Source organism: Phyllobates terribilis, unplaced genomic scaffold, assembly GCF_046119375.1.
Source record: "Phyllobates terribilis strain yellow unplaced genomic scaffold, ASM4611937v1 Scaffold_5__5_contigs__length_657084704, whole genome shotgun sequence".
Taxonomy (NCBI): domain Eukaryota; kingdom Metazoa; phylum Chordata; class Amphibia; order Anura; family Dendrobatidae; genus Phyllobates; species Phyllobates terribilis.
This window is the reverse complement of record NW_027362765.1, coordinates 51,363,218-51,435,306: the sequence shown is the minus strand read 5'-3', so window position 1 is coordinate 51,435,306 and position 72,089 is coordinate 51,363,218.

Genomic DNA, 72,089 nt, shown 5'->3' with positions numbered 1-72,089 from the left:
CTGAAGTTTAAAAATGCTTTGGAACTCTTCCATTGTTCTTGGATTTTCGCTAATGTTTAACAATGCTTTGGAACTCTTCCATTGTTCTCGGAATTCCGCTGATGTTTAACAATGCTTTGGAACTCTTCCATTGTTCTCAGAATTCTACTGAAATTTAAAAATCCTTTGGAACTTTACCATTGTTCTCGGAATTCCGCTGATGTTTAACATTGCTTTGGAATTCTTCCATTGTTCACGGAATTCCACAGAAGTTTAAAAATGCTTTGGAACTCTGCCATTGTTCTAGGAATTCCGCTGAAGTTTAACAATGCTTTGGAACTCTTCCATTGTTCTCGGAATTCTGCTGAAGTTTAAGAATGCTTTGCAACTCTTCCATTATTCTCCGAATTCCGCTGAAGTTTAAAAATGGTTTGGACCTCTTCCATTGTTCTCGGAATGCTGCTGAAGTTTAAAAATGCTTTGGAACGCTTCCATTTTTCTCGGAATTCCGCTAAAGTTTAACAGTGCTTTTGAACACTTCCATTGTTCTCTGAATTCTGCTGATGTTTAAAATTGCTTTGGAACTCTTCCATTGTTCTCGGAATTCCGCTGATGTTTAACAATGCTTTTGAACTCATACTTTGTTCACGGAATTCCGCTGAAGTTTAAAAATGCTTTGGAACTCTTCTATTATGCTCGGAATTCGGCTGATGTCTAACAATGCTTTGGTACTCTTCCATTCTTCTCGCCTTTCCGCTGAAGATTAAAAATGCTTTGGAACTCTTCCATTGTTCTTGGAATTTCGCTAATGTTTAAAAATGCTTTGGAACTCTTCCATTGTTCTCGGAATTCCGCTGTAGTTTAAAAATGCTTTGGAACTCTTCCAATGTTCTCGGAATTCCACTGATGTTTAACAATGCTTTGGAACTCTTCCATTGTTCTCAGAATTCCGCTGATGTTTAACAATGCTTTGGAATTCTTCCATTGTTCTCGGAATTCTGCTGAAGCTTAAAAATGCTTTGGAACTCTTCCATTGTTCTCGGAATTCCGCTGATATTTATCAATGCTTTCGACCTCGTCCATCGTTCTGGGTATTCTGCTGAAGTTTAAAAATGCTTTGGAACTCTTCCATTGTTCTCGGAATTCTGCTGATCTTTAACACTGCTTTGGAACTCTTCCATTGTTCTCAGAATTCTGCTGAAGTTTAAAAATGCTTTGGAACTCTTCCATTCTTCTCGGAATTCCGCTGATGTTTAAAAATGCTTTGGAACTCTTCCATTGTTCACGGAATTCTGATGAAGTTTAAAAATGCTTTGGAACTCTTCCATTGTTCTCGGAATTCTGCTGAAGTTTAAAAATGCTTTGGAACTCTTCCATTGTTCTCGGAATTCCGCTGATGTTTAAAAATGCTTTGGTACTCTTCCATTGTTCTCGGAATTCTGCTGATGTTTAAAAATGCTGTGGAACTCTTCCATTGTTCTCGGAATTCTGCTGAAGTTTAAAAATGCTTTAGAACGCTTCCATTGTTCTCGGAAATCCGCTGATGTTTAACAGTGCTTTGGAACTCTTTCATTGTTCTCGGAATTCTGCTGAGGTTTAAAAATGCTATGGAACTCTTCCATTGTTCTTGGAATTCCGATGATGTTTAACAATGCTTTGGAACTCTTCCATTGTTCACGGAATTCCGCTGAAGTTTAAAAATGCTTTGGAACTCATCCATTGTTATGGGAATTCCGCTGAAGTTTAACAATGTTTTGGAACTCTTCCATTGTTCTCGGAATTATGCTGAAGTTTAAAAATGCTTTGGAATTCTTCTATTGTTCTCGGTATTCTGCTGAAATTTAAAAATGGTTTGGAACTCTTCCATTGTACTCGGAATTCCGCTGAACTTTAACAGTGCTTTGGAACTCTTCCATTGTTCTCTGAATTCTGCTGAAGTTTAAAATTGCTTTGGAACTCTTCCATTGTTCTCGTAATTCCGCTGATGTTTAACAATGCTTTGGAACTCATCCATTGTTCACGGAATTCCGCTGAAGTTTAAAAATGCTTTGGAACTCTTCCATTGTTCTCGGAACTACGCTGATGTCTAACAATGCTTGGGAACACGTCAATCATTCTGCGAATTCTGCTGAAATTTAAAAATGCTTTGGAACTCTTCCATTGTTCTCGGAACTCTGTTTAAGTTTAAAAATGCTTTTGAACTCTTCCATTGTTCTCGGATTTCCGCTGAAGTTTAAAAATGCTTTGGAACTCTTCCATTGTTCTTGGAATTTCGCTAATTTTAAGAATGCTTTGGAACTGTTCCATTGTTCTCGGAATTCTGCTTTAGTTTAAAAATGCTTTGGAACTCTTCCAATGTTCTCGGAATTCCGCTGATGTTTAACAATGCTTTGGAACTCTTCCATTGTTCTCAGAATTCCGCTGATGTTTAACAATGCTTTGGAACTCTTCCATTGTTCTCGGAATCCTGCAGAAGCTTAAAAATGCTTTGGAACTATTCCATTGTTCTTGGAATTCCGCTGATATTTATCAATGCTTTCGAACTCGTCCATCGTTCTGGGAATTCTGCTGAAGTTTAAAAATGCTTTGGAACTCTTCCATTGTTCTCGGTATTCCGCTGATCTTTAGCAATGCTTTGAAACTCTTCCATTGTTCTCAGAATTCTGCTGAAGTTTAAAAATGCTTTGGAATTCTTCCATTCTTCTCGGAATTCCGCTGATGTTTAACAATGATTTGGAACTCTTCCATTGTTCACGGAATTCTGAAGAAGTGTAAAATTGCTTTGGAACTCTTTCAATGTTCCCCGAATTCCGCTGAAGTTTAACAATTCTTTGGAACTCTTCCTTGTTCTCAGAATTCCGCTGAAGTTTAAAAATGCTTTGGAACTCTTCCATTGTTATCATAATTCCGCTGAAGTTTAAAAATGCTTTGGAACTCATACATTGTTCTTGGAAATACGCTGATCTTTAACAATGCTTTGGAACTCTTCCATTGTTCACGTAATTTCGATGAAGTTTAAAAATGCTTTGGAACTCTTCCATTGTTCTCGGAATTCTGCTGAAGTTTAACAATGCTGTGGAACTCTTCCATTGTTCTCGGAATTCTGCTGAAGTTTAAAAATGCTTTGGAACTCTTCCATTATTCTCGGAATTCCGCTGAAGTTTAAAAATGGTTTGGAACTCTTCCATTGTACTCGGAATTCTGCTGAAGTTTAAAAATGCTTTGGAAAGCCTCCATTGTTCTCGGAATTCCGCTGAAGTTTAATAGTGCTTTGGAACACTTCAATTGTTCTCTAAATTCTGCTGAAGTTTAAAATTGCTTTGGAACTCTTCCATTGTTCTCGGAATTCCGCTGATGTTTAACAATGCTTTGGAACTCATCCATTGTTCACGGAATTCCATTGAAGTTTAAAAATGCTTTGGAACTCTTCCATTATGCTCGGAATTCCGCTGATGTCTAACAATGCTTTGGTACTCTTCCATTCTTCTCGCCTTTCCACTGAAGATTAAAAATGCTTTGGAACTCTTCCATTGTTCTTGGAATTTCGCTAATGTTTAAAAATGCTTTGCAACTCTTCATTGTTCTCAGAATTCCGCTGTAGTTTAAAAATGCTTTGGAACTCTTCCAATATTCTCGGAATTCCGCTGATGTTTAACAATTCTTTGGAACTCTTCCATTGTTCTCAGAATTCCGCTGATGTTTAACAATGCTTTGGAATTCTTCCATTGTTCTCGGAATTCTGCTAAAGATTAAAAATGCTTTGGAACTCTTCCATTGTTCTCGGAATTCCGCTGATGTTTAAAAATGCTTTGGAACTCTTCCATTGTTTTCGGAATTCTGCTGATGTATAAAAATGCTTTGGAACTCTTCCATTGTTCTCGGAATTCTGCTGAAGTTTAAAAATGCTTTGGAACTATTCCATTGTTCTAGGAAATCCGCTGATGTTTAACAGTGCTTTGGAACTCTTTCTTTGTTCTCGGAATTCTGCTGAGGTTTAAAAATGTTATGGAACTCTTCCATTGTTCTCGGAATTCCGATGATGTTTAACAATGCTTTGGAACTCTTCCATTGTTCACGGAATTCCGCTGAAGTTTAAAAATGCTTTGGAACTCATTCATTTTTCTGGGAATTCCGCTGAAGTTTAACAATGCTTTGGAACTCTTCCATTGTTCTCGGAATTCTGCTGAAGTTAAAAAATGCTTTGGAACTCTTCCATTGTTCTCGGAGTTCTGCTGAAGTTTAAAAATGCTTTGGAACTCTTCCATTGTTCTCGCAATTCTGCTGATCTTTAGCAATGCTTTGGAACTCTTCCATTGTTCTTGGAATTCTGCTGAAGATTAAAAATGATTTGGAACTCTTTCATTGTTCTCAGAATTCCGCTGATGTTTAACAATGATTTGGAACTCTTCCATTGTTCTCAGAATTCTGTTAAAGTTTAAAAATGCTTTGGAACACTTCCATTGTTCTCAGAATTCTGATGAAGTTTAAAAATGCTTGGAACACTACCTTGTTCTCAGAATTCCGCTGAAGTTTAAAATTGCTTTGGAACTCTTTCATTTTTTCGGAATTCCGCTGAAGTTTAAAAATGCTTTGGAACTCTTCCATTGTTCTCGGAATTACGCTGATGGTTATCAATGCTTTGGAATGCTTGCATTGTTCTGGGAATTCTGCTGAAGTTTAAAAATGCTTTGGAACTCTTCCATTATTCTCAGAAATCTACTGAAATTTAAAAATGCTTTGGAACTTTACCATTGTTCTCGGAATTCCGCTGATGTTTAACATTGCTTTGGAACTCTTCCATTGTTCACGGAATTCCACAGAAGTTTAAAAATGCTTTGGAACTCTGCCATTGTTCTAGGAATTCCGATGAAGTTTAACAATGCTTTGGAACTCTTCCATTGTTCTCGGAATTCTGTTGAAGTTTAAGAATGCTTTGGAACTCTTCCATTATTCTCCGAATTCCGCTGAAGTTTTAAAATGGTTTGGAACTCTTCCATTGTTCTCAGAATTCTGCTGAAGTTTAAAAATGCTTTGGAACGCTTCCATTTTTCTCGGAATTCAGCTGAAGTTTAACAGTGCTTTGGAACACTTCCATTGTTCTCTGAATTCTGCTGAAGTTTAAAATTGCTTTGGAACTCTTCCATTGTTCTCGGAATTCCGCTGATGTTTAACAATTCTTTGGAACTCATACATTGTTCACGGAATTCCGCTGAAGTTTAAAAATGCTTTGGAACTCTTCCATTATGCTCGGAATTCCGCTGATGTCTAACAATGCTTTGGTACTCTTCCATTCTTCCCGCTTTTCCGCTGAAGATTAAAAATGCTTTGGAACTCTTCCATTGTTCTTGGAATTTCGCTAATGTTTAAAAATGCTTTGGAACTCTTCCATTGTTCTCGGAATTCCGCTGTAGCTTAAAAATGCTTTGGAACTCTTCCAATGTTCTCGGAATTCCGCTGATGTTTAACAATTCTTTGGAACTCTTCCATTGTTCTCAGAATTCCGCTGATGTTTAACAATGCTTTGGTATTCTTCCTTTGTTCTCGGAATTCTGCTGAAGATTAAAAATGCTTTGGAACTCTTCCATTGTTCTCGGAATTCCGCTGACATTTAACAATGCTTTCGACCTCGTCCATCGATCTGGGTATTCTGCTGAAGTTTAAAAATGCTTTGGAACTTTTCCATTGTTCTCGGAATTCCGCTGAACTTTAACAATGCTTTGGAACTCTTCCATTGTTCTCAGAATTCTGCTGAAGTTTAAAAATGCTTTGGAACTCTTCCATTCTTCTCGGAATTCTGCTGATGTTTAAAAATGCTTTGGAATTCTTCCATTGCTCACGGAATTCTGATGAAGTTTAGAAATGCTTTGGAACTCTTCCATTGTTCTCGGAATTCTGCTGAAGTTTAAAAATGCTTTGGAACTCTTCCACTGTTCTCGCAATTCTGCTGATCTTTAGCAATGCTTTGGAACTCTTCCATTGTTCTTGGAATTCTGCTGAAGATTAAAAATGATTTGGAACTCTTTCATTGTTCTCAGAATTCCGCTGATGTTTAACAATGATTTGGAACTCTTCCATTGTTCTCAGAATTCTGTTAAAGTTTAAAAATGCTTTGGAACACTTCCATTGTTCTCAGAATTCTGATGAAGTTTAAAAATGCTTGGAACACTACCTTGTTCTCAGAATTCCGCTGAAGTTTAAAATTGCTTTGGAACTCTTTCATTTTTTCGGAATTCCGCTGAAGTTTAAAAATGCTTTGGAACTCTTCCATTGTTCTCGGAATTACGCTGATGGTTATCAATGCTTTGGAATGCTTGCATTGTTCTGGGAATTCTGCTGAAGTTTAAAAATGCTTTGGAACTCTTCCATTATTCTCAGAATTCTACTGAAATTTAAAAATGCTTTGGAACTTTACCATTGTTCTCGGAATTCCGCTGATGTTTAACATTGCTTTGGAACTCTTCCATTGTTCACGGAATTCCACAGAAGTTTAAAAATGCTTTGGAACTCTGCCATTGTTCTAGGAATTCCGCTGAAGTTTAACAATGCTTTGGAACTCTTCCATTGTTCTCGGAATTCTGTTGAAGTTTAAGAATGCTTTGGAACTCTTCCATTATTCTCCGAATTCCGCTGAAGTTTTAAAATGGTTTGGAACTCTTCCATTGTTCTCAGAATTCTGCTGAAGTTTAAAAATGCTTTGGAGCGCTTCCATTTTTCTCGGAATTCAGCTGAAGTTTAACAGTGCTTTGGAACACTTCCATTGTTCTCTGAATTCTGCTGAAGTTTAAAATTGCTTTGGAACTCTTCCATTGTTCTCGGAATTCCGCTGATGTTTAACAATTCTTTGGAACTCATACATTGTTCACGGAATTCCGCTGAAGTTTAAAAATGCTTTGGAACTCTTCCATTATGCTCGGAATTCCGCTGATGTCTAACAATGCTTTGGTACTCTTCCATTCTTCCCGCTTTTCCGCTGAAGATTAAAAATGCTTTGGAACTCTTCCATTGTTCTTGGAATTTCGCTAATGTTTAAAAATGCTTTGGAACTCTTCCATTGTTCTCGGAATTCCGCTGTAGCTTAAAAATGCTTTGGAACTCTTCCAATGTTCTCGGAATTCCGCTGATGTTTAACAATTCTTTGGAACTCTTCCATTGTTCTCAGAATTCCGCTGATGTTTAACAATGCTTTGGTATTCTTCCTTTGTTCTCGGAATTCTGCTGAAGATTAAAAATGCTTTGGAACTCTTCCATTGTTCTCGGAATTCCGCTGACATTTAACAATGCTTTCGACCTCGTCCATCGATCTGGGTATTCTGCTGAAGTTTAAAAATGCTTTGGAACTCTTCCATTGTTCTCGGAATTCCGCTGAACTTTAACAATGCTTTGGAACTCTTCCATTGTTCTCAGAATTCTGCTGAAGTTTAAAAATGCTTTGGAACTCTTCCATTCTTCTCGGAATTCTGCTGATGTTTAAAAATGCTTTGGAATTCTTCCATTGCTCACGGAATTCTGATGAAGTTTAGAAATGCTTTGGAACTCTTCCATTGTTCTCGGAATTCTGCTGAAGTTTAAAAATGCTTTGGAACTCTTCCATTGTTCTCGGAAATCCGCTGATGTTTAACAGTATTTGGAACTCTTTCTTTGTTCTCGGAATTCTGCTGAGGTTTAAAAATGCTATGGAACTCTTCCATTGTTCTCGGAATTCCGATGATGTTTAACAATGCTTTGGAACTCTTCCATTGTTCACGGAATTCTGCTGAAGTTTAAAAATGCTTTGGAACTCATCCATTGTTCTGCTAATTCCGCTGAAGTTTAACAATGCTTTGGAACTCTTCCATTGTTCTCGGAATTCTGCTGAAGTTTAAAAATTCTTTGGAACTCTTCCATTATTCTCGGAATTCCGCTGAAGTTTAAAAGTGCTTTGGAACTCTTCCATTGCTCACGGAATTCTGATGAAGTTTAGAAATGCTTTGGAACTCTTCCATTGTTCTCGGAATTCTGCTGAAGTTTAAAAATGCTTTGGAACTCTTCCATTGTTCTCGGAAATCCGCTGATGTTTAACAGTATTTGGAACTCTTTCTTTGTTCTCGGAATTCTGCTGAGGTTTAAAAATGCTGTGGAACTCTTCCATTGTTCTCGGAATTCCGATGATGTTTAACAATGCTTTGGAACTCTTCCATTGTTCACGGAATTCTGCTGAAGTTTAAAAATGCTTTGGAACTCATCCATTGTTCTGCTAATTCCGCTGAAGTTTAACAATGCTTTGGAACTCTTCCATTGTTCTCGGAATTCTGCTGAAGTTTAAAAATTCTTTGGAACTCTTCCATTATTCTCGGAATTCCGCTGAAGTTTAAAAATGCTTTGGAACTCTTACATTGTTCTCGGTATCCTGCTGATGTTTAAAAATGCTTTGGAACTCTTCCATTGTTCTCGGAATTCCGCTGAAGTTTAAAAGTGCTTTGGAACTCTTCCATTGTTCTCTGAATTCTACTGAAGTTTAAAATTGCTTTGGAACTCTTCCATTGTTCTCGTAATTCCGCTGATGTTTAACAATGCTTTGCAACTCATCCATTGTTCACGGAATTCCGCTGAAGTTTAAAAATGCTTTGGAACTCTTCCATTGTTCTCGGAACTCCGCTGATGTCTAACAATGCTTGGGATATCGTCCATCATTCTGAGAATTCTGCTGAAATTTAAAAATGCTTTGGAACTCTTCCATTGTTCTCGGAACTCTGTTTAAGTTTAAAAATGCTTTTGAACTCTTCCATTGTTCTTGGATTTCTGCTGAAGTTTAAAAATGCTTTGGAACTCTTGCATTGTTCTTGGAATTTTGCTAATTTTAACAATGCTTTGGAACTGTTCCATTGTTCTCGGAATTCTGCTGTAGTTTAAAAATGCTTTGGAAATCTTCCAATGTTCTCAGAATTCCGCTAATGTTTAACAATGCTTTGGAACTCTTCCATTGTTCTCAGAATTCCGCTGATGTTTAACAATGCTTTGGAACTCTTCCATTGTTCTCGGAATTCTGCAGAAGCTTAAAAATGCTTTGGAACTCTTCCATTGTTCTTGTAATTCCGCTGATATTTAACAATGCTTTCGAACTCGTCCATCGTTCTGGGAATTCTGCTGAAGTTTAAAAATGCTTTGGAACTCTTCCATTGTTCTCAGTATTCCGCTGATCTTTAGCAATGCTTTGGAACTCTTCCATTGTTCTCAGAATTCTGCTGAAGTTTAAAAATGCTTTGGAATTCTTCCATTCTTCTCAGAAATCCGCTGATGTTTAACAATGATTTGGAACTCTTCCATTGTTCACGGATTTCTGATGAAGTTTAAAAAAGCTTTGGAACTCTTTCATTGTTCCCCGAATTCCGATGAAGTTTAACAATTCTTTTGAACTCTTCCTTGTTCTCAGAATTCTGCTGAATTTTAAAATTGCTTTGGAACTCTTCCATTGTTATCATAATTCCGCTGAAGTTTAAAAATGCTTTGGAACTCATACATTGTTCTCGCAAATACGCTGATGTTTAACAATGCTTTGGAACTCTTTCATTGTTCACGGAATTCCGATGAAGTTTAAAAATGCTTTGGAACTCTTCCATTGTTCTCGGAATTCCGCTGAAGTTTAACAATGCTTTGGAACTCTTCCATTGTTCTCGGAATTCTGCTGAAGTTTAAAAATGCTTTGGAACTCTTCCATTATTCTCGGAATTCCGCTGAAGTTTAAAAATGGTTTGGAACTCTTCCATTGTTCTCTGAATTCTGCTGAAGTTTAAAATTGCTTTGGAACTCTACCATTGTTCTCTGAATTCCTCTGATGTTTAACAATGCTTTGGAACTCATCCATCATTCTGCGAATTCTGCTGAAATTTAAAAATGCTTTGAAACTCTTCCATTGTTCTCGGAACTCTGTTTTAGTTTAAAAATGCTTTTGAACTCTTCCATTGTTCTCGGATTTACGCTGAAGTTTAAAAATGCTTTGGAACTCTTGCATTGTTCTTGGAATTTTGCTAATTTTAATAATGCTTTGGAACGGTTCCATTGTTCTCGGAATTCTGCTGTAGTTTAAAAATGCTTTGGAACTCTTCCAATGTTCTCGAAATTCCGCTGATGTTTAACAATGCTTTGGAACTCTTCCATTGTTCTCAGAATTCCGCTGATGTTTAACAATGCTTTGGAACTCTTCCATTGTTCTCGGAATTCTGCAGAAGCTTAAAAATGCTTTGGAACTCTTCCATTGTTCTAGGAAATCCGCTGATATTTAACAATGCTTTCGAACTCGTCCATCGTTCTGGGAATTCTGCTGAAGTTTAAAAATGCTTTGGAACTCTTCCATTCTTCTCGGTATTCCACTGATCTTTAACAATGCTTTGGAACGCTTCCATTGTTCTCAGTATTCTTCTGAAGTTTAAAAATGCTTTGGAACTCTTTCATTGTTCCCCGAATTCCGCTGAAGTTTAAAAATTCTTTGGAACTCTTCCTTGTTCTCAGAATTCCGCTGAAGTTTAAAAATGCTTTGGAACTCTTCCATTGTTATCATAATTCCGCTGAAGTTTAAAAATGCTTTGGAACTCATACATTGTTCTCGGAAATACGCTGATGTTTAACAATGCTTTGGAACTCTTCCATTGTTCACGGAATTCCTATGAAGTTGAAAAATGCTTTGGAACTCTTCCATTGTTCTCGGAATTCTGCTGAAGTTTATCAATGCTTTGGAACTGTTCCATTGTTCTCGGAATTCCGCTGAAGTTTAAAAATGCTTTGGAACTCTTCCATTATTCTCGGAATTCCGCTGAAGTTTAAAAATGGTTTGGAACTCTTCCATTGTACTCGGAATTCTGCTGAAGTTTAAAAATGCTTTGGAACGCTTCCATTGTTCTCGGAATTCCGCTGAAGTTTAATAGTGCTTTGGAACACTTCCATTGTTCTCTAAATTCTGCTGAAGTTTAAAATTGCTTTGGAACTCTTCCATTGTTCTCGGAATTTCGCTGATGTTTAACAATGCTTTGGAACTCATCCATTGTTCACGGAATTCCGCTGAAGTTTAAAAATGCTTTGGAACTCTTCCATTATGCTCGGAATTCCGCTGATGTCTAACAATGCTTTGGTACTCTTCCATTCTTCTCGGATTTCCGCTGAAGATTAAAAATACTTTGGAATTCTTCCATTGTTCTTGGAATTTCACTAATGTTTAACAATGCTTTGGAATGCTTCCATTCTTCTCGGATTTCCGCTGTAGTTTAAAAATGCTTTGGAACTCTTCCAATGTTCTCGGAATTCCGCTGATGTTTAACAATTCTTTGGAACTCTTCCATTGTTCTCAGAATTCCGCTGATGTTTAACAATGCTTTTGAACTCTTCCTATATTATTTTCGGAATTCTGCTGAAGCTTAAAAATGCTTTGGCACTCTTCCATTGTTCTCAGAATTCCGCTGATATTTAACAATGCTTTCGAAATCGTCCATCGTTCTGGTAATTCTGCTGAAGTTTAAAAATGCTTTGAAACTCTTCCATTGTTCTCGGAATTCCGCTGATCTTTAACAATGCTTTGGAACTCTTCCATTGTTCTCAGAATTCTGCTGAAGTTTAAAAATGCTTTGTAACTCTTCCATTCTTCTCGGAATTCCGCTGATGTTTAACAATGCTTTGGAACTCTTCCATTGTTCACGGAATTCTGATGAAGTTTAAAAATGCTTTGGAACTCTTCCATTGTTCTCGGAATTCTGATGAAGTTTAAAAATGCTTTGGAACTCTTCCATTGTTCTCGGAATTCCGCTGATGTTTAAAAATGCTTTGGAACTCTTCCATTGTTCTCGGTATTCTGCTGATGATTAAAAATGCTTTGGAACTCTTCCATTGTTCTAGGAATTCTGCTGAAGTTTAAAAATGCTTTGGAACTCTTCCATTGTTCTCGGAAATCCGCTTTTGTTTAACAGTGCTTTGGAACTCTTTCTTTGTTCTCGGAATTCTGCTGAGGTTTAAAAATGCTATGGAACTCTTCCATTGTTCTCGGAATTCCGATGATGTTTAACAATGCTTTGGAACTCTACCATTGTTTACGGAATTCCGCTGAAGTTTAAAAATGCTTTGGAACTCATCCATTGTTCTCGGAATTCTGCTGAAGTTTAACAATGCTTTGGAACTCTTCCATTGTTCTCGGTATTATGCTGAAGTTCAAAAATGCATTGGAACTCTTCCATTGTTCTCGGAATTCCGATGAAGTTTAACAGTGCTTTGGAACTCTTCCATTGTTCTCTGAATTCTGCTGAAGTTTAAAATTGCTTTGGAACTTTTCCACTGTTCTCGGAATTCCGCTGATGTTTAACAATGCTTTGGAACTCATCCATTGTTCACGGAATTCCGCTGAAGTTTAAAAATGCTTTGGAACTCTTCCATTGTTCTCGGAATTCCGCTGATTTCTAACAAGGCTTGGGAACTCGTCCATCATTCTGCGAATTCTGCTGAAATTTAAAAATGCTTTGGAACTCTTCCATTGTTCTCGGATTTCCGCTGAAGTTTAAAAATGCTTTGGAACTCTTCCATAGTCTTTGGAATTTTGCTAATTTTAACAAAGCTTTGGAACTGTTCCATTGTTCTCGGAATTCTGCTGTAGTTTAAAAATGCTTTGGAACTCTTCCAATGTTCTCGGAATTCCGCTGATGTTTAACAATGCTTTGGAACTCTTCCATTGTTCTTGGAATTCCGCTGATATTTAACAATGCTTTTGAACTCTTCCATCGTTCTGGGAATTCTGCTGAAGTTTAAAAATACTTTGGAACTCTTCCATTGTTCTCGGTATTCCGCTGATCTTTAACAATGCTTTGGAACTCTTCCATTGTTCTCAGAATTCTGCTGAAGTTTAAAAATGCTTTGGAATTCTTCCATTCTTCTCGGAATTCCGCTGATGTTTAACAATGATTTGGAACTCTTCCATTCTTCACGGAATTCTGATGAAGTTTAAAAATGCTTTGGAACTCTTTCATTTTTCCCCGAATTCCGCTGAAGTTTAACAATTCTTTGGAACTCTTCCTTGTTTTCAGAATTCCGCTGAAGTTTAAAAATGCTTTGGAACTCTTCCATTGTTATCATAATTCCGCTGAAGTTTAAAAATGCTTTGGAACTCATACATTGTTCTCGGAAATGCGCTGATGTTTAACAATGCTTTGGAACTCTTCCATTGTTCACGGAATTCCGATGAAGTTTAAAAATGCTTTGAAACTCTTCCATTGTTCTCGGAATTCCGCTGAAGTTTAACAATGCTTTGGAACTCTTCCGTTGTTCTCGGAATTCTGCTGAAGTTTAAAAATGCTTTGGAACTCCTCCATTATTCTCGGAATTCTGCTGAAGTTTAAAAATGCTTTGGAACTCTTCCATTGTTCTCGGAATTCTGCTGAAGTTTAAAAATGCTTTGGAACTCTGCCATTGTTCTCAGTATTCCGCTGATGTTTAAAAGTGCTTTGGTACTCTTCCATTGTTCTCAGAATTCCGCTGAAGTTTAAAAATGCTTTGGAACTCTTCCATTGTTCTCGGTATTCTGCTGAAGTTTAAAAATGCTTTGGAACTCTTCCATTGTTCTCGGAAATCCGCTGATGTTTAACAATGCTTTGGAACTCTTCCATTGTTCTCGGAATTCTGCTGAAGTTTAAAAATGCTTTGGAACTCTTCCATTGTTCTCGGAATTCCGCTGATGTTTAACAATGCTTTGGAACTCTTCCATTCTTCACGGAATTCCGCTGAAGTTTAAAAATGCTTTGGAACTCTTCCATTGTTCTCAGAATTCCGCTGAAGTTTAACAATGCTTTGGAACTCTTCCATTGTTCTCGGAATCCTGCTGAAGTTGAAAAATGCTTTGGAACTCTTCCATTATTCTCAGAATTCCGCTGAAGTTTAAGAATGCTTTGTAACTCTTCCATTGTTCTCGGAATTCTGCTGAAGTTTAAAAACGCTTTGGAACTCTTCCATTGTTCTCGGAATTCCGCTGGAGTTTAAACGTGCTTTGGAACTCTTCCATTGTTCTCTAAATTCTGCTGAAGTTTAAAATTGCTTAGGAACTCTTCCATTGTTCTCGGAATTCCGCTGATGTTTAACAATGCTTTGGAACTCATCGATTGTTCATGGAATTCGGCTGAATTTTAAAAATGCTTTGGAACTCTTCCATTGTTCTCGGAATTCTGCTGATGTTTAACAATGCTTTGGAACTCTTCCTTTGTTCTCGGATTTCCACTGAAGTTTAAAAATGCTTTGGAACTCTTCCATTGTTCTCGTAATTCTTCTGAAGTTTAAAAATGCTTTGGAACTCTTCCATTGTTCTCAGAATTCCGCTGATGTTTAACAATGATTTGGAACTCTTCCATTGTTCTCGGAATTCTTCTGAAGTTTAAAAATGCTTTGGAACTCTTCCATTGTTCTCGGAATTCTGCTGAAGTTCAAAAATGCTTTGGAACTCTTGCATTGTTCTCGGAAATCCGCTGATGTTTTTCAATGCTTTGGAACTCTTCCATTGTTCTCGGAATTCTGCTGGAGTTTAAAAATCCTTTGGAACTCTTCCATTGTTCTTGGAATTCCGCTGATATTTAACAATGCTTTGGAACTCTTCCATTGTACACGGAATTCCGCTGAAGTTTAACAGTGCTTTGGAACTCTTGAATTGTTATCGGAATTCTGCTGAAGTTTAAAATTGCTTTGTAACTCTTCCATTGCTCTCGGAATTCTGCTGATGTTTAACTATGCTTTGGAACTCATCCATTGTTCAAGGAATTCCACTGATGTTTAAAAATGCTTTGGAACTCTTCCATAGTTCTCGGAATTCTGCTGATGTTTAACAATGCATTGGAACTCTTCCATTGTTCTCGGAATTCTGCTGAAGTTTTAAAATGCTTTGGAACTCTTCCATTGTTCTCGGAATTTCGCTGATGTTTAACAATGCTTTGGAACTCTTCCATTGTTCACGGAATTCTGCTGAAGTTTAAAAATGCTTTGGAACTCTTCCATTGTTCTCGGAATTCCGCCGAAGTTTATCAATGCTTTGGAACTTTTCCATTGTTCTCGGAATCCTGCTGAAGTTGAAAAATGCTTTGGAACTCTTCCATTATTCTCAGAATTCCACTGAAGTTTAAAATTGCTTTGGAACTCTTCCATTGTTCTCGGAAATCCGCTGATGTTTAACAATTCTTTGGAACTCTTCCATTGTACACGGAATTCCGCTGAAGTTTAACAGTGCTTTGGAACTCTTCCATTGTTCTCGGAATTCTGCTGAAGTTTAAAATTGCTTTGTAACTCTTCCATTGCTCTCGGAATTCTGCTGATGTTTAACTATGCTTTGGAACTCATCCATTGTTCAAGGAATTCCGCTGAAGTTTAAAAATGCTTTGGAACTCTTCCATTGTTCTCGGAATTCTGCTGATGTTTAACAATGCATTGGAACTCTTCCATTGCTCTCGGAATTCTTCGGAAGTTTAAAATGCTTTGGAGCTCTTCCATTGTTCTCGGAATTCCACTGATGTTTAACAATGCTTTGGAACTCTTCCATTGTTCTCAGAATTCTGCTGAAGTTTAAAAATGCTTTGGAACTCTTCCATTGTTCTCGGAATTCTGCAATAGTTTAAAAATGCTTTGGAACTCTGCCATTGTTCTCGGTATTCTGCTGATGTTTAAAATTGCTTTAGTACTCTTCCATTGTTCTCGGAGTTCCGCTGAAGTTTAAAAATGCTTTGGAACTCTTCCATTGTTCTCGGAATTCTGCTGAAGTTTAAAAATGCTTTGGAACTCTTCCATTGTTCTCGGAAATCCGCTGATGTTTAACAATGCTTTGGAACTCTTCCATTGTTCTCGGAATTCTGCTGAAGTTTAAAAATGCTTTGGAACTCTTCCATTGTTCTCAGAATTCCGCTGATGTTTAACAATGCTTTGGAACTCTTCCATTGTTCTCAGAATTCCGCTGAAGTTAAAAAATGCTTTGGAACTCTTCCATTGTTCTCGAAATTCTTCTGAAGTTTAAAAATGCTTTGGAACTCTTCCATTGTTCTCGGAATTCGGCTGATGTTTAACCATGCTATGGAACGCTTCCATTGTTCTCGGAATTCCGCTGAAGTTTAAAAATGCTTTGGAACTCTTCCATTGTTTTGGGAATTCTACTGAAGTTTAAAAATGCTTTGGAACTCTTCCATTGTTCTCGGAATTCTGCTGAAGTTCAAAAATGCGTTGTAACTCTTCCATTGTTCTTGGAATTCTGCTGAAGTACAAAAATGCTTTGTAACTCTTCCATTGCTCTCGGAATTCCGCTGATGTTTAACTATGCTTTGGAACACATCCATTGTTCAAGGAATTCCGCTGAAGTTTAAAAATGCTTTGGAACTCTTCCATTGTTCTCGGATTTCCGCTGAAGTTTAAAAATGCTTTGGAACTCTTCCATAGTCTTTGGAATTTTGCTAATTTTAACAAAGCTTTGGAACTGTTCCATTGTTCTCGGAATTCTGCTGTAGTTTAAAAATGCTTTGGAACTCTTCCAATGTTCTCGGAATTCCGCTGATGTTTAACAATGCTTTGGAACTCTTCCATTGTTCTTGGAATTCCGCTGATATTTAACAATGCTTTTGAACTCTTCCATCGTTCTGGGAATTCTGCTGAAGTTTAAAAATACTTTGGAACTCTTCCATTGTTCTCGGTATTCCGCTGATCTTTAACAATGCTTTGGAACTCTTCCATTGTTCTCAGAATTCTGCTGAAGTTTAAAAATGCTTTGGAATTCTTCCATTCTTCTCGGAATTCCGCTGATGTTTAACAATGATTTGGAACTCTTCCATTCTTCACGGAATTCTGATGAAGTTTAAAAATGCTTTGGAACTCTTTCATTTTTCCCCGAATTCCGCTGAAGTTTAACAATTCTTTGGAACTCTTCCTTGTTTTCAGAATTCCGCTGAAGTTTAAAAATGCTTTGGAACTCTTCCATTGTTATCATAATTCCGCTGAAGTTTAAAAATGCTTTGGAACTCATACATTGTTCTCGGAAATGCGCTGATGTTTAACAATGCTTTGGAACTCTTCCATTGTTCACGGAATTCCGATGAAGTTTAAAAATGCTTTGAAACTCTTCCATTGTTCTCGGAATTCCGCTGAAGTTTAACAATGCTTTGGAACTCTTCCGTTGTTCTCGGAATTCTGCTGAAGTTTAAAAATGCTTTGGAACTCCTCCATTATTCTCGGAATTCTGCTGAAGTTTAAAAATGCTTTGGAACTCTTCCATTGTTCTCGGAATTCTGCTGAAGTTTAAAAATGCTTTGGAACTCTGCCATTGTTCTCAGTATTCCGCTGATGTTTAAAAGTGCTTTGGTACTCTTCCATTGTTCTCAGAATTCCGCTGAAGTTTAAAAATGCTTTGGAACTCTTCCATTGTTCTCGGTATTCTGCTGAAGTTTAAAAATGCTTTGGAACTCTTCCATTGTTCTCGGAAATCCGCTGATGTTTAACAATTCTTTGGAACTCTTCCATTGTTCTCGGAATTCTGCTGAAGTTTAAAAATGCTTTGGAACTCTTCCATTGTTCTCGGAATTCCGCTGATGTTTAACAATGCTTTGGAACTCTTCCATTCTTCACGGAATTCCGCTGAAGTTTAAAAATGCTTTGGAACTCTTCCATTGTTCTCAGAATTCCGCTGAAGTTTAACAATGCTTTGGAACTCTTCCATTGTTCTCGGAATCCTGCTGAAGTTGAAAAATGCTTTGGAACTCTTCCATTATTCTCAGAATTCCGCTGAAGTTTAAGAATGCTTTGTAACTCTTCCATTGTTCTCGGAATTCTGCTGAAGTTTAAAAACGCTTTGGAACTCTTCCATTGTTCTCGGAATTCCGCTGGAGTTTAAACGTGCTTTGGAACTCTTCCATTGTTCTCTAAATTCTGCTGAAGTTTAAAATTGCTTAGGAACTCTTCCATTGTTCTCGGAATTCCGCTGATGTTTAACAATGCTTTGGAACTCTTCCTTTGTTCTCGGATTTCCACTGAAGTTTAAAAATGCTTTGGAACTCTTCCATTGTTCTCGTAATTCTTCTGAAGTTTAAAAATGCTTTGGAACTCTTCCATTGTTCTCAGAATTCCGCTGATGTTTAACAATGATTTGGAACTCTTCCTTTGTTCTCGGATTTCCACTGAAGTTTAAAAATGCTTTGGAACTCTTCCATTGTTCTCGTAATTCTTCTGAAGTTTAAAAATGCTTTGGAACTCTTCCATTGTTCTCAGAATTCCGCTGATGTTTAACAATGATTTGGAACTCTTCCATTGTTCTCGGAATTCTTCTGAAGTTTAAAAATGCTTTGGAACTCTTCCATTGTTCTCGGAATTCTGCTGAAGTTCAAAAATGCTTTGGAACTCTTGCATTGTTCTCGGAAATCCGCTGATGTTTTTCAATGCTTTGGAACTCTTCCATCGTTCTCGGAATTCTGCTGGAGTTTAAAAATCCTTTGGAACTCTTCCATTGTTCTTGGAATTCCGCTGATATTTAACAATGCTTTGGAACTCTTCCATTGTACACGGAATTCCGCTGAAGTTTAACAGTGCTTTGGAACTCTTGAATTGTTATCGGAATTCTGCTGAAGTTTAAAATTGCTTTGTAACTCTTCCATTGCTCTCGGAATTCTGCTGATGTTTAACTATGCTTTGGAACTCATCCATTGTTCAAGGAATTCCACTGATGTTTAAAAATGCTTTGGAACTCTTCCATAGTTCTCGGAATTCTGCTGATGTTTAACAATGCATTGGAACTCTTCCATTGTTCTCGGAATTCTGCTGAAGTTTTAAAATGCTTTGGAACTCTTCCATTGTTCTCGGAATTTCGCTGATGTTTAACAATGCTTTGGAACTCTTCCATTGTTCACGGAATTCTGCTGAAGTTTAAAAATGCTTTGGAACTCTTCCATTGTTCTCGGAATTCCGCCGAAGTTTATCAATGCTTTGGAACTTTTCCATTGTTCTCGGAATCCTGCTGAAGTTGAAAAATGCTTTGGAACTCTTCCATTATTCTCAGAATTCCACTGAAGTTTAAAATTGCTTTGGAACTCTTCCATTGTTCTCGGAAATCCGCTGATGTTTAACAATTCTTTGGAACTCTTCCATTGTACACGGAATTCCGCTGAAGTTTAACAGTGCTTTGGAACTCTTCCATTGTTCTCGGAATTCTGCTGAAGTTTAAAATTGCTTTGTAACTCTTCCATTGCTCTCGGAATTCTGCTGATGTTTAACTATGCTTTGGAACTCATCCATTGTTCAAGGAATTCCGCTGAAGTTTAAAAATGCTTTGGAACTCTTCCATTGTTCTCGGAATTCTGCTGATGTTTAACAATGCATTGGAACTCTTCCATTGCTCTCGGAATTCTTCGGAAGTTTAAAATGCTTTGGAGCTCTTCCATTGTTCTCGGAATTCCACTGATGTTTAACAATGCTTTGGAACTCTTCCATTGTTCTCAGAATTCTGCTGAAGTTTAAAAATGCTTTGGAACTCTTCCATTGTTCTCGGAATTCTGCAATAGTTTAAAAATGCTTTGGAACTCTGCCATTGTTCTCGGTATTCTGCTGATGTTTAAAATTGCTTTAGTACTCTTCCATTGTTCTCGGAGTTCCGCTGAAGTTTAAAAATGCTTTGGAACTCTTCCATTGTTCTCGGAATTCTGCTGAAGTTTAAAAATGCTTTGGAACTCTTCCATTGTTCTCGGAAATCCGCTGATGTTTAACAATGCTTTGGAACTCTTCCATTGTTCTCGGAATTCTGCTGAAGTTTAAAAATGCTTTGGAACTCTTCCATTGTTCTCAGAATTCCGCTGATGTTTAACAATGCTTTGGAACTCTTCCATTGTTCTCAGAATTCCGCTGAAGTTAAAAAATGCTTTGGAACTCTTCCATTGTTCTCGAAATTCTTCTGAAGTTTAAAAATGCTTTGGAACTCTTCCATTGTTCTCGGAATTCGGCTGATGTTTAACCATGCTATGGAACGCTTCCATTGTTCTCGGAATTCCGCTGAAGTTTAAAAATGCTTTGGAACTCTTCCATTGTTTTGGGAATTCTACTGAAGTTTAAAAATGCTTTGGAACTCTTCCATTGTTCTCGGAATTCTGCTGAAGTTCAAAAATGCGTTGTAACTCTTCCATTGTTCTTGGAATTCTGCTGAAGTACAAAAATGCTTTGTAACTCTTCCATTGCTCTCGGAATTCCGCTGATGTTTAACTATGCTTTGGAACACATCCATTGTTCAAGGAATTCCGCTGAAGTTTAAAAATGCTTTGGAACTCTTCCATTGTTCTCGGAATTCTGCTGATGTTTAACAATGCTTTGGAAATCTTCCATTGTTCTTGGAATTCTGCTGAAGTTTAAAAATGCTTTGGAACTCTTCCATTGTTCTCGGAATTCCACTGATTTCTAACAATGCTTTGGAACTCTTCCATTATTCTCGGAATTCCGCTAATGTTTAACAATGCTTTGCAACTCATCCATTTTTCACGGAATTCCCTGAAGTTTAAAAATACTTTGGAACTCTTCCATTGTTCTCGGAATTGAGCTGATGTTTAACAATGCTTTGGAACACTTCCATTGTTCTCGGATTTCCGCTGAAGTTTAAAAATGCTTTGGAACTCTTCCATTGTTCTCGGAATTCCGCTAATGTTTAACAATGCTTTGGAAATCTTCCAATGTTTTCGGAATTCTGCTGTAGTTTAAAAATGCTTTGGAACTCTTCCATTGTTCTCGGAATTCCGCTGATGTTTAACAATGCTTTGGAACTCATCCATTGTTCTCGCAATTCCACTGAAGTTTAAAAATGCTTTGGAACTCTTCCGTTGTTCTCGGAATTCCGCTGATATTTAACAATGCTTTGGAACTCGTGCATCGTTCTGGGAATTCTGCTGATGTTTAAAAATGCTTTGGAACTCTTCCATTTTTCTTGGAATTCTGTGAAGTTTAAAAATTCTTTGGAACACTTCCATTGTTCTCGGATTTCCGCTCATGTTTAACAATGCTTTGGTACTCTTTCATTCTTCTCAGAATTCCGCTGAAGTTTAACAATGCTTTGGAACTCTTCCTTGTTCTCAGAATTCCGCTGAAGTTTAGAAATGCTTTGGAACTCTTCCATCGTACTCGGAATTTCGCTGAAGTTTAAAAATGCTTTGGAACTCTTCCATTGTTCTCAGAATTATGTTGATGTATAACAATGCTTTGGAACTCTTCCATTTTTCTGGGAATTCTGCTGAAGTTTAAAAATGCTTTGGAACTCTTCCATTGTTCTCGGAATTCTGCAAAAGTTTAAAAATGCTTTGGAACTCTGCCATTGTTCTCGGTATTCTGCTGATGTTTAAAAATGCTTTGGAACTCTTCCATTGTTCTCGGAATTCTGCTGAAGTTTAAAAATGCTTTGGAACTCTTCCATTGTTCTCGGAAATCCGCTGATGTTTAACAATGCTTTGGAACTCTTCCATTGTTCTCGGAATTCTGCTGAAGTTTAAAAATGCTTTGGAACTCTTCCATTGTTCTCGGAATTCCGCTGATGTTTAACAATGCTTTGGAACTCTTCCATTGTTCACGGAATTCCGCTGAAGTTTAAAACTGGTTTGGAACTCTTCCATTGTTCTCGGAATTCCGCTGAAGTTTAACAATGCTTTGGAACGCTTCCATTGTTCTCGGAATCCTGCTGAAGTTGAAAAATACTTTGGAACTCTTCCATTATTCTCAGAATTCCGTTGAAGTTTAAAAATGCTTTGGAACTCTTCCATTGTTCTCGGAATTCTACTGAAGTTTAAAAACGCTTTGGAACTCTTCCATTGTTCTCGGAAATCCGCTGAAGTTTAACAGTGCTTTGGAACTCTTCCATTGTTCTCTAAATTCCGCTGAAGTTTAAAAATGCTTTGGAACTCTTCCATTGTTCTCGGAATTCCGCTGATGTTTACCAATGCTTTGGAACTCTTCCATTGTTCTCGGATTTCCGCTGAAGTTTAAAAATGCTTTGGAACTCTTCTATTGTTCTCGGAATACCGCTAATGTTTAACAATGCTTTGGAACTCTTCCATTGTTCTCGGAATTCTGCTGTAGTTAAAAATGTTTTGGAACTCTTCCATTGTTCTCGGAATTACGCTGATGTTTAACAATGCTTTGGAACTCTTCCATTGTTCTCAGAATTCCGCTGATGTTTAACAATGATTTGGAACTCTTCCATTGTTCTCAGAATTCTTCTGAAGTTTAAAAATGCTTTGGAACTCTTCCATTGTTCTCGGAATTCTGCTGAAGTTCAAAAATGCTTTGGAACTCTTCCATTGTTCTCTGAAATACTGCTGAAGTTTAAAAATGCTTTGGAACTCTTACATTTTTCTCGGAATTCCGTTGATGTTTAACAATGCTTTGGAACGCTTCCATTGTTCACGGAATTCTGCTGAAGTTTAAAAATGCTTTGGAACTCTTCCATTGTTCTCGGAATTCCACTGATTTCTAACAATGCTTTGGAACTCTTCCATTATTCTCGGAATTCCGCTAATGTTTAACAATGCTTTGCAACTCATCCATTTTTCACGGAATTCCCTGAAGTTTAAAAATACTTTGGAACTCTTCCATTGTTCTCGGAATTGAGCTGATGTTTAACAATGCTTTGGAACACTTCCATTGTTCTCGGATTTCCGCTGAAGTTTAAAAATGCTTTGGAACTCTTCCATTGTTCTCGGAATTCCGCTAATGTTTAACAATGCTTTGGAAATCTTCCAATGTTTTCGGAATTCTGCTGTAGTTTAAAAATGCTTTGGAACTCTTCCATTGTTCTCGGAATTCCGCTGATGTTTAACAATGCTTTGGAACTCATCCATTGTTCTCGCAATTCCACTGAAGTTTAAAAATGCTTTGGAACTCTTCCGTTGTTCTCGGAATTCCGCTGATATTTAACAATGCTTTGGAACTCGTGCATCGTTCTGGGAATTCTGCTGATGATTAAAAATGCTTTGGAACTCTTCCATTTTTCTTGGAATTCTGTGAAGTTTAAAAATTCTTTGGAACACTTCCATTGTTCTCGGATTTCCGCTCATGTTTAACAATGCTTTGGTACTCTTTCATTCTTCTCAGAATTCCGCTGAAGTTTAACAATGCTTTGGAACTCTTCCTTGTTCTCAGAATTCCGCTGAAGTTTAGAAATGCTTTGGAACTCTTCCATCGTACTCGGAATTTCGCTGAAGTTTAAAAATGCTTTGGAACTCTTCCATTGTTCTCAGAATTATGTTGATGTATAACAATGCTTTGGAACTCTTCCATTTTTCTGGGAATTCTGCTGAAGTTTAAAAATGCTTTGGAACTCTTCCATTGTTCTCGGAATTCTGCAAAAGTTTAAAAATGCTTTGGAACTCTGCCATTGTTCTCGGTATTCTGCTGATGTTTAAAAATGCTTTGGAACTCTTCCATTGTTCTCGGAATTCTGCTGAAGTTTAAAAATGCTTTGGAACTCTTCCATTGTTCTCGGAAATCCGCTGATGTTTAACAATGCTTTGGAACTCTTCCATTGTTCTCGGAATTCTGCTGAAGTTTAAAAATGCTTTGGAACTCTTCCATTGTTCTCGGAATTCCGCTGATGTTTAACAATGCTTTGGAACTCTTCCATTGTTCACGGAATTCCGCTGAAGTTTAAAACTGGTTTGGAACTCTTCCATTGTTCTCGGAATTCCGCTGAAGTTTAACAATGCTTTGGAACTCTTCCATTGTTCTCGGAATCCTGCTGAAGTTGAAAAATACTTTGGAACTCTTCCATTATTCTCAGAATTCCGTTGAAGTTTAAAAATGCTTTGGAACTCTTCCATTGTTCTCGGAATTCTACTGAAGTTTAAAAACGCTTTGGAACTCTTCCATTGTTCTCGGAAATCCGCTGAAGTTTAACAGTGCTTTGGAACTCTTCCATTGTTCTCTAAATTCCGCTGAAGTTTAAAAATGCTTTGGAACTCTTCCATTGTTCTCGGAATTCTGCTGATGTTTACCAATGCTTTGGAACTCTTCCATTGTTCTCGGATTTCCGCTGAAGTTTAAAAATGCTTTGGAACTCTTCTATTGTTCTCGGAATACCGCCAATGTTTAACAATGCTTTGGAACTCTTCCATTGTTCTCGGAATTCTGCTGTAGTTAAAAATGTTTTGGAACTCTTCCATTGTTCTCGGAATTACGCTGATGTTTAACAATGCTTTGGAACTCTTCCATTGTTCTCAGAATTCCGCTGATGTTTAACAATGATTTGGAACTCTTCCATTGTTCTCAGAATTCTTCTGAAGTTTAAAAATGCTTTGGAACTCTTCCATTGTTCTCGGAATTCTGCTGAAGTTCAAAAATGCTTTGGAACTCTTCCATTGTTCTCTGAAATACTGCTGAAGTTTAAAAATGCTTTGGAACTCTTACATTTTTCTCGGAATTCCGTTGATGTTTAACAATGCTTTGGAACGCTTCCATTGTTCACGGAATTCTGCTGAAGTTTAAAAATGCTTTGGAACTCTTTCATTCTTCTCAGAATTCCGCTGAAGTTTAACAATGCTTTGGAACTCTTCCTTGTTCTCAGAATTCCGCTGAAGTTTAAAAATGCTTTGGAACTCTTCCATTGTTCTCGGAATTCCGCTGATGTTTACCAATGCTTTGGAACTCTTCCATTGTTCTCGGATTTCCGCTGAAGTTTAAAAATGCTTTGGAACTCTTCTATTGTTCTCGGAATACCGCTAATGTTTAACAATGCTTTGGAACTCTTCCATTGTTCTCGGAATTCTGCTGTAGTTAAAAATGTTTTGGAACTCTTCCATTGTTCTCGGAATTACGCTGATGTTTAACAATGCTTTGGAACTCTTCCATTGTTCTCAGAATTCCGCTGATGTTTAACAATGATTTGGAACTCTTCCATTGTTCTCAGAATTCTTCTGAAGTTTAAAAATGCTTTGGAACTCTTCCATTGTTCTCGGAATTCTGCTGATTTCTAACAATGCTTTGGAACTCTTCCATTATTCTCGGAATTCCGCTAATGTTTAACAATGCTTTGCAACTCATCCATTTTTCACGGAATTCCCTGAAGTTTAAAAATACTTTGGAACTCTTCCATTGTTCTCGGAATTGAGCTGATGTTTAACAATGCTTTGGAACACTTCCATTGTTCTCGGATTTCCGCTGAAGTTTAAAAATGCTTTGGAACTCTTCCATTGTTCTCGGAATTCCGCTAATGTTTAACAATGCTTTGGAAATCTTCCAATGTTTTCGGAATTCTGCTGTAGTTTAAAAATGCTTTGGAACTCTTCCATTGTTCTCGGAATTCCGCTGATGTTTAACAATGCTTTGGAACTCATCCATTGTTCTCGCAATTCCACTGAAGTTTAAAAATGCTTTGGAACTCTTCCGTTGTTCTCGGAATTCCGCTGATATTTAACAATGCTTTGGAACTCGTGCATCGTTCTGGGAATTCTGCTGATGTTTAAAAATGCTTTGGAACTCTTCCATTTTTCTTGGAATTCTGTGAAGTTTAAAAATTCTTTGGAACACTTCCATTGTTCTCGGATTTCCGCTCATGTTTAACAATGCTTTGGTACTCTTTCATTCTTCTCAGAATTCCGCTGAAGTTTAACAATGCTTTGGAACTCTTCCTTGTTCTCAGAATTCCGCTGAAGTTTAGAAATGCTTTGGAACTCTTCCATCGTACTCGGAATTTCGCTGAAGTTTAAAAATGCTTTGGAACTCTTCCATTGTTCTCAGAATTATGTTGATGTATAACAATGCTTTGGAACTCTTCCATTTTTCTGGGAATTCTGCTGAAGTTTAAAAATGCTTTGGAACTCTTCCATTGTTCTCGGAATTCTGCAAAAGTTTAAAAATGCTTTGGAACTCTGCCATTGTTCTCGGTATTCTGCTGATGTTTAAAAATGCTTTGGAACTCTTCCATTGTTCTCGGAATTCTGCTGAAGTTTAAAAATGCTTTGGAACTCTTCCATTGTTCTCGGAAATCCGCTGATGTTTAACAATGCTTTGGAACTCTTCCATTGTTCTCGGAATTCTGCTGAAGTTTAAAAATGCTTTGGAACTCTTCCATTGTTCTCGGAATTCCGCTGATGTTTAACAATGCTTTGGAACTCTTCCATTGTTCACGGAATTCCGCTGAAGTTTAAAACTGGTTTGGAACTCTTCCATTGTTCTCGGAATTCCGCTGAAGTTTAACAATGCTTTGGAACTCTTCCATTGTTCTCGGAAAACTGCTGAAGTTGAAAAATACTTTGGAACTCTTCCATTATTCTCAGAATTCCGTTGAAGTTTAAAAATGCTTTGGAACTCTTCCATTGTTCTCGGAATTCTACTGAAGTTTAAAAACGCTTTGGAACTCTTCCATTGTTCTCGGAAATCCGCTGAAGTTTAACAGTGCTTTGGAACTCTTCCATTGTTCTCTAAATTCCGCTGAAGTTTAAAAATGCTTTGGAACTCTTCCATTGTTCTCGGAATTCCGCTGATGTTTACCAATGCTTTGGAACTCTTCCATTGTTCTCGGATTTCCGCTGAAGTTTAAAAATGCTTTGGAACTCTTCTATTGTTCTCGGAATACCGCTAATGTTTAACAATGCTTTGGAACTCTTCCATTGTTCTCGGAATTCTGCTGTAGTTAAAAATGTTTTGGAACTCTTCCATTGTTCTCGGAATTACGCTGATGTTTAACAATGCTTTGGAACTCTTCCATTGTTCTCAGAATTCCGCTGATGTTTAACAATGATTTGGAACTCTTCCATTGTTCTCAGAATTCTTCTGAAGTTTAAAAATGCTTTGGAACTCTTCCATTGTTCTCGGAATTCTGCTGAAGTTCAAAAATGCTTTGGAACTCTTCCATTGTTCTCTGAAATACTGCTGAAGTTTAAAAATGCTTTGGAACTCTTACATTTTTCTCGGAATTCCGTTGATGTTTAACAATGCTTTGGAACGCTTCCATTGTTCACGGAATTCTGCTGAAGTTTAAAAATGCTTTGGAACTCTTCCATTGTTCTCGGAATTCCACTGATTTCTAACAATGCTTTGGAACTCTTCCATTATTCTCGGAATTCCGCTAATGTTTAACAATGCTTTGCAACTCATCCATTTTTCACGGAATTCCCTGAAGTTTAAAAATACTTTGGAACTCTTCCATTGTTCTCGGAATTGAGCTGATGTTTAACAATGCTTTGGAACACTTCCATTGTTCTCGGATTTCCGCTGAAGTTTAAAAATGCTTTGGAACTCTTCCATTGTTCTCGGAATTCCGCTAATGTTTAACAATGCTTTGGAAATCTTCCAATGTTTTCGGAATTCTGCTGTAGTTTAAAAATGCTTTGGAACTCTTCCATTGTTCTCGGAATTCCGCTGATGTTTAACAATGCTTTGGAACTCATCCATTGTTCTCGCAATTCCACTGAAGTTTAAAAATGCTTTGGAACTCTTCCGTTGTTCTCGGAATTCCGCTGATATTTAACAATGCTTTGGAACTCGTGCATCGTTCTGGGAATTCTGCTGATGTTTAAAAATGCTTTGGAACTCTTCCATTTTTCTTGGAATTCTGTGAAGTTTAAAAATTCTTTGGAACACTTCCATTGTTCTCGGATTTCCGCTCATGTTTAACAATGCTTTGGTACTCTTTCATTCTTCTCAGAATTCCGCTGAAGTTTAACAATGCTTTGGAACTCTTCCTTGTTCTCAGAATTCCGCTGAAGTTTAGAAATGCTTTGGAACTCTTCCATCGTACTCGGAATTTCGCTGAAGTTTAAAAATGCTTTGGAACTCTTCCATTGTTCTCAGAATTATGTTGATGTATAACAATGCTTTGGAACTCTTCCATTTTTCTGGGAATTCTGCTGAAGTTTAAAAATGCTTTGGAACTCTTCCATTGTTCTCGGAATTCTGCAAAAGTTTAAAAATGCTTTGGAACTCTGCCATTGTTCTCGGTATTCTGCTGATGTTTAAAAATGCTTTGGAACTCTTCCATTGTTCTCGGAATTCTGCTGAAGTTTAAAAATGCTTTGGAACTCTTCCATTGTTCTCGGAAATCCGCTGATGTTTAACAATGCTTTGGAACTCTTCCATTGTTCTCGGAATTCTGCTGAAGTTTAAAAATGCTTTGGAACTCTTCCATTGTTCTCGGAATTCCGCTGATGTTTAACAATGCTTTGGAACTCTTCCATTGTTCACGGAATTCCGCTGAAGTTTAAAACTGGTTTGGAACTCTTCCATTGTTCTCGGAATTCCGCTGAAGTTTAACAATGCTTTGGAACTCTTCCATTGTTCTCGGAATCCTGCTGAAGTTGAAAAATACTTTGGAACTCTTCCATTATTCTCAGAATTCCGTTGAAGTTTAAAAATGCTTTGGAACTCTTCCATTGTTCTCGGAATTCTACTGAAGTTTAAAAACGCTTTGGAACTCTTCCATTGTTCTCGGAAATCCGCTGAAGTTTAACAGTGCTTTGGAACTCTTCCATTGTTCTCTAAATTCCGCTGAAGTTTAAAAATGCTTTGGAACTCTTCCATTGTTCTCGGAATTCCGCTGATGTTTACCAATGCTTTGGAACTCTTCCATTGTTCTCGGATTTCCGCTGAAGTTTAAAAATGCTTTGGAACTCTTCTATTGTTCTCGGAATACCGCCAATGTTTAACAATGCTTTGGAACTCTTCCATTGTTCTCGGAATTCTGCTGTAGTTAAAAATGTTTTGGAACTCTTCCATTGTTCTCGGAATTACGCTGATGTTTAACAATGCTTTGGAACTCTTCCATTGTTCTCAGAATTCCGCTGATGTTTAACAATGATTTGGAACTCTTCCATTGTTCTCAGAATTCTTCTGAAGTTTAAAAATGCTTTGGAACTCTTCCATTGTTCTCGGAATTCTGCTGAAGTTCAAAAATGCTTTGGAACTCTTCCATTGTTCTCTGAAATACTGCTGAAGTTTAAAAATGCTTTGGAACTCTTACATTTTTCTCGGAATTCCGTTGATGTTTAACAATGCTTTGGAACGCTTCCATTGTTCACGGAATTCTGCTGAAGTTTAAAAATGCTTTGGAACTCTTTCATTCTTCTCAGAATTCCGCTGAAGTTTAACAATGCTTTGGAACTCTTCCTTGTTCTCAGAATTCCGCTGAAGTTTAAAAATGCTTTGGAACTCTTCCATTGTTCTCGGAATTCCGCTGATGTTTACCAATGCTTTGGAACTCTTCCATTGTTCTCGGATTTCCGCTGAAGTTTAAAAATGCTTTGGAACTCTTCTATTGTTCTCGGAATACCGCTAATGTTTAACAATGCTTTGGAACTCTTCCATTGTTCTCGGAATTCTGCTGTAGTTAAAAATGTTTTGGAACTCTTCCATTGTTCTCGGAATTACGCTGATGTTTAACAATGCTTTGGAACTCTTCCATTGTTCTCAGAATTCCGCTGATGTTTAACAATGATTTGGAACTCTTCCATTGTTCTCAGAATTCTTCTGAAGTTTAAAAATGCTTTGGAACTCTTCCATTGTTCTCGGAATTCTGCTGATTTCTAACAATGCTTTGGAACTCTTCCATTATTCTCGGAATTCCGCTAATGTTTAACAATGCTTTGCAACTCATCCATTTTTCACGGAATTCCCTGAAGTTTAAAAATACTTTGGAACTCTTCCATTGTTCTCGGAATTGAGCTGATGTTTAACAATGCTTTGGAACACTTCCATTGTTCTCGGATTTCCGCTGAAGTTTAAAAATGCTTTGGAACTCTTCCATTGTTCTCGGAATTCCGCTAATGTTTAACAATGCTTTGGAAATCTTCCAATGTTTTCGGAATTCTGCTGTAGTTTAAAAATGCTTTGGAACTCTTCCATTGTTCTCGGAATTCCGCTGATGTTTAACAATGCTTTGGAACTCATCCATTGTTCTCGCAATTCCACTGAAGTTTAAAAATGCTTTGGAACTCTTCCGTTGTTCTCGGAATTCCGCTGATATTTAACAATGCTTTGGAACTCGTGCATCGTTCTGGGAATTCTGCTGATGTTTAAAAATGCTTTGGAACTCTTCCATTTTTCTTGGAATTCTGTGAAGTTTAAAAATTCTTTGGAACACTTCCATTGTTCTCGGATTTCCGCTCATGTTTAACAATGCTTTGGTACTCTTTCATTCTTCTCAGAATTCCGCTGAAGTTTAACAATGCTTTGGAACTCTTCCTTGTTCTCAGAATTCCGCTGAAGTTTAGAAATGCTTTGGAACTCTTCCATCGTACTCGGAATTTCGCTGAAGTTTAAAAATGCTTTGGAACTCTTCCATTGTTCTCAGAATTATGTTGATGTATAACAATGCTTTGGAACTCTTCCATTTTTCTGGGAATTCTGCTGAAGTTTAAAAATGCTTTGGAACTCTTCCATTGTTCTCGGAATTCTGCAAAAGTTTAAAAATGCTTTGGAACTCTGCCATTGTTCTCGGTATTCTGCTGATGTTTAAAAATGCTTTGGAACTCTTCCATTGTTCTCGGAATTCTGCTGAAGTTTAAAAATGCTTTGGAACTCTTCCATTGTTCTCGGAAATCCGCTGATGTTTAACAATGCTTTGGAACTCTTCCATTGTTCTCGGAATTCTGCTGAAGTTTAAAAATGCTTTGGAACTCTTCCATTGTTCTCGGAATTCCGCTGATGTTTAACAATGCTTTGGAACTCTTCCATTGTTCACGGAATTCCGCTGAAGTTTAAAACTGGTTTGGAACTTTTCCATTGTTCTCGGAATTCCGCTGAAGTTTAACAATGCTTTGGAACTCTTCCATTGTTCTCGGAATCCTGCTGAAGTTGAAAAATACTTTGGAACTCTTCCATTATTCTCAGAATTCCGTTGAAGTTTAAAAATGCTTTGGAACTCTTCCATTGTTCTCGGAATTCTACTGAAGTTTAAAAACGCTTTGGAACTCTTCCATTGTTCTCGGAAATCCGCTGAAGTTTAACAGTGCTTTGGAACTCTTCCATTGTTCTCTAAATTCCGCTGAAGTTTAAAAATGCTTTGGAACTCTTCCATTGTTCTCGGAATTCCGCTGATGTTTACCAATGCTTTGGAACTCTTCCATTGTTCTCGGATTTCCGCTGAAGTTTAAAAATGCTTTGGAACTCTTCTATTGTTCTCGGAATACCGCTAATGTTTAACAATGCTTTGGAACTCTTCCATTGTTCTCGGAATTCTGCTGTAGTTAAAAATGTTTTGGAACTCTTCCATTGTTCTCGGAATTACGCTGATGTTTAACAATGCTTTGGAACTCTTCCATTGTTCTCAGAATTCCGCTGATGTTTAACAATGATTTGGAACTCTTCCATTGTTCTCAGAATTCTTCTGAAGTTTAAAAATGCTTTGGAACTCTTCCATTGTTCTCGGAATTCTGCTGAAGTTCAAAAATGCTTTGGAACTCTTCCATTGTTCTCTGAAATACTGCTGAAGTTTAAAAATGCTTTGGAACTCTTACATTTTTCTCGGAATTCCGTTGATGTTTAACAATGCTTTGGAACGCTTCCATTGTTCACGGAATTCTGCTGAAGTTTAAAAATGCTTTGGAACTCTTTCATTCTTCTCAGAATTCCGCTGAAGTTTAACAATGCTTTGGAACTCTTCCTTGTTCTCAGAATTCCGCTGAAGTTTAAAAATGCTTTGGAACTCTTCCATTGTTCTCGGAATTCCGCTGATGTTTACCAATGCTTTGGAACTCTTCCATTGTTCTCGGATTTCCGCTGAAGTTTAAAAATGCTTTGGAACTCTTCTATTGTTCTCGGAATACCGCTAATGTTTAACAATGCTTTGGAACTCTTCCATTGTTCTCGGAATTCTGCTGTAGTTAAAAATGTTTTGGAACTCTTCCATTGTTCTCGGAATTACGCTGATGTTTAACAATGCTTTGGAACTCTTCCATTGTTCTCAGAATTCCGCTGATGTTTAACAATGATTTGGAACTCTTCCATTGTTCTCAGAATTCTTCTGAAGTTTAAAAATGCTTTGGAACTCTTCCATTGTTCTCGGAATTCTGCTGAAGTTCAAAAATGCTTTGGAACTCTTCCATTGTTCTCTGAAATACTGCTGAAGTTTAAAAATGCTTTTGAACTCTTACATTTTTCTCGGAATTCCGTTGATGTTTAACAATGCTTTGGAACGCTTCCATTGTTCACGGAATTCTGCTGAAGTTTAAAAATGCTTTGGAACTCTTTCATTCTTCTCAGAATTCCGCTGAAGTTTAACAATGCTTTGGAACTCTTCCTTGTTCTCAGAATTCCGCTGAAGTTTAAAAATGCTTTGGAACTCTTCCATTGTTCTCGGAATTCCGCTGGAGTTTAAACGTGCTTTGAAACTCTTCCATTGTTCTCTAAATTCTGCTGAAGTTTAAAATTGCTTAGGAACTCTTCCATTGTTCTCGGAATTCCGCTGATGTTTAACAATGCTTTGGAACTCATCGATTGTTCATGGAATTCGGCTGAAGTTTAAAAATGCTTTGGAACTCTTCCATTGTTCTCGGAATTCTGCTGATGTTTAACAATGCTTTGGAACTCTTCCTTTGTTCTCGGATTTCCACTGAAGTTTAAAAATGCTTTGGAACTCTTCCATTGTTCTCGGAATTCTTCTGAAGTTTAAAAATGCTTTGGAACTCTTCCATTGTTCTCAGAATTCCGCTGATGTTTAACAATGATTTGGAACTCTTCCATTGTTCTCGGAATTCTTCTGAAGTTTAAAAATGCTTTGGAACTCTTCCATTGTTCTCGGAATTCTGCTGAAGTTCAAAAATGCTTTGGAACTCTTGCATTGTTCTCGGAAATCCGCTGATGTTTTTCAATGCTTTGGAACTCTTCCATTGTTCTCGGAATTCTGCTGGAGTTTAAAAATCCTTTGGAACTCTTCCATTGTTCTTGGAATTCCGCTGATATTTAACAATGCTTTGGAACTCTTACATTGTACACGGAATTCCGCTGAAGTTTAACAGTGCTTTGGAACTCTTGAATTGTTATCGGAATTCTGCTGAAGTTTAAAATTGCTTTGTAACTCTTCCATTGCTCTCGGAATTCTGCTGATGTTTAACTATGCTTTGGAACTCATCCATTGTTCAAGGAATTCCACTGAAGTTTAAAAATGCTTTGGAACTCTTCCATAGTTCTCGGAATTCTGCTGATGTTTAACAATGCATTGGAACTCTTCCATTGTTCTCGGAATTCTGCTGAAGTTTTAAAATGCTTTGGAACTCTTCCATTTTTCTCGGAATTTCGCTGATGTTTAACAATGCTTTGGAACTCTTCCATTGTTCACGGAATTCTGCTGAAGTTTAAAAATGCTTTGGAACTCTTCCATTGTTCTCGGAATTCCGCCGAAGTTTATCAATGCTTTGGAACTTTTCCATTGTTCTCGGAATCCTGCTGAAGTTGAAAAATGCTTTGGAACTCTTCCATTATTCTCAGAATTCCACTGAAGTTTAAAATTGCTTTGGAACTCTTCCATTGTTCTCGGAAATCCGCTGATGTTTAACAATTCTTTGGAACTCTTCCATTGTACACGGAATTCCGCTGAAGTTTAACAGTGCTTTGGAACTCTTCCATTGTTCTCGGAATTCTGCTGAAGTTTAAAATTGCTTTGTAACTCTTCCATTGCTCTCGGAATTCTGCTGATGTTTAACTATGCTTTGGAACTCATCCATTGTTCAAGGAATTCCGCTGAAGTTTAAACATGCTTTGGAACTCTTCCATTGTTCTCGGAATTCTGCTGATGTTTAACAATGCATTGGAACTCTTCCATTGCTCTCGGAATTCTTCGGAAGTTTAAAATGCTTTGGAGCTCTTCCATTGTTCTCGGAATTCCACTGATGTTTAACAATGCTTTGGAACTCTTCCATTGTTCTCAGAATTCTGCTGAAGTTTAAAAATGCTTTGGAACTCTTCCATTGTTCTCGCAATTCTGCAATAGTTTAAAAATGCTTTGGAACTCTGCCATTGTTCTCGGTATTCTGCTGATGTTTAAAATTGCTTTAGTACTCTTCCATTGTTCTCGGAGTTCCGCTGAAGTTTAAAAATGCTTTGGAACTCTTCCATTGTTCTCGGAATTCTGCTGAAGTTTAAAAATGCTTTGGAACTCTTCCATTTTTCTCGGAAATCCGCTGATGTTTAACAATGCTTTGGAACTCTTCCATTGTTCTCGGAATTCTGCTGAAGTTTAAAAATGCTTTGGAACTCTTCCATTGTTCTCAGAATTCCGCTGATGTTTAACAATGATTTGGAACTCTTCCATTGTTCTCAGAATTCCGCTGAAGTTTAAAAATGCTTTGGAACTCTTCCATTGTTTTGGGAATTCTACTGAAGTTTAAAAATGCTTTGGAACTCTTCCATTGTTCTCGGAATTCTGCTGAAGTTCAAAAATGCGTTGTAACTCTTCCATTGTTCTTGGAATTCTGCTGAAGTACAAAAATGCTTTGTAACTCTTCCATTGTTCTCGGAAATCAGCTGATGTTTAACAATGCTTTGGAACTCTTCCATTGTTCTCGTAATTCTGCTGGAGTTTAAAAATGCTTTGGAACTCTTCCATTGTTCTCGGAATTCTGCTGAAGTTTAAAATTGCTTTGGAACTCTTCCATTGCTCTCGGAATTCCGCTGATGTTTAACTATGCTTTGGAACACATCCATTGTTCAAGGAATTCCGCTGAAGTTTAAAAACGCTTTGGAACTCTTCCATTGTTCTCGGAATTCTGCTGATGTTTAACAATGCTTTGGAAATCTTCCATTGTTCTTGGAATTCTGCTGAAGTTTAAAAATGCTTTGGAACTCTTCCATTGTTCTCGGAATTCCATAGATGTCTAACAATGCTTTGGAACTCTTCCATTATTCTCGGAATTCCGCTAATGTTTAACAATGCTTTGCAACTCATCCATTTTTCACGGAATTCCCTGAAGTTTAAAAATACTTTGGAACTCTTCCATTGTTCTCGGAATTGAGCTGATGTTTAACAATGCTTTGGAACACTTCCATTGTTCTCGGATTTCCGCTGAAGTTTAAAAATGCTTTGGAACTCTTCCATTGTTCTCGTAATTCCGCTAATGTTTAACAATGCTTTGGAAATCTTCCAATGTTTTCGGAATTCTGCTGTAGTTTAAAAATGCTTTGGAACTCTTCCATTGTTCTCGGAATTCCGCTGATGTTTAACAATGCTTTGGAACTCATCCATTGTTCTCGGAATTCCACTGAAGTTTAAAAATGCTTTGGAACTCTTCCGTTGTTCTCGGAATTCCGCTGATATTTAACAATGCTTTGGAACTCGTCCATCGTTCTGGGAATTCTGCTGATGTTTAAAAATGCTTTGGAACTCTTCCATTTTTCTTGGAATTCTGTGAAGTTTAAAAATTCTTTGGAACACTTCCATTGTTCTCGGATTTCCGCTCATGTTTAACAATGCTTTGGTACTCTTTCATTCTTCTCAGAATTCCGCTGAAGTTTAACAATGCTTTGGAACTCTTCCTTGTTCTCAGAATGCCGCTGAAGTTTAGAAATGCTTTGGAACTCTTCCATCGTACTCGGAATTTCGCTGAAGTTTAAAAATGCTTTGGAACTCTTCCATTGTTCTCAGAATTATGTTGATGTATAACAATGCTTTGGAACTCTTCCATTTTTCTGGGAATTCTGCTGAAGTTTAAAAATGCTTTGGAACTCTTCCATTGTTCTCGGAATTCTGCAAAAGTTTAAAAATGCTTTGGAACTCTGCCATTGTTCTCGGTATTCTGCTGATGTTTAAAAATGCTTTGGAACTCTTCCATTGTTCTCGGAATTCTGCTGAAGTTTAAAAATGCTTTGGAACTCTTCCATTGTTCTCGGAAATCCGCTGATGTTTAACAATGCTTTGGAACTCTTCCATTGTTCTCGGAATTCTGCTGAAGTTTAAAAATGCTTTGGAACTCTTCCATTGTTCTCGGAATTCCGCTGATGTTTAACAATGCTTTGGAACTCTTCCATTGTTCACGGAATTCCGCTGAAGTTTAAAACTGGTTTGGAACTCTTCCATTGTTCTCGGAATTCCGCTGAAGTTTAACAATGCTTTGGAACTCTTCCATTGTTCTCGGAATCCTGCTGAAGTTGAAAAATACTTTGGAACTCTTCCATTATTCTCAGAATTCCGTTGAAGTTTAAAAATGCTTTGGAACTCTTCCATTGTTCTCGGAATTCTACTGAAGTTTAAAAACGCTTTGGAACTCTTCCATTGTTCTCGGAAATCCGCTGAAGTTTAACAGTGCTTTGGAACTCTTCCATTGTTCTCTAAATTCCGCTGAAGTTTAAAAATGCTTTGGAACTCTTCCATTGTTCTCGGAATTCCGCTGATGTTTACCAATGCTTTGGAACTCTTCCATTGTTCTCGGATTTCCGCTGAAGTTTAAAAATGCTTTGGAACTCTTCTATTGTTCTCGGAATACCGCCAATGTTTAACAATGCTTTGGAACTCTTCCATTGTTCTCGGAATTCTGCTGTAGTTAAAAATGTTTTGGAACTCTTCCATTGTTCTCGGAATTACGCTGATGTTTAACAATGCTTTGGAACTCTTCCATTGTTCTCAGAATTCCGCTGATGTTTAACAATGATTTGGAACTCTTCCATTGTTCTCAGAATTCTTCTGAAGTTTAAAAATGCTTTGGAACTCTTCCATTGTTCTCGGAATTCTGCTGAAGTTCAAAAATGCTTTGGAACTCTTCCATTGTTCTCTGAAATACTGCTGAAGTTTAAAAATGCTTTGGAACTCTTACATTTTTCTCGGAATTCCGTTGATGTTTAACAATGCTTTGGAACGCTTCCATTGTTCACGGAATTCTGCTGAAGTTTAAAAATGCTTTGGAACTCTTTCATTCTTCTCAGAATTCCGCTGAAGTTTAACAATGCTTTGGAACTCTTCCTTGTTCTCAGAATTCCGCTGAAGTTTAAAAATGCTTTGGAACTCTTCCATTGTTCTCGGAATTCCGCTGATGTTTACCAATGCTTTGGAACTCTTCCATTGTTCTCGGATTTCCGCTGAAGTTTAAAAATGCTTTGGAACTCTTCTATTGTTCTCGGAATACCGCTAATGTTTAACAATGCTTTGGAACTCTTCCATTGTTCTCGGAATTCTGCTGTAGTTAAAAATGTTTTGGAACTCTTCCATTGTTCTCGGAATTACGCTGATGTTTAACAATGCTTTGGAACTCTTCCATTGTTCTCAGAATTCCGCTGATGTTTAACAATGATTTGGAACTCTTCCATTGTTCTCAGAATTCTTCTGAAGTTTAAAAATGCTTTGGAACTCTTCCATTGTTCTCGGAATTCTGCTGATTTCTAACAATGCTTTGGAACTCTTCCATTATTCTCGGAATTCCGCTAATGTTTAACAATGCTTTGCAACTCATCCATTTTTCACGGAATTCCCTGAAGTTTAAAAATACTTTGGAACTCTTCCATTGTTCTCGGAATTGAGCTGATGTTTAACAATGCTTTGGAACACTTCCATTGTTCTCGGATTTCCGCTGAAGTTTAAAAATGCTTTGGAACTCTTCCATTGTTCTCGGAATTCCGCTAATGTTTAACAATGCTTTGGAAATCTTCCAATGTTTTCGGAATTCTGCTGTAGTTTAAAAATGCTTTGGAACTCTTCCATTGTTCTCGGAATTCCGCTGATGTTTAACAATGCTTTGGAACTCATCCATTGTTCTCGCAATTCCACTGAAGTTTAAAAATGCTTTGGAACTCTTCCGTTGTTCTCGGAATTCCGCTGATATTTAACAATGCTTTGGAACTCGTGCATCGTTCTGGGAATTCTGCTGATGTTTAAAAATGCTTTGGAACTCTTCCATTTTTCTTGGAATTCTGTGAAGTTTAAAAATTCTTTGGAACACTTCCATTGTTCTCGGATTTCCGCTCATGTTTAACAATGCTTTGGTACTCTTTCATTCTTCTCAGAATTCCGCTGAAGTTTAACAATGCTTTGGAACTCTTCCTTGTTCTCAGAATTCCGCTGAAGTTTAGAAATGCTTTGGAACTCTTCCATCGTACTCGGAATTTCGCTGAAGTTTAAAAATGCTTTGGAACTCTTCCATTGTTCTCAGAATTATGTTGATGTATAACAATGCTTTGGAACTCTTCCATTTTTCTGGGAATTCTGCTGAAGTTTAAAAATGCTTTGGAACTCTTCCATTGTTCTCGGAATTCTGCAAAAGTTTAAAAATGCTTTGGAACTCTGCCATTGTTCTCGGTATTCTGCTGATGTTTAAAAATGCTTTGGAACTCTTCCATTGTTCTCGGAATTCTGCTGAAGTTTAAAAATGCTTTGGAACTCTTCCATTGTTCTCGGAAATCCGCTGATGTTTAACAATGCTTTGGAACTCTTCCATTGTTCTCGGAATTCTGCTGAAGTTTAAAAATGCTTTGGAACTCTTCCATTGTTCTCGGAATTCCGCTGATGTTTAACAATGCTTTGGAACTCTTCCATTGTTCACGGAATTCCGCTGAAGTTTAAAACTGGTTTGGAACTCTTCCATTGTTCTCGGAATTCCGCTGAAGTTTAACAATGCTTTGGAACTCTTCCATTGTTCTCGGAATCCTGCTGAAGTTGAAAAATACTTTGGAACTCTTCCATTATTCTCAGAATTCCGTTGAAGTTTAAAAATGCTTTGGAACTCTTCCATTGTTCTCGGAATTCTACTGAAGTTTAAAAACGCTTTGGAACTCTTCCATTGTTCTCGGAAATCCGCTGAAGTTTAACAGTGCTTTGGAACTCTTCCATTGTTCTCTAAATTCCGCTGAAGTTTAAAAATGCTTTGGAACTCTTCCATTGTTCTCGGAATTCCGCTGATGTTTACCAATGCTTTGGAACTCTTCCATTGTTCTCGGATTTCCGCTGAAGTTTAAAAATGCTTTGGAACTCTTCTATTGTTCTCGGAATACCGCCAATGTTTAACAATGCTTTGGAACTCTTCCATTGTTCTCGGAATTCTGCTGTAGTTAAAAATGTTTTGGAACTCTTCCATTGTTCTCGGAATTACGCTGATGTTTAACAATGCTTTGGAACTCTTCCATTGTTCTCAGAATTCCGCTGATGTTTAACAATGATTTGGAACTCTTCCATTGTTCTCAGAATTCTTCTGAAGTTTAAAAATGCTTTGGAACTCTTCCATTGTTCTCGGAATTCTGCTGAAGTTCAAAAATGCTTTGGAACTCTTCCATTGTTCTCTGAAATACTGCTGAAGTTTAAAAATGCTTTGGAACTCTTACATTTTTCTCGGAATTCCGTTGATGTTTAACAATGCTTTGGAACGCTTCCATTGTTCACGGAATTCTGCTGAAGTTTAAAAATGCTTTGGAACTCTTTCATTCTTCTCAGAATTCCGCTGAAGTTTAACAATGCTTTGGAACTCTTCCTTGTTCTCAGAATTCCGCTGAAGTTTAAAAATGCTTTGGAACTCTTCCATTGTTCTCGGAATTCCGCTGATGTTTACCAATGCTTTGGAACTCTTCCATTGTTCTCGGATTTCCGCTGAAGTTTAAAAATGCTTTGGAACTCTTCTATTGTTCTCGGAATACCGCTAATGTTTAACAATGCTTTGGAACTCTTCCATTGTTCTCGGAATTCTGCTGTAGTTAAAAATGTTTTGGAACTCTTCCATTGTTCTCGGAATTACGCTGATGTTTAACAATGCTTTGGAACTCTTCCATTGTTCTCAGAATTCCGCTGATGTTTAACAATGATTTGGAACTCTTCCATTGTTCTCAGAATTCTTCTGAAGTTTAAAAATGCTTTGGAACTCTTCCATTGTTCTCGGAATTCTGCTGATTTCTAACAATGCTTTGGAACTCTTCCATTATTCTCGGAATTCCGCTAATGTTTAACAATGCTTTGCAACTCATCCATTTTTCACGGAATTCCCTGAAGTTTAAAAATACTTTGGAACTCTTCCATTGTTCTCGGAATTGAGCTGATGTTTAACAATGCTTTGGAACACTTCCATTGTTCTCGGATTTCCGCTGAAGTTTAAAAATGCTTTGGAACTCTTCCATTGTTCTCGGAATTCCGCTAATGTTTAACAATGCTTTGGAAATCTTCCAATGTTTTCGGAATTCTGCTGTAGTTTAAAAATGCTTTGGAACTCTTCCATTGTTCTCGGAATTCCGCTGATGTTTAACAATGCTTTGGAACTCATCCATTGTTCTCGCAATTCCACTGAAGTTTAAAAATGCTTTGGAACTCTTCCGTTGTTCTCGGAATTCCGCTGATATTTAACAATGCTTTGGAACTCGTGCATCGTTCTGGGAATTCTGCTGATGTTTAAAAATGCTTTGGAACTCTTCCATTTTTCTTGGAATTCTGTGAAGTTTAAAAATTCTTTGGAACACTTCCATTGTTCTCGGATTTCCGCTCATGTTTAACAATGCTTTGGTACTCTTTCATTCTTCTCAGAATTCCGCTGAAGTTTAACAATGCTTTGGAACTCTTCCTTGTTCTCAGAATTCCGCTGAAGTTTAGAAATGCTTTGGAACTCTTCCATCGTACTCGGAATTTCGCTGAAGTTTAAAAATGCTTTGGAACTCTTCCATTGTTCTCAGAATTATGTTGATGTATAACAATGCTTTGGAACTCTTCCATTTTTCTGGGAATTCTGCTGAAGTTTAAAAATGCTTTGGAACTCTTCCATTGTTCTCGGAATTCTGCAAAAGTTTAAAAATGCTTTGGAACTCTGCCATTGTTCTCGGTATTCTGCTGATGTTTAAAAATGCTTTGGAACTCTTCCATTGTTCTCGGAATTCTGCTGAAGTTTAAAAATGCTTTGGAACTCTTCCATTGTTCTCGGAAATCCGCTGATGTTTAACAATGCTTTGGAACTCTTCCATTGTTCTCGGAATTCTGCTGAAGTTTAAAAATGCTTTGGAACTCTTCCATTGTTCTCGGAATTCCGCTGATGTTTAACAATGCTTTGGAACTCTTCCATTGTTCACGGAATTCCGCTGAAGTTTAAAACTGGTTTGGAACTCTTCCATTGTTCTCGGAATTCCGCTGAAGTTTAACAATGCTTTGGAACTCTTCCATTGTTCTCGGAATCCTGCTGAAGTTGAAAAATACTTTGGAACTCTTCCATTATTCTCAGAATTCCGTTGAAGTTTAAAAATGCTTTGGAACTCTTCCATTGTTCTCGGAATTCTACTGAAGTTTAAAAACGCTTTGGAACTCTTCCATTGTTCTCGGAAATCCGCTGAAGTTTAACAGTGCTTTGGAACTCTTCCATTGTTCTCTAAATTCCGCTGAAGTTTAAAAATGCTTTGGAACTCTTCCATTGTTCTCGGAATTCCGCTGATGTTTACCAATGCTTTGGAACTCTTCCATTGTTCTCGGATTTCCGCTGAAGTTTAAAAATGCTTTGGAACTCTTCTATTGTTCTCGGAATACCGCCAATGTTTAACAATGCTTTGGAACTCTTCCATTGTTCTCGGAATTCTGCTGTAGTTAAAAATGTTTTGGAACTCTTCCATTGTTCTCGGAATTACGCTGATGTTTAACAATGCTTTGGAACTCTTCCATTGTTCTCAGAATTCCGCTGATGTTTAACAATGATTTGGAACTCTTCCATTGTTCTCAGAATTCTTCTGAAGTTTAAAAATGCTTTGGAACTCTTCCATTGTTCTCGGAATTCTGCTGAAGTTCAAAAATGCTTTGGAACTCTTCCATTGTTCTCTGAAATACTGCTGAAGTTTAAAAATGCTTTGGAACTCTTACATTTTTCTCGGAATTCCGTTGATGTTTAACAATGCTTTGGAACGCTTCCATTGTTCACGGAATTCTGCTGAAGTTTAAAAATGCTTTGGAACTCTTCCATTGTTCTCGGAATTCCACTGATTTCTAACAATGCTTTGGAACTCTTCCATTATTCTCGGAATTCCGCTAATGTTTAACAATGCTTTGCAACTCATCCATTTTTCACGGAATTCCCTGAAGTTTAAAAATACTTTGGAACTCTTCCATTGTTCTCGGAATTGAGCTGATGTTTAACAATGCTTTGGAACACTTCCATTGTTCTCGGATTTCCGCTGAAGTTTAAAAATGCTTTGGAACTCTTCCATTGTTCTCGGAATTCCGCTAATGTTTAACAATGCTTTGGAAATCTTCCAATGTTTTCGGAATTCTGCTGTAGTTTAAAAATGCTTTGGAACTCTTCCATTGTTCTCGGAATTCCGCTGATGTTTAACAATGCTTTGGAACTCATCCATTGTTCTCGCAATTCCACTGAAGTTTAAAAATGCTTTGGAACTCTTCCGTTGTTCTCGGAATTCCGCTGATATTTAACAATGCTTTGGAACTCGTGCATCGTTCTGGGAATTCTGCTGATGTTTAAAAATGCTTTGGAACTCTTCCATTTTTCTTGGAATTCTGTGAAGTTTAAAAATTCTTTGGAACACTTCCATTGTTCTCGGATTTCCGCTCATGTTTAACAATGCTTTGGTACTCTTTCATTCTTCTCAGAATTCCGCTGAAGTTTAACAATGCTTTGGAACTCTTCCTTGTTCTCAGAATTCCGCTGAAGTTTAGAAATGCTTTGGAACTCTTCCATCGTACTCGGAATTTCGCTGAAGTTTAAAAATGCTTTGGAACTCTTCCATTGTTCTCAGAATTATGTTGATGTATAACAATGCTTTGGAACTCTTCCATTTTTCTGGGAATTCTGCTGAAGTTTAAAAATGCTTTGGAACTCTTCCATTGTTCTCGGAATTCTGCAAAAGTTTAAAAATGCTTTGGAACTCTGCCATTGTTCTCGGTATTCTGCTGATGTTTAAAAATGCTTTGGAACTCTTCCATTGTTCTCGGAATTCTGCTGAAGTTTAAAAATGCTTTGGAACTCTTCCATTGTTCTCGGAAATCCGCTGATGTTTAACAATGCTTTGGAACTCTTCCATTGTTCTCGGAATTCTGCTGAAGTTTAAAAATGCTTTGGAACTCTTCCATTGTTCTCGGAATTCCGCTGATGTTTAACAATGCTTTGGAACTCTTCCATTGTTCACGGAATTCCGCTGAAGTTTAAAACTGGTTTGGAACTCTTCCATTGTTCTCGGAATTCCGCTGAAGTTTAACAATGCTTTGGAACTCTTCCATTGTTCTCGGAATCCTGCTGAAGTTGAAAAATACTTTGGAACTCTTCCATTATTCTCAGAATTCCGTTGAAGTTTAAAAATGCTTTGGAACTCTTCCATTGTTCTCGGAATTCTACTGAAGTTTAAAAACGCTTTGGAACTCTTCCATTGTTCTCGGAAATCCGCTGAAGTTTAACAGTGCTTTGGAACTCTTCCATTGTTCTCTAAATTCCGCTGAAGTTTAAAAATGCTTTGGAACTCTTCCATTGTTCTCGGAATTCCGCTGATGTTTACCAATGCTTTGGAACTCTTCCATTGTTCTCGGATTTCCGCTGAAGTTTAAAAATGCTTTGGAACTCTTCTATTGTTCTCGGAATACCGCCAATGTTTAACAATGCTTTGGAACTCTTCCATTGTTCTCGGAATTCTGCTGTAGTTAAAAATGTTTTGGAACTCTTCCATTGTTCTCGGAATTACGCTGATGTTTAACAATGCTTTGGAACTCTTCCATTGTTCTCAGAATTCCGCTGATGTTTAACAATGATTTGGAACTCTTCCATTGTTCTCAGAATTCTTCTGAAGTTTAAAAATGCTTTGGAACTCTTCCATTGTTCTCGGAATTCTGCTGAAGTTCAAAAATGCTTTGGAACTCTTCCATTGTTCTCTGAAATACTGCTGAAGTTTAAAAATGCTTTGGAACTCTTACATTTTTCTCGGAATTCCGTTGATGTTTAACAATGCTTTGGAACGCTTCCATTGTTCACGGAATTCTGCTGAAGTTTAAAAATGCTTTGGAACTCTTTCATTCTTCTCAGAATTCCGCTGAAGTTTAACAATGCTTTGGAACTCTTCCTTGTTCTCAGAATTCCGCTGAAGTTTAAAAATGCTTTGGAACTCTTCCATTGTTCTCGGAATTCCGCTGATGTTTACCAATGCTTTGGAACTCTTCCATTGTTCTCGGATTTCCGCTGAAGTTTAAAAATGCTTTGGAACTCTTCTATTGTTCTCGGAATACCGCTAATGTTTAACAATGCTTTGGAACTCTTCCATTGTTCTCGGAATTCTGCTGTAGTTAAAAATGTTTTGGAACTCTTCCATTGTTCTCGGAATTACGCTGATGTTTAACAATGCTTTGGAACTCTTCCATTGTTCTCAGAATTCCGCTGATGTTTAACAATGATTTGGAACTCTTCCATTGTTCTCAGAATTCTTCTGAAGTTTAAAAATGCTTTGGAACTCTTCCATTGTTCTCGGAATTCTGCTGAAGTTCAAAAATGCTTTGGAACTCTTCCATTGTTCTCTGAAATACTGCTGAAGTTTAAAAATGCTTTTGAACTCTTACATTTTTCTCGGAATTCCGTTGATGTTTAACAATGCTTTGGAACGCTTCCATTGTTCACGGAATTCTGCTGAAGTTTAAAAATGCTTTGGAACTCTTTCATTCTTCTCAGAATTCCGCTGAAGTTTAACAATGCTTTGGAACTCTTCCTTGTTCTCAGAATTCCGCTGAAGTTTAAAAATGCTTTGGAACTCTTCCATTGTTCTCGGAATTCCGCTGGAGTTTAAACGTGCTTTGAAACTCTTCCATTGTTCTCTAAATTCTGCTGAAGTTTAAAATTGCTTAGGAACTCTTCCATTGTTCTCGGAATTCCGCTGATGTTTAACAATGCTTTGGAACTCATCGATTGTTCATGGAATTCGGCTGAAGTTTAAAAATGCTTTGGAACTCTTCCATTGTTCTCGGAATTCTGCTGATGTTTAACAATGCTTTGGAACTCTTCCTTTGTTCTCGGATTTCCACTGAAGTTTAAAAATGCTTTGGAACTCTTCCATTGTTCTCGGAATTCTTCTGAAGTTTAAAAATGCTTTGGAACTCTTCCATTGTTCTCAGAATTCCGCTGATGTTTAACAATGATTTGGAACTCTTCCATTGTTCTCGGAATTCTTCTGAAGTTTAAAAATGCTTTGGAACTCTTCCATTGTTCTCGGAATTCTGCTGAAGTTCAAAAATGCTTTGGAACTCTTGCATTGTTCTCGGAAATCCGCTGATGTTTTTCAATGCTTTGGAACTCTTCCATTGTTCTCGGAATTCTGCTGGAGTTTAAAAATCCTTTGGAACTCTTCCATTGTTCTTGGAATTCCGCTGATATTTAACAATGCTTTGGAACTCTTCCATTGTACACGGAATTCCGCTGAAGTTTAACAGTGCTTTGGAACTCTTGAATTGTTATCGGAATTCTGCTGAAGTTTAAAATTGCTTTGTAACTCTTCCATTGCTCTCGGAATTCTGCTGATGTTTAACTATGCTTTGGAACTCATCCATTGTTCAAGGAATTCCACTGAAGTTTAAAAATGCTTTGGAACTCTTCCATAGTTCTCGGAATTCTGCTGATGTTTAACAATGCATTGGAACTCTTCCATTGTTCTCGGAATTCTGCTGAAGTTTTAAAATGCTTTGGAACTCTTCCATTTTTCTCGGAATTTCGCTGATGTTTAACAATGCTTTGGAACTCTTCCATTGTTCACGGAATTCTGCTGAAGTTTAAAAATGCTTTGGAACTCTTCCATTGTTCTCGGAATTCCGCCGAAGTTTATCAATGCTTTGGAACTTTTCCATTGTTCTCGGAATCCTGCTGAAGTTGAAAAATGCTTTGGAACTCTTCCATTATTCTCAGAATTCCACTGAAGTTTAAAATTGCTTTGGAACTCTTCCATTGTTCTCGGAAATCCGCTGATGTTTAACAATTCTTTGGAACTCTTCCATTGTACACGGAATTCCGCTGAAGTTTAACAGTGCTTTGGAACTCTTCCATTGTTCTCGGAATTCTGCTGAAGTTTAAAATTGCTTTGTAACTCTTCCATTGCTCTCGGAATTCTGCTGATGTTTAACTATGCTTTGGAACTCATCCATTGTTCAAGGAATTCCGCTGAAGTTTAAACATGCTTTGGAACTCTTCCATTGTTCTCGGAATTCTGCTGATGTTTAACAATGCATTGGAACTCTTCCATTGCTCTCGGAATTCTTCGGAAGTTTAAAATGCTTTGGAGCTCTTCCATTGTTCTCGGAATTCCACTGATGTTTAACAATGCTTTGGAACTCTTCCATTGTTCTCAGAATTCTGCTGAAGTTTAAAAATGCTTTGGAACTCTTCCATTGTTCTCGCAATTCTGCAATAGTTTAAAAATGCTTTGGAACTCTGCCATTGTTCTCGGTATTCTGCTGATGTTTAAAATTGCTTTAGTACTCTTCCATTGTTCTCGGAGTTCCGCTGAAGTTTAAAAATGCTTTGGAACTCTTCCATTGTTCTCGGAATTCTGCTGAAGTTTAAAAATGCTTTGGAACTCTTCCATTTTTCTCGGAAATCCGCTGATGTTTAACAATGCTTTGGAACTCTTCCATTGTTCTCGGAATTCTGCTGAAGTTTAAAAATGCTTTGGAACTCTTCCATTGTTCTCAGAATTCCGCTGATGTTTAACAATGATTTGGAACTCTTCCATTGTTCTCAGAATTCCGCTGAAGTTAAAAAATGCTTTGGAACTCTTCCATTGTTCTCGAAATTCTTCTGAAGTTTAAAAATGCTTTGGAACTCTTCCATTGTTCTCGGAATTCGGCTGATGTTTAACAATGCTATGGAACGCTTCCATTGTTCTCGGAATTCCGCTGAAGTTTAAAAATGCTTTGGAACTCTTCCATTGTTTTGGGAATTCTACTGAAGTTTAAAAATGCTTTGGAACTCTTCCATTGTTCTCGGAATTCTGCTGAAGTTCAAAAATGCGTTGTAACTCTTCCATTGTTCTTGGAATTCTGCTGAAGTACAAAAATGCTTTGTAACTCTTCCATTGTTCTCGGAAATCAGCTGATGTTTAACAATGCTTTGGAACTCTTCCATTGTTCTCGTAATTCTGCTGGAGTTTAAAAATGCTTTGGAACTCTTCCATTGTTCTCGGAATTCTGCTGAAGTTTAAAATTGCTTTGGAACTCTTCCATTGCTCTCGGAATTCCGCTGATGTTTAACTATGCTTTGGAACACATCCATTGTTCAAGGAATTCCGCTGAAGTTTAAAAACGCTTTGGAACTCTTCCATTGTTCTCGGAATTCTGCTGATGTTTAACAATGCTTTGGAAATCTTCCATTGTTCTTGGAATTCTGCTGAAGTTTAAAAATGCTTTGGAACTCTTCCATTGTTCTCGGAATTCCATAGATGTCTAACAATGCTTTGGAACTCTTCCATTATTCTCGGAATTCCGCTAATGTTTAACAATGCTTTGCAACTCATCCATTTTTCACGGAATTCCCTGAAGTTTAAAAATACTTTGGAACTCTTCCATTGTTCTCGGAATTGAGCTGATGTTTAACAATGCTTTGGAACACTTCCATTGTTCTCGGATTTCCGCTGAAGTTTAAAAATGCTTTGGAACTCTTCCATTGTTCTCGGAATTCCGCTAATGTTTAACAATGCTTTGGAAATCTTCCAATGTTTTCGGAATTCTGCTGTAGTTTAAAAATGCTTTGGAACTCTTCCATTGTTCTCGGAATTCCGCTGATGTTTAACAATGCTTTGGAACTCATCCATTGTTCTCGGAATTCCACTGAAGTTTAAAAATGCTTTGGAACTCTTCCGTTGTTCTCGGAATTCCGCTGATATTTAACAATGCTTTGGAACTCGTCCATCGTTCTGGGAATTCTGCTGATGTTTAAAAATGCTTTGGAACTCTTCCATTTTTCTTGGAATTCTGTGAAGTTTAAAAATTCTTTGGAACACTTCCATTGTTCTCGGATTTCCGCTCATGTTTAACAATGCTTTGGTACTCTTTCATTCTTCTCAGAATTCCGCTGAAGTTTAACAATGCTTTGGAACTCTTCCTTGTTCTCAGAATGCCGCTGAAGTTTAGAAATGCTTTGGAACTCTTCCATCGTACTCGGAATTTCGCTGAAGTTTAAAAATGCTTTGGAACTCTTCCATTGTTCTCAGAATTATGTTGATGTATAACAATGCTTTGGAACTCTTCCATTTTTCTGGGAATTCTGCTGAAGTTTAAAAATGCTTTGGAACTCTTCCATTGTTCTCGGAATTCTGCAAAAGTTTAAAAATGCTTTGGAACTCTGCCATTGTTCTCGGTATTCTGCTGATGTTTAAAAATGCTTTGGAACTCTTCCATTGTTCTCGGAATTCTGCTGAAGTTTAAAAATGCTTTGGAACTCTTCCATTGTTCTCGGAAATCCGCTGATGTTTAACAATGCTTTGGAACTCTTCCATTGTTCTCGGAATTCTGCTGAAGTTTAAAAATGCTTTGGAACTCTTCCATTGTTCTCGGAATTCCGCTGATGTTTAACAATGCTTTGGAACTCTTCCATTGTTCACGGAATTCCGCTGAAGTTTAAAACTGGTTTGGAACTCTTCCATTGTTCTCGGAATTCCGCTGAAGTTTAACAATGCTTTGGAACTCTTCCATTGTTCTCGGAATCCTGCTGAAGTTGAAAAATACTTTGGAACTCTTCCATTATTCTCAGAATTCCGTTGAAGTTTAAAAATGCTTTGGAACTCTTCCATTGTTCTCGGAATTCTACTGAAGTTTAAAAACGCTTTGGAACTCTTCCATTGTTCTGGGAAATCCGCTGAAGTTTAACAGTGCTTTGGAACTCTTCCATTGTTCTCTAAATTCCGCTGAAGTTTAAAAATGCTTTGGAACTCTTCCATTGTTCTCGGAATTCCGCTGATGTTTACCAATGCTTTGGAACTCTTCCATTGTTCTCGGATTTCCGCTGAAGTTTAAAAATGCTTTGGAACTCTTCTATTGCTCTCGGAATACCGCTAATGTTTAACAATGCTTTGGAACTCTTCCATTGTTCTCGGAATTCTGCTGTAGTTAAAAATGTTTTGGAACTCTTCCATTGTTCTCGGAATTACGCTGATGTTTAACAATGCTTTGGAACTCTTCCATTGTTCTCAGAATTCCGCTGATGTTTAACAATGATTTGGAACTCTTCCATTGTTCTCAGAATTCTTCTGAAGTTTAAAAATGCTTTGGAACTCTTCCATTGTTCTCGGAATTCTGCTGAAGTTCAAAAATGCTTTGGAACTCTTCCATTGTTCTCTGAAATACTGCTGAAGTTTAAAAATGCTTTGGAACTCTTACATTTTTCTCGGAATTCCGTTGATGTTTAACAATGCTTTGGAACGCTTCCATTGTTCACGGAATTCTGCTGAAGTTTAAAAATGCTTTGGAACTCTTTTATTCTTCTCAGAATTCCGCTGAAGTTTAACAATGCTTTGGAACTCTTCCTTGTTCTCAGAATTCCGCTGAAGTTTAAAAATGCTTTGGAACTCTTCCATTGTTCTCGGAATTTCGCTGAAGTTTAAAAATGCTTTGGAACTCTTCCATTGTTCTCAAAATTACGCTGATGTATAACAATGCTTTGGAACTCTTCCATTGTTCTGGGAATTCTGCTGAAGTTTAAAAATGCTTTGGAACTCTTCCATTGTTCTCGGAATTCTGCTGAAGTTTAAAAATGCTTTGGAACTCTGCCATTGTTTTCGGTATTCCGCTGATGTTTAAAAATGCTTTGGTACTCTTCCATTGTTCTCTGAATTCTGCTGAAGTTTAAAAATGCTTTGGAACTCTTCCATTGTTCTCTGAATTCTGCTGAAGTTTAAAAATGCTTTGGAACTCTTCCATTGTTCTCGGAATTCCGCTGGAGTTTAAACGTGCTTTGGAACTCTTCCTTTGTTTTCTAAATTCTGCTGAAGTTTAAAATTGCTTAGGAACTCTTCCATTGTTCTCGGAATTCCGCTGATGTTTAACAATGCTTTGGAACTCATCTATTGTTCATGGAATTCCGCTGAAGTTTAAAAATGCTTTGGAACTCTTCCATTGTTCTCGGAATTCCGCTGATGTTTAACAATACTTTGGAAATCTTCCATTGTTCTCGGATTTCCGCTGAAGTTTAAAAATGCTTTGGAACTCTTCCATTGTTCTCGGAATTCTGCTGGAGTTTAAAAATGCTTTGGAACTCTTCCATTGTTCTTGGAATTCCGCTGATGTTTAACAATGCTTTGGAACTCTTCCATTGTACACGGAATTCCGCTGAAGTTTAACAGTGCTTTGGAACTCTTCCATTGTTCTCGGAATTCTGCTGAAGTTTAAAATTGCTTTGTAACTCTTCCATTGCTCTCGCAATTCTGCTGATGTTTAACTATGCTTTGGAACTCATCCATTGTTCAAGGAATTCCGCTGAAGTTTAAAAATGCTTTGGAACTCTTCCATTGTTCTCGGAATTATGCTGATGTTTAACAATGCATTGGAACTCTTCCATTGTTCTCGGAATTCTGCTGAAGTTTTAAAATGCTTTGGAACGCTTCCATTGTTCTCGGAATTTTGCTGATGTTTAACAATGCTTTGGAACTCTTCCATTGTTCACGGAATTCCGCTGAAGTTTAAAAATGCTTTGGAACTCTTCCATTGTTCTCGGAATTCTGCTGAAGTTTAACAATGCTTTGGAACTTTTCCATTGTTCTCGTAATCCTGCTGAAGTTGAAAAATGCTTTGGAACTGTTCCATTATTCTCAGAATTCCACTGAAGTTTAAAAATGCTTTGGAACTCTTCCATTGTTCTCGGAAATCCGCTGATGTTTAACAATGCTTTGGAACTCTTCCATTGTACACGGAATTCCGCTGAAGTTTAACAGTGCTTTGGAACTCTTCCATTGTTCTCGGAATTCTGCTGAAGTTTAAAATTGCTTTGTAACTCTTCCATTGCTCTCGGAATTCTGCTGATGTTTAACTATGCTTTTGAACTCATCCATTGTTCAAGGAATTCCGCTGAAGTTTAAAAATGCTTTGGAACTCTTCCATTTTTCTCGGAATTCTGCTGATGTTTAACAATGCTTTGGAACTCATTCATTGTTCACGGAATTCCCTGTAGTTTAAAAATGCTTTGGAACTCTTCCATTGTTCTCGGAATTCCGCTGATATTTAACAATGCTTTGGAACTGTTCCATTGTTCTCGGATTTCCGCTGAAGTTTAAAAATGCTTTGGAACTATTCCATTGTTCTCGGAATTCCGCTAATGTTTAACAATGCTTTGGAAATCTTCCATTGTTTTCGGAATTCTGCTGTAGTTTAAAAATGCTTTGGAACTCTTCCATTGTTCTCGGAATTCCACTAATGTTTAACAAGGCTTTGGAACTCTTCCATTGTTCTCAGAATTCCTCTGATATTTAACAATGCTTTGGAACTTTTCCATTGTTCTCGGAATTCCGCTGAAGTTTAAAAATGCTTTGGAACTCTTCTATTGTTCTCGGAATTCCGCTGATATTTTACAATGCTTTTGAACTTGTCCATCGTTCTGGAAATTCTGCTGATGTTTAAAAATGCTTTAGAACTCTTCCATTGTTCTCGGAATTCTGTGAAGTTTAAAAATGCTTTGGAACTCTTCCATTGTTCTCGGATTTCCGCTGATGTTTAATAATGCTTTGGAACTCTACCATTGTTCTCGGAATTCCGCTGATGTTTATCAATGCTTTGGAACTCTTCCATTTTCTCGGAATTCTGCTGAGGTTTAAAAATGCTTTGGAACTCTTCCATTGTTCTCAGAATTCCACTGATGTTTAACAATGCTTTGGAACTCTTCCATTGTTCTCAGAATTCCGCTGAAGCTAAAAAATGCTTTGGAACTCTTCCATTGTTCTCGGAATTCTTCTAAAGTTTAAAAATGCTTTGGAACTCTTCCATTGTTCTCGGAATTCGGCTGATGTTTAGCAATGCTTTGGAACTCTTCCATTGTACACGGAATTCCGCTGAAGTTTAACAGTGCTTTGGAACTCTTCCATTGTTCTCGGAATTCTGCTGAAGTTTAAAATTGCTTTGTAACTCTTCCATTGCTCTCGGAATTCTGCGGATATTTAACTATGCTTTGGAACTCATCCATTGTTCAAGGAATTCCGCTGAAGTTTAAAAATGCTTTGGAACTCTTCCATTGTTCTCGGAATTCTGCTGATGTTTAGCAATGCATTGAAACTCTTCCATTGTTCTCGGAATTCTGCTGAAGTTTTAAAGTGCTTTGGAACTCTTCCATTGTTCTCGGAATTTCGCTGATGTTTAACAATGCTTTGGAACTCTTCCATTGTTCACAGAATTCCGCTGAAGTTTAAAAATGCTTTGAAACTCTTCCATTGTTCTCAAAATTCCGCTGAAGTTTAACAATGCTTTGGAACTTTTCCATTGTTCTCGGAATCCTGCTGAAGTTGAAAAATGCTTTGGAACTCTTCCATTATTCTCAGAATTCCACTGAAGTTTAAAAATGCTTTGGAACTCTTCCATTGTTCTCGAAAATCCGCTGATGTTTAACAATGCTTTGGAACTCTTCCATTGTACACGGAATTCCGCTGAAGTTTAACAGTGCTTTGGAACTCTTCCATTGTTCTCGGAATTCTGCTGAAGTTTAAAATTGCTTTGTAACTCTTCCATTGCTCTCGGAATTCTGCTGATATTTAACTATGCTTTGGAAATCATCCATTGTTCTCGGAATTCCGCTGAAGTTTAAAAATGCTTTGGAACTCTTCCATTGTTCTCGGAATTCTGCTGATGTTTAACAATGCTTTGGAACTCTTCCATTGCTCTCGGAATTCTGCTGAAGTTTAAAAATGCTTTGGAGCTCTTCCATTGTTCTCGGAAATCCACTGATGTTTAACAATGCTTTGGAACTCTTCCATTGTTCTCGGAATTCCGCTGAAGTTTAACAGTGCTTTGGAACTCTTCCATTGTTCTCTGAATTCTGCTGAAGTTTAAAATTGCTCTGGAACCCTTCCATTGTTCTCGGAATTCCGCTGATGTTTAACAATGCTTTGGAACTCATTCATTGTACACGGAATTCCCTGTAGTTTAAAAATGCTTTGGAACTCTTCCATTGTTCTCGGAATTCCGCTAATGTTTAACAATGCTTTGGAAATCTTCCATTGTTTTCGGAATTCTGCTGTAGTTTAAAAATGCTTTGGAACTCTTCCATTGTTCTCGGAATTCCGCTGATGTTTAACAAGGCTTTGGAACTCTTCCATTGTTCTCAGAATTCCGCTGATATTTAACAATGCTTTGGAACTTTTCCATTGTTCTCGGAATTCCGCTGAAGTTTAAAAATGCTTTGGAACTCTTCTATTGTTCTCGGAATTCCGCTGATATTTAACAATGCTTTTGAACTCGTAAATCGTTCTGGGAATTCTGCTGATGTTTAAAAATGCTTTAGAACTCTTCCATTGTTCTCGGAATTCTGTGAAGTTTAAAAATGCTTTGGAACTCTTCCATTGTTCTCAGAATTCCACTGATGTTTAACAATGCTTTGGAACTCTTCCATTGTTCTCAGAATTCCGCTGAAGTTAAAAAATGCTTTGGAACTCTTCCATTGTTCTCGGAATTCTTCTAAAGTTTAAAAATGCTTTGGAACTCTTCCATTGTTCTCGGAATTCGGCTGATGTTTAGCAATGCTTTGGAACTCTTCCATTGTACACGGAATTCCGCTGAAGTTTAACAGTGCTTTGGAACTCTTCCATTGTTCTCGGAATTCTGCTGAAGTTTAAAATTGCTTTGTAACTCTTCCATTGCTCTCGGAATTCTGCTGATATTTAACTATGCTTTGGAACTCATCCATTGTTCAAGGAATTCCGCTGAAGTTTAAAAATGCTTTGGAACTCTTCCATTGTTCTCGGAATTCTGCTGATGTTTAACAATGCATTGAAACTCTTCCATTGTTCTCGGAATTCTGCTGAAGTTTTAAAGTGCTTTGGAACTCTTCCATTGTTCTCGGAATTTCGCTGATGTTTAACAATGCTTTGGAACTCTTCCATTGTTCACGGAATTCCGCTGAAGTTTAAAAATGCTTTGAAACTCTTCCATTGTTCTCAAAATTCCGCTGAAGTTTAACAATGCTTTGGAACTTTTCCATTGTTCTCGGAATCCTGCTGAAGTTGAAAAATGCTTTGGAACTCTTCCATTATTCTCAGAATTCCACTGAAGTTTAAAAATGCTTTGGAACTCTTCCATTGTTCTCGAAAATCCGCTGATGTTTAACAATGCTTTGGAACTCTTCCATTGTACACGGAATTCCGCTGAAGTTTAACAGTGCTTTGGAACTCTTCCATTGTTCTCGGAATGCTGCTGAAGTTTAAAATTGCTTTGTAACTCTTCCATTGCTCTCGGAATTCTGCTGATATTTAACTATGCTTTGGAAATCATCCATTGTTCTCGGAATTCCGCTGAAGTTTAAAAATGCTTTGGAACTCTTCCATTGTTCTCGTAATTCTGCTGATGTTTAACAATGCTTTGGAACTCTTCCATTGCTCTCGGAATTCTGCTGAAGTTTAAAAATGCTTTGGAGCTCTTCCATTGTTCTCGGAAATCCACTGATGTTTAACAATGCTTTGGAACTCTTCCATTGTTCTCGGAATTCCGCTGAAGTTTAACAGTGCTTTGGAACTCTTCCATTGTTCTCTGAATTCTGCTGAAGTTTAAAATTGCTCTGGAACCCTTCCATTGTTCTCGGAATTCCGCTGATGTTTAACAATTCTTTGGAACTCATTCATTGTTCACGGAATTCCCTGTAGTTTAAAAATGCTTTGGAACTCTTCCATTGTTCTCGGAATTCCGCTAATGTTTAACAATGCTTTGGAAATCTTCCATTGTTTTCGGAATTCTGCTGTAGTTTAAAAATGCTTTGGAACTCTTCCATTGTTCTCGGAATTCCGCTGATGTTTAACAAGGCTTTGGAACTCTTCCATTGTTCTCAGAATTCCGCTGATATTTAACAATGCTTTGGAACTTTTCCATTGTTCTCGGAATTCCGCTGAAGTTTAAAAATGCTTTGGAACTCTTCTATTGTTCTCGGAATTCCGCTGATATTTAACAATGCTTTTGAACTCGTAAATCGTTCTGGGAATTCTGCTGATGTTTAAAAATGCTTTAGAACTCTTCCATTGTTCTCGGAATTCTGTGAAGTTTAAAAATGCTTTGGAACTCTTCCATTGTTCTCGGATTTCCGCTGATGTTTAACAATGCTTTGGATCTCTACCATTGTTCTCGGAATTCCGCTGATGTTTAACAATGCTTTGGAACTCTTCCATTTTCTCGGAATTCTGCTGAAGTTTAAAAATGCTTTGGAACTCTTCCATTGTTCTCAGAATTCCACTGATGTTTAACAATGCTTTGGAACTCTTCCATTGTTCTCGGAATTCCGCTGAAGTTAAAAAATGCTTTGGAACTCTTCCATTGTTCTCGGAATTCTTCTCATGTTTAAAAATGCTTTGGAACTCTTCCATTGTTCTCGGAATTCGGCTGATGTTTAACAATGCTTTGGAACTCTTCCACTGTTCTCGGAATTCTGCTGATGTTTAACATTGCTATGGAACTCTTCCATTGTTCTCGGAATTCCTCTGAAGTTTAAAAATGCTTTGGAACTCTTCCATTGTTCTCGGAATTCCGCTGATCTTTAGCAATGCTTTGGAACTCATCCATTGTTCAAGGAATTCCGCTGAAGTTTAAAAATGCTTTGGAACTCTTCCATTGTTCTCGGAATTCTGCTGATGTTTAACAATGCTTTGGAACTCTTCCATTGCTCTCGGAATTCTGCTGAAGTTTAAAAATGCTTTGCAGCTCTTCCATTGTTCTCGGAATTCCACTGATGTTTAACAATACTTTGGAACTCTTCCATTGTTCTCGGAATTCCGCTGAAGTTTAACAGTGCTTTGGAACTCTTCCATTGTTCTCTGAATTCTGCTGTAGTTTAAAATTGCTCTGGAACCCTTCCTTTGTTCTCGGAATTCCGCTGATGTTTAACAATGCTTTGGAACTCATTCATTGTTCACGGAATTCCCTGTAGTTTAAAAATGCTTTGGAACGCTTCCATTGTTCTCGGAATTCCGCTGATATTTAACAATGCTTTGGAACTTTTCCATTGTTCTCGGAATTCCGCTGAAGTTTAAAAATGCTTTGGAACTCTTCTATTGTTCTCGGAATTCCGCTGATATTTAACAATGCTTTTGAACTCGTAAATCGTTCTGGGAATTCTGCTGATGTTTAAAAATGCTTTAGAACTCTTCCATTGTTCTCGGAATTCTGTGAAGTTTAAAAATGCTTTGGAACTCTTCCATTGTTCTCAGAATTCCACTGATGTTTAACAATGCTTTGGAACTCTTCCATTGTTCTCAGAATTCCGCTGAAGCTAAAAAATGCTTTGGAACTCTTCCATTGTTCTCGGAATTCTTCTAAAGTTTAAAAATGCTTTGGAACTCTTCCATTGTTCTCGGAATTCGGCTGATATTTAGCAATGCTTTGGAACTCTTCCATTGTACACGGAATTCCGCTGAAGTTTAACAGTGCTTTGGAACTCTTCCATTGTTCTCGGAATTCTGCTGAAGTTTAAAATTGCTTTGTAACTCTTCCATTGCTCTCGGAATTCTGCTGATATTTAACTATGCTTTGGAACTCATCCATTGTTCAAGGAATTCCGCTGAAGTTTAAAAATGCTTTGGAACTCTTCCATTGTTCTCGGAATTCTGCTGATGTTTAACAATGCATTGAAACTCTTCCATTGTTCTCGGAATTCTGCTGAAGTTTTAAAGTGCTTTGGAACTCTTCCATTGTTCTCGGAATTTCGCTGATGTTTAACAATGCTTTGGAACTCTTCCATTGTTCACGGAATTCCGCTGAAGTTTAAAAATGCTTTGAAACTCTTCCATTGTTCTCAAAATTCCGCTGAAGTTTAACAATGCTTTGGAACTTTTCCATTGTTCTCGGAATCCTGCTGAAGTTGAAAAATGCTTTGGAACTCTTCCATTATTCTCAGAATTCCACTGAAGTTTAAAAATGCTTTGGAACTCTTCCATTGTTCTCGAAAATCCGCTGATGTTTAACAATGCTTTGGAACTCTTCCATTGTACACGGAATTCCGCTGAAGTTTAACAGTGCTTTGGAACTCTTCCATTGTTCTCGGAATGCTGCTGAAGTTTAAAATTGCTTTGTAACTCTTCCATTGCTCTCGGAATTCTGCTGATATTTAACTATGCTTTGGAAATCATCCATTGTTCTCGGAATTCCGCTGAAGTTTAAAAATGCTTTGGAACTCTTCCATTGTTCTCGGAATTCTGCTGATGTTTAACAATGCTTTGGAACTCTTCCATTGCTCTCGGAATTCTGCTGAAGTTTAAAAATGCTTTGGAGCTCTTCCATTGTTCTCGGAAATCCACTGATGTTTAACAATGCTTTGGAACTCTTCCATTGTTCTCGGAATTCCGCTGAAGTTTAACAGTGCTTTGGAACTCTTCCATTGTTCTCTGAATTCTGCTGAAGTTTAAAATTGCTCTGGAACCCTTCCATTGTTCTCGGAATTCCGCTGATGTTTAACAATTCTTTGGAACTCTTCCATTGTTCTCGGAATTCCGCTGAAGTTTAACAATGCTTTGGAACTTTTCCATTGTTCTCGGAATCCTGCTGAAGTTGAAAAATGCTTTGGAACTCTTCCATTATTCTCAGAATTCCACTGAAGTTTAAAAATGCTTTGGAAATCTTCCATTGTTTTCGGAATTCTGCTGTAGTTTAAAAATGCTTTGGAACTCTACCATTGTTCTCGGAATTCCGCTGATGTTTATCAATGCTTTGGAACTCTTCCATTTTCTCGGAATTCTGCTGAAGTTTAAAAATGCTTTGGAACTCTTCCATTGTTCTCAGAATTCCACTGATGTTTAACAATGCTTTGGAACTCTTCCATTGTTCTCAGAATTCCGCTGAAGTTAAAAAATGCTTTGGAACTCTTCCATTGTTCTCTGAATTCTTCTCATGTTTAAAAATGCTTTGGAACTTTTCCATTGTTCTCGGAATTCGGCTGATGTTCAAGAATGCTTTGGAACTCTTCCACTGTTCTCGGAATTCTGCTGATGTTTAACATTGCTATGGAACTCTTCCATTGTTCTCGGAATTCCTCTGAAGTTTAAAAATGCTTTGGAACTCTTCCATTGTTCTCGGAATTCCGCTGATCTTTAGCAATGCTTTGGAACTCATCCATTGTTCAAGGAATTCCGCTGAAGTTTAAAAATGCTTTGGAACTCTTCCATTGTTCTCGGAATTCTGCTGATGTTTAACAATGCTTTGGAACTCTTCCATTACTCTCGGAATTCTGCTGAAGTATAAAAATGCTTTGGAGCTCTTCCATTGTTCTCGGAATTCCACTGATGTTTAAAAATGCTTTGGAACTCTTCCATTGTTCTCGGAATTCCGCTGAAGTTTAACAGTGCTTTGGAACTCCTCCATTGTTCTCTGAATTCTGCTGAAGTTTAAAATTGCTCTGGAACCCTTCCATTGTTCTCGGAATTCCGCTGATGTTTAACAGTGCTTTGGAACTCATTCATTGTTCTCGGAATTCATTGTAGTTTAAAAATGCTTTGGAACTCTTCCATTGTTCTCGGAATTCCGCTGATGTTTAACAATGCTTTGGAACTGTTCCATTGCTCTCGGATTTCCGCTGAAGTTTAAAAATGCTTTGGAACTCTTCATTGTTCTCGTAATTCCGCTAATGTTTAACAATGCTTTGGAAATCTTCCATTGTTTTCGGAATTCTGCTGTAGTTTAAAAATGCTTTGGAACTCTTCCATTGTTCTCGGAATTCCGCTGATGTTTAACAAGGCTTTGGAACTCTTCCATTGTTCTCAGAATTTCGCTGATATTTAACAATGCTTTGGAACTTTTCCATTGTTCTCGGAATTCCGCTGAAGTTTAAAAATGCTTTGGAACTCTTCCATTGTTCTCAGAATTCCACTGATGTTTAAGAATGCTTTGGAACTCTTCCATTTTTCTCAGAATTCCGCTGAAGTTAAAAAATGCTTTGGAACTCTTCCATTGTTCTCGGAATTCTTCTCATGTTTAAAAATGCTTTGGAACTTTTCCATTGTTCTCGGAATTCGGCTGATGTTTAACAATGCTTTGGAACTCTTCCACTGTTCTCGGAATTCTGCTGATGTTTAACATTGCTATGGAACTCTTCCATTGTTCTCGGAATTCCTCTGAAGTTTAAAAATGCTTTGGAACTCTTCCATTGTTCTCGGAATTCCGCTGATCTTTAGCAATGCTTTGGAACTCATCCATTGTTCAAGGAATTCCGCTGAAGTTTAAAAATGCTTTGGAACTCTTCCATTGTTCTCGGAATTCTGCTGATGTTTAACAATGCTTTGGAACTCTTCCGTTACTCTCGGAATTCTGCTGAAGTATAAAAATGCTTTGGAGCTCTTCCATTGTTCTCGGAATTCCACTGATGTTTAACAATGCTTTGGAACTCTTCCATTGTTCTCGGAATTCCGCTGAAGTTTAACAGTGCTTTGGAACTCCTCCATTGTTCTCTGAATTCTGCTGAAGTTTAAAATTGCTCTGGAACCCTTCCATTGTTCTCGGAATTCCGCTGATGTTTAACAGTGCTTTGGAACTCATTCATTGTTCTCGGAATTCCCTGTAGTTTAAAAATGCTTTGGAACTCTTCCATTGTTCTCGGAATTCCGCTGATGTTTAACAATGCTTTGGAACTGTTCCATTGCTCTCGGATTTCCGCTGAAGTTTAAAAATGCTTTGGAACTCTTCATTGTTCTCGTAATTCCGCTAATGTTTAACAATGCTTTGGAAATCTTCCATTGTTTTCGGAATTCTGCTGTAGTTTAAAAATGCTTTGGAACTCTTCCATTGTTCTCGGAATTCCGCTGATGTTTAACAAGGCTTTGGAACTCTTCCATTGTTCTCAGAATTTCGCTGATATTTAACAATGCTTTGGAACTTTTCCATTGTTCTCGGAATTCCGCTGAAGTTTAAAAATGCTTTGGAACTCTTCCATTGTTCTCAGAATTCCACTGATGTTTAAGAATGCTTTGGAACTCTTCCATTTTTCTCAGAATTCCGCTGAAGTTAAAAAATGCTTTGGAACTCTTCCATTGTTCTCGGAATTCTTCTCATGTTTAAAAATGCTTTGGAACTTTTCCATTGTTCTCGGAATTCGGCTGATGTTTAACAATGCTTTGGAACTCTTCCACTGTTCTCGGAATTCTGCTGATGTTTAACATTGCTATGGAACTCTTCCATTGTTCTCGGAATTCCTCTGAAGTTTAAAAATGCTTTGGAACTCTTCCATTGTTCTCGGAATTCCGCTGATCTTTAGCAATGCTTTGGAACTCATCCATTGTTCAAGGAATTCCGCTGAAGTTTAAAAATGCTTTGGAACTCTTCCATTGTTCTCGGAATTCTGCTGATGTTTAACAATGCTTTGGAACTCTTCCATTGCTCTCGGAATTCTGCTGAAGTTTAAAAATGCTTTGGAGCTCTTCCATTGTTCTCGGAATTCCACTGATGTTTAACAGTGCTTTGGAACTCTTCCATTGTTCTCGGAATTCCGCTGAAATTTAACAGTGCTTTGGAACTCTTCCATTGTTCTCTGAATTCTGCTGTAGTTTAAAATTGCTCTGGAACCCTTCCATTGTTCTCGGAATTCCGCTGATGTTTAACAATGCTTTGGAACTCATTCATTGTTCACGGAATTCCCTGTAGTTTAAAAATGCTTTGCAACTCTTCCATTGTTCTCGGAATTCCGCTGATATTTAACAATGCTTTGGAACTGTTCCATTGTTCTCGGATTTCCGCTGAAGTTTAAAAATGCTTTGAAACTATTCCATTGTTCTTGGAATTCCGCTAATGTTTAACAATGCTTTGGAAATCTTCCATTGTTTTCGGAATTCTGCTGTAGTTTAAAAATGCTTTGGAACTCTACCATTGTTCTCGGAATTCCGCTGATGTTTATCAATGCTTTGGAACTCTTCCATTTTCTCGGAATTCTGCTGAAGTTTAAAAATGCTTTGGAACTCTTCCATTGTTCTCAGAATTCCACTGATGTTTAACAATGCTTTGGAACTCTTCCATTGTTCTCAGAATTCCGCTGGTTAAAAAATGCTTTGGAACTCTTCCATTGTTCTCGGAATTCTTCTAAAGTTTAAAAATGCTTTGGAACTCTTCCATTGTTCTCGGAATTTGGCTGATGTTTAACAATGCTTTGGAACTCTTCCATTGTACACGGAATTCCGCTGAAGTTTATCAGTGCTTTGGAACTCTTCCATTGTTCTCGGAATTCTGCTGAAGTTTAAAATTGCTTTGGAACTCTTCCATTGCACTCGGAATTCTGCTGATGTTTAACTATGCTTTGGAACTCATCCATTGTTCAAGGAATTCCGCTGAAGTTTAAAAATGCTTTGGAACTCTTCCATTGTTCTCGGAATTCTGCTGATGTTTAAAAATGCATTGGAACTCTTCCATTGCTCTGGGAATTCTGCTGAAGTTTTAAAGTGCTTTGGAACTCTTCCATTGTTCTCGGAATTTCGCTGATGTTTAACAATGCTTTGGAACTCTTCCATTGTTCACGGAATTCCGCTGAAGTTTAAAAATGCTTTGAAACTCTTCCATTGTTCTCGGAATTCCGCTGAAGTTTAACAATGCTTTGGAACTTTTCCATTGTTCTCGGAATCCTGCTGAAGTTGAAAAATGCTTTGGAACTCTTCCATTATTCTCAGAATTCCACTGAAGTTTAAAAATGCTTTGGAACTCTTCCATTGTTCTCGGAAATCCGCTGATGTTTAACAATGCTTTGGAACTCTTCCATTGTACACGGAATTCCGCTGAAGTTTAACAGTGCTTTGGAACACTTCCATTGTTCTCGGAATTCTGCTGAAGTTTAAAATTGCTTTGTAACTCTTCCATTGCTCTCGGAATTCTGCTGATGTTTAACTATGCTTTGGAACTCATCCATTGTTCAAGGAATTCCGCTGAAGTTTAAAAATGCTTTGGAACTCTTCCATTGTTCTCGGAATTCTGCTGATGCTTAACAATGCTTTGGAACTCTTCCATTGCTCTCGGAATTCTGCTGAAGTTTAAAAATGCTTTGGAGCTCTTCCATTGTTCTCGGAATTCCACTGATGTTTAACAATGCTTTGGAACTCTTCCATTGTTCTCGGAATTCCGCTGAAGTTTAACAGTGCTTTGGAACTCTTCTATTGTTCTCTGAATTCTGCTGAAGTTTAAAATTGCTCTGGAACCCTTCCATTGTTCTCGGAATTCCGCTGATGTTTAACAATGCTTTGGAACTCATTCATTGTTCATGGAATTCCCTGTAGTTTAAAAATGCTTTGGAACTCTTCCATTGTTCTCGGAATTCCGCTGATGTTTAACAATGCTTTGGAACTGTTCCATTGCTCTCGGATTTCCGCTGAAGTTTAAAAATGCTTTGGAACTCTTCCATTGTTCTCGGAATTCCGCTAATGTTTAACAATGCTTTGGAAATCTTCCATTGTTTTCGGAATTCTGCTGTAGTTTAAAAATGCTTTGGAACTCTTCCATTGTTCTCGGAATTGCGCTGATGTTTAACAAGGCTTTGGAACTCTTCCATTGTTCTCAGAATTCCGCTGATATTTAACAATGCTTTGGAACTTTTCCATTGTTCTCGGAATTCCGCTGAAGTTTAAAAATGCTTTGGAACTCTTCTATTGTTCTCGGAATTCCGCTGATATTTAACAATGCTTTTGAACTCGTCCATCGTTCTGGGAATTCTGCTGATGCTTAAAAATGCTTTAGAACTCTTCCATTGTTCTCGGAATTCTGTGAAGTTTAAAAATGCTTTGGAACTCTTCCATTGTTCTCGGATTTCCGCTGATGTTTAACAATGCTTTGGAACTCTACCATTGTTCTCGGAATTCCGCTGATGTTTAACAATGCTTTGGAACTCTTCCATTTTCTCGGAATTCTGCTGAAGTTTAAAAATGCTTTGGAACTCTTCCATTGTTCTCAGAATTCCACTGATGTTTAACAATGCTTTGGAACTCTTCCATTGTTCTCAGAATTCCGCTGAAGTTAAAAAATGCTTTGGAACTCTTCCATTGTTCTCGGAATTCTTCTCATGTTTAAAAATGCTTTGGAACTTTTCCATTGTTCTCGGAATTCGGCTGATGTTCAACAATGCTTTGGAACTCTTCCACTGTTCTCGGAATTCTGCTGATGTTTAACATTGCTATGGAACTCTTCCATTGTTCTCGGAATTCCTCTGAAGTTTAAAAATGCTTTGGAACTCTTCCATTGTTCTCGGAATTCCGCTGATCTTTAGCAATGCTTTGGAACTCATCCATTGTTCAAGGAATTCCGCTGAAGTTTAAAAATGCTTTGGAACTCTTCCATTGTTCTCGGAATTCGGCTGATGTTTAACAATGCTTTGGAACTCTTCCATTGCTCTCGGAATTCTGCTGAAGTATAAAAATGCTTTGGAGCTCTTCCATTGTTCTCGGAATTCCACTGATGTTTAACAATGCTTTGGAACTCTTCCATTGTTCTCGGAATTCCGCTGAAGTTTAACAGTGCTTTGGAACTCCTCCATTGTTCTCTGAATTCTGCTGAAGTTTAAAATTGCTCTGGAACCCTTCCATTGTTCTCGGAATTCCGCTGATATTTAACAATGCTTTGGAACTCATTCATTGTTCACGGAATTCCCTGTAGTTTAAAAATGCTTTGGAACTCTTCCATTGTTCTCGGAATTCCGCTGATGTTTAACAATGCTTTGGAACTGTTCCATTGCTCTCGGATTTCCGCTGAAGTTTAAAAATGCATTGGAACTCTTCCATTGTTCTCGGAATTCCGCTAATGTTTAACAATGCTTTGGAAATCTTCCATTGTTTTCGGAATTCTGCTGTAGTTTAAAAATGCTTTGGAACTCTTCCATTGTTCTCGGAATTCCGCTGATGTTTAACAAGGCTTTGGAACTCTTCCATTGTTCTCAGAATTTCGCTGATATTTAACAATGCTTTGGAACTTTTCCATTGTTCTCGGAATTCCGCTGAAGTTTAAAAATGCTTTGGAACTCTTCTATTGTTCTCGTAATTCCGCTGATATTTAACAATGCTTTTGAACTCGTCCATCGTTCTGGGAATTCTGCTGATGTTTAAAAATGCTTTAGAACTCTTCCATTGTTCTCGGAATTCTGTGAAGTTTAAAAATGCTTTGGAACTCTTCCATTGTTCTCGGATTTCCGCTGATGTTTAACAATGCTTTGGAACTCCACCATTGTTCTCGGAATTCCGCTGATGTTTAACAATGCTTTGGAACTCTTCCATTTACTCGGAATTCTGCTGAAGTTTAAAAATGCTTTGGATCTCTTCCATTGTTCTCAGGATTCCACTGATGTTTAACAATGCTTTGGAACTCTTCCATTGTTCTCAGAATTCCGCTGAAGTTAAAAAATGCTTTGGAACTCTTCCATTGGTCTCGGAATTCTTCTAAAGTTTAAAAATGCTTTGGAACTTTTCCATTGTTCTCGGAATTCGGCTGATGTTTAACAATGCTTTGGAACTCTTCCACTGTTCTCGGAATTCTGCTGATGTTTAACATTGCTATGGAACTCTTCCATTGTTCTCGGAATTCCTCTGAAGTTTAAAAATGCTTTGGAACTCTTCCATTGTTCGCGGAATTCCGCTGATCTTTAGCAATGCTTTGGAACTCTTCCATTGTTCTCGGAATTCTGCTGAAGTTTAAAAATGATTTGGAACTCTTTCATTGTTCTCGGAATTCCGCTGATGTTTAACAATGATTTGGAACTCTTCCATTGTTCAGGGAATTCTGCTGAAGTTTAACAATGCTTTGGAACTCTTCCATTGTTCTCAGAATTCCACTGAAGTTTAAAAATGCTTTGGAACTCTTCATTGTTCTCAGAATTCCGCTGAAGTTTAAAAATGCTTTGGAACTCTTCAATTTTTTCAGAATTCCACTGAAGTTTAAAAATGCTTTGGAACTCTTCCATTGTTCACGGAATTCTGCTGAAGTTTAAAAATATTTGGAACTCTTCCATTGTTCTTGGAATTCTGCTGGAGTTTAAAAATGCTTTGGAACTCTTCCATTGTTCTCAGAATTCCGCTGATGTTTAAAAATGCTTTGGAACTCTTCATTGTTCTCTGAATTCTGCTGAAGTTTAAAATTGCTCTGGAACCCTTCCATTGTTCTCAGAATTCCGCTGATGTTTAACAATGCTTTGGAACTCATCCATTGTTCACGGAATTCCGCTGAAGTTTAAAAATGCTTTGGAACTCTTCCATTGTTCTCGGAATTCCGATAATGTTTAACAATGCTTTGGAAATCTTCCTTTGTTTTCGGAATTCTGCTGTAGTTTAAAAATGCTTTGGAACTCTTCCATTGTTCTCGAAATTCCGCTGATGTTTAACAAGGCTTTGAAGCTCTTCCATTGTTCTCAGAATTCCGCTGATATTTAACAATGGTTTGGAATTTTTCCATTGTTCTCGGAATTCCGCTGAAGTTTAAAAATGTTTTGGAACTCTTCTATTGTTCTCGGAATTCCGCTGATATTTAGCAATGCTTTGGAACTCGTCCATCGTTCTGGGAATTCTGCTGATGTTTAAAAATGCTTTAGAACTCTTCCATTGTTCTCGGAATTCTGTGAAGTTTAAAAATGCTTTGGAACTCTTCCATTGTTCTCGGATTTCCGCTGATGTTTACAATGCTTTGGAGCTCTTCCATTGTTCTCGTAATTCTGCTGGAGTTTAAAAATGCTTTGGAACTCTTCCATTGTTCCCGGAATTCTGCTGATGTTTAACTATGCTTTGGAACACAGCCATTGTTCAAGGAATTCCGCTGAAGTTTAAAAATGTTTGGAACTCTTCCATTGTTCTCGGAATTCTGCTGATGTTTAACAATGCTTTGGAACTCTTCCATTGTTCTCGGAATCCTGCTGAAGTTTAAAAATGCTTTGGAACTCTTCCATTGTTCTCGGAATTCCACTGATGTCTAACAATGCTTTGGAACTCTTCCATTGTTCTCGTAATTCCGCTAATGTTTAACAATGCTTTGCAACTCATACATTTTTCACGGAATTCCCTGAAGTTTAAAAATACTTTGGAACTCTTCCATTGTTCTCGGAATTCCGCTGATGTTTAACAATGCTTTGGAACTCTTCCATTGTTCTCGGATTTCCGCTGAAGTTTAAAAATGCTTTGGAACTCTTCCATTGTTCTCTTTATTCCGCTAATGTTTAACAATGCTTTGGAAATCTTCCAATGTTTTCGGAATTCTGCTGTAGTTTAAAAATGCTTTGGAACTCTTCCATTGTTCTCGGAATTCCGCTGATGTTTAACAAGGCTTTGGAACTCTTCCATATTTCTCAGAATTCCGCTGATATTTAACAATGCTTTGGAACTCATCCATTGTTCTCGGAATTCCACTGAAGCTTAAAAATGCTTTGGAACTCTTCCGTTGTTCTCGGAATTCCGCTGATATTTAACAATGCTTTGGAACTCGTTCATCGTTCTGGGAATTCTGCTGATGTTTAAAAATGCTTTGGAACTCTTCCATTGTTCTTGTAATTCTGTGAAATTTAAAAATGCTTTGGAACACTTCCATTGTTCTCGGATTTCCGCTGATGTTTAACAATGCTTTGGTACTCTTTCATTCTTCTCAGAATTCCGCTGAAGTTTAACAATGCTTTGGAACTCTTCCATCGTACTCGGAATTTCGCTGAAGTTTAAAAATGCTTTGGAACTCTTCCATTGTTCTCGGAATTACGCTGATGTATAACAATGCTTTGGAACTCTTCCATTTTTCTGGAAATTCTGCTGAAGTTTAAAAATGCTTTGGAACTCTTCCATTGTTCTCGGAATTCTGCAAAAGTTTAAAAATGCTTTGGAACTCTGCCATTGTTCTCGGTATTCTGCTGATGTTTAAAATTGCTTTGGTACTCTTCCATTGTTCTCGGAATTCTGCTGAAGTTTAAAAATGCTTTGGAACTCTTCCATTGTTCTCGGAATTCTGCTGAAGTTTAAAAATGCTTTTGAACTCTTCCATTGTTCTCGGTAATCCGCTGATGTTTAACAATGCTTTGGAACTCTTCCATTGTTCTCGGAATTCTGCTGAAGTTTAAAAATGCTTTGGAACTCTTCCATTGTTCTCGGAATTCCGCTGATGTTTAACAATGCTTTGGAACTCTTCCATTGTTCACGGAATTCCGCTGAAGTTTAAAAATGCTTTGGAACTCTTCCATTGTTCTCGGAATTCCGCTGAAGTTTAACAATGCTTTGGAACTCTTCCATTGTTCTCGGAATCCTGCTGAAGTTGAAAAATGCTTTGGAACTCTTCCATTATTCTCAGAATTCCGTTGAAGTTTAAAAATGCTTTGGAACTCTTCCATTGTTCTTGGAATTCTGCTGAAGTTTAAAAACGCTTTGGAACTCTTCCATTGTTCTCGGAATTCTGCTGAAGTTTAACAGTGCTTTGGAACTCTTCCATTGTTCTCTAAATTCTGCTGAAGTTTAAACATGCTTTGGAACTCTTCCATTGTTCTCGGAATTCCGCTGATGTTTACCAATGCTTTGGAACTCTTCCATTGTTCTCGGATTTCCGCTGAAGTTTAAAAATGCTTTGGAACCCTTCTATTGTTCTCGGAATTCTGCTGAAGTTCAAAAATGATTTGGAACTCTTCCATTGTTCTCGGAAATACTGCTGAAGTTTAAAAATGCTTTGGAACTCTTACATTTTTCTCCGAATTCCGTTGATGTTTAACAATGCTTTGCAACGCTTCCATTGTTCACGGAATTCTGCTGAAGTTTAAAAATGCTTTGGAACTCTTTCATTCTTCTCAGAATTCCTCTGAAGTTTAACAATGGTTTGGTACTCTTCCTTTTTCTCAGAATTCCGCTGAAGTTTAAAAATGCTTTGGAACTCTTCCATCGTTCTCGGAATTTCGCTGAAGTTTAAAAATGCTTTGGAACTCTTCCATTGTTCTCAATATTACGCTGATGTATAACAATGCTTTGGAACTCTTCCATTGTTCTGGGAATTCTGCTGAAGTTTAAAAATGCTTTGGAACTCTTCCATTGTTCTCGGAATTCTGCTGAAGTTTAAAAATGCTTTGGAACTCTGCCATTGTTTTCGGTATTCCGGTGATGTTTAAAAATGTTTTTTTACTCTTCCATTGTTCTCGGAATTCCGCTGAAGTTTAAAAATGCTTTGGAACTCTTCCGTTGTTCTCGGAATTCTGCTGAAGTTTAAAAATGTTTTGGAACTATTCCATTGTTCTCGGAAATCCGCTGATGTTTAACAATGCTTTGGAACTCTTCCATTGTTCTCGGAATTCTGCTGAAGTTTAAAAATGCTTTGGAACTCTTCCATTGTTCTCGGAATTCCGCTGATGTTTAACAATGCTTTGGAACTCTTCCATTCTTCACGGAATTCCGCTGAAGTTTAAAAATGCTTTGGAACTCTTCCATTGTTCTCAGAATTCCGCTGAAGTTTAACAATGCTTTGGAACTCTTCCATTGTTCTCGGAATCCTGCTGAAGTTGAAAAATGCTTTGGAGCTCTTCCATTATTCTCAGAATTCCGCTGAAGTTTAAAAATGCTTTGGAACTCTTCCATTGTTCTCGGAATTCTGCTGAAGTTTAAAAACGCTTTGGAACTCTTCCATTGTTCTCGGAATTCCGCTGGAGTTTAAACGTGCTTTGGAACTCTTCCATTGTTCTCTAAATTCTGCTGAAGTTTAAAATTCCTTAGGAACTCTTCCATTGTTCTCGGTATTCCGCTGATGTTTAACAATGCTTTGGAACTCATCGATAGATCACGGAATTCCGCTGAAGTTTAAAAATGCTTTGGAACTCTTCCATTGTTCTCGGAATTCCGCTGATGCTTAACAATGCTTTGGAACTCTTCCATTGTTCTCGGATTTCCGCTGAAGTTTAAAAATGCTTTGGAACTCTTCCATTGCTCTCGGAATTCTGCTGATGTTTAACTATGCTTTGGAACTCATCCATTGTTCAAGGAATTCCGCTAAAGTTTAAAAATGTTTTGGAACTCTTCCATTGTTCTCGGAATTCTGCTGATGTTTAACAATGCTTTGGAACTCTTCCATTGCTCTCAGAATTCTGCTGAAGTTTAAAAATGCTTTGGAGCTCTTCCATTGTTCTCGGAATTCCACTGATGTTTAACAATGCTTTGGAACTCTTCCATTGTTCTCGGAATTCCGCTGAAGTTTAAAAGTGCTTTGAAACTCTTCCATTGTTCTCTGAATTCTGCTGAAGTTTAAAATTGCTCTGGAACCCTTCCATTGTTCTCGGAATTCCGCTGATGTTTAACAATGCTTTTTAACTCATTCATTGTTCACGGAATTCCCTGTAGTTTAAAAATGCTTTGGAACTCTTCCATTGTTCTCGGAATTCCGCTGAAGTTTAACAATGCTTTGGAACTGTTCCATTGCTCTCAGATTTCCACTGAAGTTTAAAAATGCTTTGGAACTCTTCCATTGTTCTCGGAATTCCGCTAATGTTTAACAATGCTTTGGAAATCTTCCATTGTTTTCGGAATTCTGCTGTAGTTTAAAAATGCTTTGGAACTCTTCCATTGTTCTCGGAATTCCGCTGATGTTTAACAAGGCTGTGGAACTCTTCCATTGTTCTCAGAATTCCGCTGATATTTAACAATGCTTTGGAACTTTTCCATTGTTCTCGGAATTTCGCTGAAGTTTAAAAATGCTTTGGAACTCTTCTATTGTTCTCGGAATTCCGCTGATATTTAACAATGCTTTTGAACTCGTCCATCGTTCTGGGAATTCTGCTGATGTTTAAAAATGCTTTGGAACTCTTCCATTGTTCTCGGATTTCCGCTGATGTTTAACAATGCTTTGGAACTCTACCATTGTTCTCGGAATTCCGCTGATGTTTAACAATGCTTTGGAACTCTTCCATTTTCTCGGAATTCTGCTGAAGTTTAAAAATGCTTTGGAACTCTTCCATTGTTCTCAGAATTCCACTGATGTTTAACAATGCTTTGGAACTCTTCCATTGTTCTCAGAATTCCGCTGAAGTTAAAAAATGTTTGGAACTCTTCCATTGTTCTCGGAATTTTTCTAAAGTTTAAAAATGCTTTGGAACTTTTCCATTGTTCTCGGAATTCGGCTGATGTTTAACAATGCTTTGGAACTCTTGCACTGTTCTCGGAATTCTGCTGATGTTTAACATTGCTATGGAACTCTTCCATTGTTCTCGGAATTCCTCTGAAGTTTAAAAATGCTTTGGAACTCTTCCATTGTTCTCGGAATTCCGCTGATCTTTAGCAATGCTTTGGAACTCATCCATTGTTCAAGGAATTCCGCTGAAGTTTAAAAATGCTTTGGAACTCTTCCATTGTTCTCGGAATTCTGCTGATGTTTAACAATGCTTTGGAACTCTTCCATTGCTCTCGGAATTCTGCTGAAGTTTAAAAATGCTTTGGAGCTCTTCCATTGTTCTCGGAATTCCACTGATGTTTAACAATGCTTTGGAACTCTTCCATTGTTCTCGGAATTCCGCTGAAGTTTAACAGTGCTTTGGAACTCTTCCATTGTTCTCTGAATTCTGCTGAAGTTTAAAATTGCTCTGGAACCCTTCCATTGTTCTCGGAATTCCGCTGATGTTTAACAATGCTTTGGAACTCATTCATTGTTCACGGAATTCCCTGTAGTTTAAAAATGCTTTGGAACTCTTCCATTGTTCTCGGAATTCCGCTGATGTTTAACAATGCTTTGGAACTGTTCCATTGCTCTCGGATTTCCGCTGAAGTTTAAAAATGCTTTGGAACTCTTCCATTGTTCTCGGAATTCCGCTAATGTTTAACAATGCTTTGGAAATCTTCCATTGTTTTCGGAATTCTGCTGTAGTTTAAAAATGCTTTGGAACTCTTCCATTGTTCTCGGAATTCCGCTGATGTTTAACAAGGCTTTGGAACTCTTCCATTGTTCTCAGAATTCCGCTGATATTTAACAATGCTTTGGAACTTTTCCATTGTTCTCGGAATTCCACTGAAGTTTAAAAATGCTTTGGAACTCTTCTATTGTTCCCGTAATTCCACTGATATTTAACAATGCTTTTGAACTCGTCCATCGTTCTGGGAATTCTGCTGATGTTTAAAAATGCTATAGAACTCTTCCATTGTTCTCGGAATTCTGTGAAGTTTAAAAATGCTATGGAACTCTTCCATTGTTCTCGGATTTCCGCTGATGTTTAACAATGCTTTGGAACTCTACCATTGTTCTCGGAATTCCGCTGATGTTTATCAATGCTTTGGAACTCTTCCATTTTCTCGGAATTCTGCTGAAGTTTAAAAATGCTTTGGAACTCTTCCATTGTTCTCAGGATTCCACTGATGTTTAACAATGCTTTGGAACTCTTCCATTGTTCTCAGAATTCCGCTGAAGTTAAAAAATGCTTTGGAACTCTTCCATTGTTCTCGCAATTCTTCTAAAGTTTAAAAATGCTTTGGAACTTTTCCATTGTTCTCGGAATTCGGCTGATGTTTAACAATGCTTTGGAACTCTTCCACTGTTCTCGGAATTCTGCTGATGTTTAACATTGCTATGGAACTCTTCCATTGTTCTCGGAATTCCTCTGAAGTTTAAAAATGCTTTGGAACTCTATCATTGTTCTCGGAATTCTGCTGAAGTTTAAAAATGATTTGGAACTCTTTCATTGTTCTCGGAATTCCGCTGATGTTTAACAATGATTTGGAACTCTTCCATTGTTCAGGGAATTCTGCTGAAGTTTAACAATGCTTTGGAACTCTACCATTGTTCTCAGAATTCCACTGAAGTTTAAAAATGCTTTGGAACTCTTCCTTGTTCTCAGAATTCCGCTGAAGTTTAAAAATGCTTTGGAACTCTTCAATTTTTTCAGAATTCCGCTGAAGTTTAAAAATGCTTTGGAACTCTTCCATTGTTCACGGAATTCTGCTGAAGTTTAAAAATATTTGGAACTCTTCCATTGTTCTCGGAATTCTGCTGGAGTTTAAAAATGCTTTGGAACTCTTCCATTGTTCTCAGAATTCCGTTGATGTTTAAAAATGCTTTGGAACTCTTCCATTGTTCTCTGAATTCTGCTGAAGTTTAAAATTGCTCTGGAACCCTTCCATTGTTCTCAGAATTCCACTGATGTTTAACAATGCTTTGGAACTCATCCATTGTTCACGTAATTCCCTGTAATTTAAAAATTCTT